Source organism: Sminthopsis crassicaudata, chromosome 2, assembly GCF_048593235.1.
Source record: "Sminthopsis crassicaudata isolate SCR6 chromosome 2, ASM4859323v1, whole genome shotgun sequence".
NCBI classification, from domain to species: Eukaryota; Metazoa; Chordata; class Mammalia; order Dasyuromorphia; family Dasyuridae; genus Sminthopsis; species Sminthopsis crassicaudata.
In genome coordinates, this window is record NC_133618.1 from 35,245,585 (window position 1) to 35,317,273 (window position 71,689).

Here is a 71,689-nt window from a genome sequence, read left to right on the forward strand (position 1 = left end):
CTTGCAGTTGATGGTGACTCTCTCTCCTGGACTCACAGACACTGAGGCTGGAGACTGGGTCAGCACAATTGCTCCCCTGGAAATTAAGAGCAAACATTAATGACCAACCAACATGGAATAAACAGAGCAGAGTTTCCTTTCATTTTGATTCTTGGTCCACAGATAACCTGGCTCTGCAAATCCCCCTGACCTCACAGAAATCCTCTTCCCCCTTGGACTGTCCTGGCTCCTGTCCCCAGAGATTCTGATCTTCCTTGTATTCTCTCATTTATGTTACATGGCATGTCTGCATGTTTTGTTGTCTCATGTTCTCACCTGGGACCCAAAGCATCAGGAATCCACAGAGAAGCTGGGACAGAGACTCCATTTTGCTGTGACTCCTCCCTGGTGGCTGCTCTGCCCCAGGCCCAGTTTATCTCCCTGTGTCTGCAGGCCCTCCCCTTGGGGAATCTCTTTATGCAAAATAGCTGGGAGATGTGGGGGTTCTGGAAGCAGAAGTGATTGACTCCAGCTCAGGGGAAGAACCTGAGAACTTCACACCTTGAATATATCCCTGATTCTCTGACCCTTGTATGTGGTATGTGCTCCCAAAAATCCTACTTATCTTTAGGTTATTTTTGTTTTGTTTTGTTTTAATCAGTTTTATTAATTCAGTATGTAATTAATCAGTTATGTAATTCAGTTATTAGCAGTATGTAACTGTGTTGAGTTTGTGGTTGGGAACATTCATCTTCCTGAGATCAAATCTGTTCTTGAATATTTAATTGTGCTAATCTGGGCAAGTCACTTAACCTTGTTTGCTTCAGGTTCTTTATTTATAATATAAGTTGGAAAAGGAAATGGCAAATCCCTCTCGGATCTTCTCAAAGAAACCCCAAATTGTGTTACAAAGTACCAAAAATCACTGACAAGTACAAAAATGGTTCCAAAAGCCAGAGGGATTGCACAAGCCTGAAGGACCTGCTGTGTCATTAATTAAGGGTCCTTTGGGCACTTAGAATGGAAATGGAAAGCAAGCCACCTTTTATTCCTTCGCATGGTTTAGGGAAACCAGTTTTCTATCCTCCCCCACTTCCCTGAAGAGATGGATGGAAAGTTATGTTATCATTTAAAATTTTTTTCCTATTTATTTACTTTTTATTTATTTTAAACTTAAAAATAAATCATTTATAATAAGTCCTACATATTGTGTTCAGAGCTATCCACCTTTGCTTTGCTTCCTTGTAGGTTTCTTTCATTCTCTGCATGCACTTTTTACTTTTCCTCAGTCCTTCCCAAGGATTCTATCCTTCTGTAAGTGCTCACTGCTAGCAGTATCCCTACCCCACAGCTTCTGCATTCACTAGGCATGTGCTGGTTCCACTTGGGCAGGACTGCCTCTCAGCAGAACAGCTGGCAGAAGCAGCCCTCATAAGCAGAGGTTCCCGGGGCAGCTAGGTGGCTCAGTGGATAGAGCACCAGCCCTGAAGTTAGGAGGAATGCGTTCAAATCTGGCCTCAAACACTTAACACTTCCTAGCTGTGTTACCCTGGTCAAGTCATTTAACAAGTGCTTTAGCAAAAAAAAAAAAAAGAAAAAGAAAAAGAAAAAAGAAAAAAAAAAAGGAAAGAAAAAAAAATAGAGTTTCCCTCAGTTTTCCCTTGGTCTCACACTCCCACACTGTCTGAGCGATAAAGATTCCTTGGGCTCAGCCAAGGCTACCTCCTAGTCCAGCTCACAGGGCTCACTGCATGCTGTTTCAGCAGAGCTTGCCTGGAACCATTTACCTTTCACCCTGACCCAACCTCCATGTGAAGTCCATCTTTCACATGTTCTTTGGTCATTCCAGGAGGACCAGTTCTGTCCAGATTTGTATTCATTTTTTATCATTTTTCATTTGTCCAAAGGTATAATTTTATCTCGTTCATAGGGGAAACCTGAAGAGCTTGGAATTATCTGAACTACTCTGCCATATTTCCAGAATCCTCCTTGTCATTTTTTTCAAATGCTTCTCTGAAAAGGAGGCAAATTCTACCCCAAACATTGGCTTCGGTCAGAAATCTAGAAACTTTACTAAAGAAGAACTTGGATTAGTCTGTCATTCAGAGTTTTTCTTCTTGTGTGATAAAAAGGGAGAAATCAACTGACCACTTTGGCTTCTCTCAAGACTCTTATTTCATCCTCTGGAAGAGGATCTCTATACAATTGTCCTGGGAAGGAGAAGACAAGGTGGGAGAAGACAAAGAGAAGACAGAGGTCATGGGTGAAGAGGAAACTGGGGAGAAGTGAAAATATAGGAGGGAGTCACCATTAAAGGGAGAGGACCTGGAATGTCCCCTCTTGGGCTGTGGCAGATAGGCTAGGAATTCAGAGAAGACGTCAGGTGAGGGATTCTGGACTGGATTTTTGTTGTGGTTGCTGCTCAGTTATTTCAGTAAGACTCTTCATGACCCAATGTGGAATTTCTAGCAAATATGCCGGACTACTTTGCCATCTACTTCTCCTGCTTCTTTTACTGATGAATTGAAGCAAATAGAACTATGTGCCTTGCTGTGGGTCATGTAGCTAGTAAGTGTCTGAGACCAGATCTGAACTCTGGAAGATGAATGTTCCAGACTCCAAGCCTCAGGAAGAGAAGTTCTCTGGACTCCAGGCCTAGCACTTTTATCTACTACATCAAAAAGCTGCTCCAGGATTGGCTGGAAAGAAGTTATTTCATTTGCCCAGAATCCTTTGCCACCCATTGTTTTTAAGAAGCATCTAGAGCAGGAGAAAGGTGGAGATTTTTATATGGGCCCATTGCATTCTTCTACCACCTCTAGGCTGAGAAGGAAAAGCAGAGACATTTACTGTCTAACTGGACAAAAGAATGAATCTTAGCTATGTTGCTGTGAACTCTGCTGTGACTGGACCAGTGAAGGATCCAGGGCAGTGCATAATTGGCTGGGCTAATCTTTATAGTCCAGAGAGAGCCAGTTTGAAGAGCTCAGGATTTCTCTGGTTTAAAGAAAACTGCCATTGACAAGAAGAGTAAGATCTAGACGTGGCACTTTGGTTATGTAGACCTGGTTATGTAGAAGAAAAACAAATTGTATGGGAGCTTAAGAGCAAGGGCCAAGTAGAATGTCTCCTCAGCAATCTCTTTGTCAGGATCCCCAAGCCATGACCACCCTTTTTGCTTACAGGAGACACCTTGTTTTCCAGAGCTAAGGTCTAGCAAGAAAAACTGTCCTGAGCTTGGGATAGGAATAATCCTTTGCCTTCACCCTCTAGATGAATTCTGTTGGAGCTAAATCACAGAACTGATGTTTCCTGAGCTTGGGCAAACACCAGCAGGCCTGGTCATAAAGCCCTCTCTCTTTTTTCACTAGGCAACCTTTCCTGCCATTCGCTGTTATGTCTCACCACTGTTTCTTCATGTCCCTGTACTCCTCTTGCTCCTCTATTCTATGGGTAGAAACCAGCTGTTCATTGGTCCTCACTTAGGATCAGGGTTCCCGGTCCCACACCTCCCAGTTCTTTATGCCTATAGTTATGGTTCATGGTATGAGTGGAGCCAGCTGTGCATGTGGCAGTAATGGCAGTCATACCCTCCCTGGGAAGTTCCATATTTACCATGATCTACAGGGACCAGCTGATTGTCATATAATTAATCAATTAGCCAACTATGGGTATGTGTAAAGTTCTCTGTTTCGGGTTTCCTTGGGGTCTCTAGAAGCAGCCTTTATTTCAGTTCAGTAATCACCCCAAGTGCAGCCAAGAGTTAAAGTCCAGATCTTTTATTGTCTCCTTCCAAGTCTTGTCTCCTTCTTTGGGCCCGATTAGCTTTCTTAGAGGCCTAGCTCTCTCCTTGGTTCCCTGAGTCCTTGTCTCCAGTCCTTTCTGCCAGCTTCAGCCTCTAGCTCTCTGAGGGCTTTCTGAGTCCCAGCTGTATGCTCTACACTGAGTATAAACCAATCATTATACCACTAGAAAACCATTATTTGTTGTAAGATTAAATCAATCATACCGAACCATGCTAAACTAGACAATCATTGTTTCTATCAATTCCACTGACTTAGCTCCTTGTTTCAAGTTCAGAGTTCTTCCCCAGAGCAAGTATGATGTAGATTTTAGCCTTTAATGGAACTACCCTCAAGCCACTAAACAGGTGGATAGTTAGAATCCATGTGTAGGAGTTCCTACTGGCTCCAATGACCATTGCTCCCCACTAGAAGGTCCTCTACCTACAAATGTGTAATCTACACTTTTCTGATCTTTGGTTTCCAAATTGAGATTCAAAGCTCTGGCCTGAGTCTCATTCAAAATCGTTAAAAAAAAAAAAAAAAAAAAGAAAAGAAAAAGAAAAATCTTACATCTCTACTTTGAATTCACCACTTCCCCATGAATTACACATTTTACTTTGTAATAGGCATGTGACTGATTTAAATACAGAAAGATAACCATGCAAGTTTAAAAACTGAAATTGACTCTTCCAATGAGTAAGCTTTGGGTAAAGTTCTGTATATGAGCAATCTCTGTTTTGGCAATTTTTTTTCCCATTCCTCCACTCCCACTTTCTATTGACAGATGAGGAGAAGGAAAGTACTTAAGAAAAGAAGAGGAAAATGACAATAATGTAGCATAACTTTTGATTTAGTCTCACTGCTGCTGGGGTGATTCATGTCTTGGCCAGTTTGGTTTTATCTTACTTGAATCTGGTCTCAACTTTGCTCCATCTGAACTGGACTCATCTTGTTTCTCTCTGCTCTGAGCTTAGAGCTGCCTAACCAACAGTTCTCCATGAATGGTACCAAATCCGATGCTATCCTGATTATAGGGAGAAAATCAAGTCCTGGCTGAATTAAGGGCTACATCTGAAAAGATCAGTGTGAAGGGGGACTGACAAATGCTCAGAGAATTTCTGATGTTGAATTCCAAGTAGAAGCATCTGGGAACTGCCTTCTTGGAGAATTGTAATGACACATGCTGTGGAGACACTAACCCCATTCTAAAAACTCTTTGCTATGGGACTCTCTCCTCACTGGCAGAGATTACTGCCCTATGCCTTAGTGAAGAATAGGGCAGAGTTAATGATAGTGGCAGGAAACAAATCTCATTAGTCTTCCATTTTTCTTAAAATCGCAGTCTGAATTTTGAACGCTTCTGGCTTCCAGCTTTTAGAGTGAAGATGGACAATGATATCTCCAATTCAGACTGCTTAAGGGAGAATAAGACTCCGGGAAGAAGCCAATTTCAGAGAAGCCAACAGTCTGCATCAAGTCTCTGTCCCCAGTTGATGCCCTAAAGATTTAGCAGAACTTCCCCTTAGGTGAGGTGAGCTGAGTTATCACATTCTCAATGGGAGAACTCCTTCAGTCTCTTTGAATGGCATATATCTTGCTATGTATATTTTCTCTGATTAATTTTGGTTATTAATAGGTTGGTTATTAAGTTAAATGGATTTCTTTCCTATTCACTGTGTGAATTATCAGTTGTAGAAATGGTAACAGATGGGAAAGGGGTTATGTCTTGGATAGAAATCTCATAGTCTTGTTTTCCCTCAATTAATGAAATAATGTTTAAAAGTTACAACGAAACTGAAAATCATACTCCTAGAATAATATTATTTATGTGAGTAATTATATATAATTCTAGTCTAGCACTCCCTCTCTCTGAGGCATATAGAGTAGCCTATGGTTCCAATTTGCTTCTTCCTCTCCTGGCAGGGAGGAAAGTTTTCCTTGGAGAAGCATGATGTGTTGTGTGTGAAATTTAACAAAAGCATAAACTGATGCAATTCTCCTCGGAAGATATTATTAACAAGAAAATGTTCTGATAATAAAAGATGAGTCAAATAGCATTACCTTTATCCATGACCCTGAGTTAAAGATGCAACTCATTTTTATAAGCATAGAACAAACAAAAGAATAAAAAATCATGTAATTGGCCAGAATTATAGAGGTGAAAGAGTATTATTGATTATTCTTAAAGAAAGTAGGTATAGTTCTCATGTGGGATGAAGACAACCTCTTTCTTTCTCTCAGGAATACTTTTATGATATTATGGGTTCTAGCTGGGTCCTGTAGTTACTGATAAGAGCAGACTTACAGGGAACTAGACAAGACTATCTTTTTGAAAGGTAGGACAAGGTCACACACAAATTTTGCAGTATTCTAGGCAACTCTCCAATCCAAATCCAATAAACATTTATTTAGTGCCTACCTAGTGCCAGTTACTGTGCTAAGTGCTAGACATGCAATTAATTAAAAAAAGAAACTCCTTAAGGAGTTTACAATCAAAGGAGGAAACAGCACATAAAAGGAAGTAGAAAGAAGAGGGGAACATTAAGGGGTATCTAACTCCAAAGCAGGTCATTCTATGGAGTTCAAACCAGATGAAGCAGTAGATGCAAAGTGGATTGAGCTGAGTCCAAAGTCAACTCTCTGAAAAGGAAAGCATTGTAGGAGTTTGGTACTCTGATTTCTGCTTCCCCAGAGGCAGAGGAGGCTAGGTGGTGTTAATCAAGACTTGAGCGAACAATGTGGTGATGAGTTTGAAGTGATGATCGCATTTTTGGGAGGGAAAACCAGTCAGGGCAGCAGAGGTAAAATAGAGACTAAGATTTCTAGGACTATAAAATGCAGAAAAGATGATGAGCTGCATTAGTATGGGGAGTTTTCATACTTGGAGTGCACAGATCACAGCATTAATATCACTAAGAAAAAGAGAGCACTTTCCTTATTTAAGCCCATATTTTGAAGTAGTTGATCATGAGAATAATTGGGATGTTTTAAATTATATAGAGGTGATTTATCCTCTTCCTTCATTTCACCACATGATTTTTAAAGGTCCTTTCTTTCAATGTATGTGTGTGTGCGTGTGTGTGTGTGTGTGTGTGTTTTAATAAAATTGATGACCCATGCCAAAGCCAAAATGGTGAAGAGTAGATAGAAAATCTGCAGCATTGCAGGCCCCAAGGCAATATAATATTGGGAATAATAATAGGAGAAGTTCAGGATAATATCTCCTGTGCCCTAAGAGAGACCTCAATCTTTTTTTTTTTTAATTAATTTATTTTTTTAAATTTTATTTAGAAATTTTTTCCACAGTATATATGCATGAGTAATTTTTTTTTATAATATTATCCCTTGTATTCATTTTTCCAAATTATCCCTCCCCTTCCTCCATTCCCTCCCCCCGATGACAGGCAATCCCATACATTTTACATATGTTACAATATAACCCAGATACTATATATGTGTGTAAATACCATTTTCTTGTTGCACATTAAGTATTAGATTCCGAAGGTGTAAGAACCTGGGTAGATAGACAGTAGTGCTAACAATTTACATTCACTTCCCAGTGTTCCTTCTCTTGAGTGTAGTTGTTTCTGTCCATCATTGATCAACTGGAAGTGAGTTGAATCTTCTTTATGTTGAAGATATCCACTTCCATCAGAATATATCTTCATACAGCATTGTTGTTGAAGTGTACAGCGATCTTCTGGTTCTGCTCATTTCACTCAGCATCAGTTGATTTAAGTCTCTCCAGGCCTCTCTGTATTCCTCCTGTTGGTCATTTCTTACGGAGCAATAATATTCCATAACCTTCATATACCATAATTTACCCAACCATTCTCCAATTGATGGACATCCATTCAACTTCCAGTTTCTAGCTACTACAAAAAGAGCTGCCACAAACATTTTGGCACATACAGGTCCCTTTCCCCTCCTCAGTATTTCTTTGGGATATAAGCCCAATAGCAGCAATGCTGGATCAAAGGGTATGCACAGTTTGATAACTTTTTGGGCATAGTTCCAAGTTGCTCTCCAGAATGGCTGGATTCTTTCACAACTCCACCAACAATGTATCAGTGTCCCAGTTTTCCCACATCCCCTCCAACATTCATCATTATTTGTTCCTGTCATCTTAGCCAATCTGACAGGTGTGTAGTGGAGACCTCAATCTTTAAAAAAACAAAAATAGTTATGATAGTTATTGTGGAGACAGGAAAGAACAGACCTCAAATCCTGAGGACATTAAAGCAAAACAGCTCCAGATGAAGCCTCAAAGGGGGATATGAACTGGTCTCCAATTCAAAAGACTCTCTTGGAAGAATTAAAAAATCATATTAAAAGAGAAAAGAAAAATAGGGAAAGGAAATGAGTGCTATGCTGAAGAATTACCAAACTGGGGAAGAGAGCCAACATCTTGGAAAAGGAGACACAGACACTGACTGAAGAAAACAACTTCTTAAAAATACATTTATTGAAATGAAAAAAGAGAACAACTCCATAAAAATAGAATTGGTGAAATGGGGGGAAAATCCAATTAACAAAATAACTTATTTAAATTTTCAATTGACCAAATTCAAAAGGAGGTAAAAAGGCTAACTTAGAATTGGATAAATGGAAGAGAATGACTCAGTGAGACATCAAGAATCAATTTAACAAAACAAAAAAAGAAAAAAAATAGAAGAAAATGTAAAATACCTCAATGGAAAACAACTTACATCAGTAATAGATCCAGGAGCAACAAACTAAGTATAATTGGACTACCTGCAAACCATAATGAAAAATAACCTGGACATCATCTTTCAAGAAATCATCAAGGAAAACTTCCCTGATATCCTAGAATGAGAAGTTAAAAGTCATTGAAAGAATCCACTGATTACCTCCTGAAAGAGACCCCAAAATGAAATCTCCAAGGAATTTTGTAGCTTAATTATCAGATCAAGCAGTAAATACTGCAAGCTGCCAGAAAGAAACAATTCAAATATCTAGGAGTCCCAATCAGAATTACCGGGACCTAGCAGCTAGCACTTTAAAGTATCAAAGGATCAAAGCTTTCTCTGTTCTTTTTTTCTTCAAATTAGAGCAAACAGGTTACAATTAAGTCCAATTAAGAAGTTAAAATGTAAGGCATTTGTTTTATGCTAAAGACCTTTGCAATCTCAAAATGACCAATTATCTAATTCCTCAATCATTGCTCTTAAAACTTAACCAAACTCCTTAAATCAACACAACAGTCAAGTTACAAACACTGACTGCACAGAGACAATATTTAATACCAACAACAACAAAAAGCTAGGGTCAAATTCCCGATACCTCAGGAGTGCCATAAGGGGAGTTTTTAGGTCGATAATCTCTCCCCCTCCCAAAAACCTAAAATGAGCTTTTTCAAAGATTAAATAGGCTTCCAAACTCCAGTCTGGTGCATTCCCTGCCTCCACAGAGTATGCCCAGATTTTGTTTTGTTTTGTTGTTGTTGTTTTGGGATTTTTTGTGTTTTACACACAAAAAATACTTAGAACCAAATTGTGCCTAATGGCACCCAAACCAAATAGTGCTTAAAAGAAGCACCCAGATTTGTGCCTGAAGGCACCTAGACCAGATAGTGCCACATGGAATCCTATTGGCACTTCCCAGAGTTGTAAGGCTCATCAGCAGAATTTCTTCTGGGGACCCAGATTTGCAAGCAATCAGACCACACAGAAAACTTACTCTGCAGGGGTTTCAAACCAGAAAGTCCAATTACGTCAAATATAGGTTTGCTGGTGGTGAGTCCTTGCTGCAGCTGGAACTGGCCTCCCAGAAGCTGGCTCCCTTAAAAGAGTCCAGAACCAGCTGGCCCAACGCTCCCCACAGAGATCTGCTATTCTCCAATCTCTAATCTTGCCCTTACATCTCATATCTTGTGGGGGCCCTCCAAATGTAATGCCAGAGAAACTGAAGCAAGACAGAGATTGGTTTTTAATTATTATAATGTGGAAAGTTTAGATTAGCCGGTGAAATGGGACTCATCCAAAAATCATTGGACCCTTAGCAACTGAGTCAGGGAACTTTTAAAGGGTTCTTTAGTTTAAGGGTTCTATTTACAAGCAGGATATAGACATTGAGAAGGCAATTAGTCTAACATTTTACAGCTGTTATCTTTACTTCAGAGAGGAGTCAACTTAGTATTTACATGATCAGCTTGGATCATGGCTCAGTTCCTGTCAGAAAAGTGAATGAGATGAGGTGAGATCTTTCAAGACAGTTGTGAAAATCAAGTAAGGCTTCATCTACTTCAATGTTTCAGTAGGCCTGAAGGACTCTGAAGATTGAATCAAGGGCATATCCCCTTCCTGTTATCCTCCCTTGATATCATTTTCTCACTATTTCAGCCAAATATGGGCAACTATGTACTTATTGGTCAAGTTCAAGTTCTGGAGTAGATCTCTCTCCCTTAGAATGTAAGACTCTCAGCCAATGAGGATGAGGGTCATTGGTGGGAGGTGGTATTTGAGTTAGGGTTTATAAGGTGTTAATCCTCTCCAGAAGGCGCTTCCTTTCTTCAATTGTCTGCACAAAGAGTTGGACGCTGGATTTGTACAATAAACTTTGCTTTATTCTAGAGATCTCTCCAGCTTTTTTTATTAAATGGTGACCCGTCACCATTTCAACACAGAAGGGAATAAAACTATTCTTGGATAGATAGGGACTTTTATCAAGGAATTAGGTAGGATTTGAGATAACATAATTTTACTCCAGGGTAGTGGACAAGAATGGAGTCAGAGTGGTGGGCACCTGGATCATTGTTTTTCTTTTCTATCCTATACTGTATCACAATGATATATAAAGACTCAATTTCCAGTCTTAGTGGGAAGGAAGGTGGGGGAAGGGAGCAGAGCCCAACAATATCAAGTACAAATCCTTTTATCCTATTATTTGATATTAAAATACATTTTCAATTATTAACAAAGATATATATCAATTTAATATATTTTTAGACATCAAAAATATAGTTTCAGTACTTTTCATTCACAATATTCAAAATCTATCTAAACTTATTTACATAAATTTATACATAAATTTTTTGTAAAATTTAAATTTACGTAAAACAAATTTTTTTTTTTAATTCCACCAAATATGAGTGGAATGGGATTTTATCTGAGTCGGGATTGATGCCTGAGGGGTTATTGGGGCCTGTTACATGAATGACTAGCACTATAATAATGAATGGCAGAATGAAGTGGAATGGGAAGAATTGGGTGAGGGTAGAGCTTTGTCTACTGAAAATCCTCCTCAAATTCACTCTTTGAGGGTGGTGACAATGTAGGGGATGGCTGATAGAAGGCATCTCAGAATGATATTTGGCCTCAGGGAAATATGTAACCTATGAATGCAGTGGCTATTACAGTTAGGAGAACTACTCTGATGTTTCATGTTTCTTTATACAAGTAGGATCTGTAGTAAATACCGCAGCCTATGTGTAAAAACAGGCATATGAAAAACATTGAAAAAATATAGAAAACCTTGAAGTCCCGTTAGCATGAAGGTTGACATCCTGGCAGACGTGGGCTACTGAGAAGGCAGTTAGGGTGTCGGAGGTGTAGTGTATGGTGAGAAATAGGCCTGTCAGGATTTGGATAATTAGGCAGATTCCAAGATCCAAAATTCCAACAGGCAGAAATGTTAGAAGGATCAGCCAGAGTCAGAATAAGCAAAAGTCCTTGTTCTACATTAAGCGCCAAAATGTGATGTTCTGTTCTCTAAATTGTCAAATCGTTCTCTGGGGGCAGGTTTCTTGGGGAGCTTTGGAGGCAGCCTTCCTTTCAGTTCAGTAATCCCAAAATGCAGCCAGGAGTTAACGTCCAGATCTTCTATTGTGTCCTTCAAAATCCTGAATCTTCAGTCTCTAGTTCCCTCTAAATCCAAAGCCTCCAGCCAGCACAAAGGTAGACATGGGAATGAATCAGACTCTGCCTCCAAGAGTGTGGGATTGTGGGTTTCCCAAATTCAATCCTAGTTGTAAATCTCCCAGAAGTCCATGAGCAGGCTTTTCCTTTAGACTTGTTAAGCCACTGAATCCTGGCTCTGAATCTCCTCGAGCTTCCTTGAAATTCCACCCTTGACTCCCTCCAGACTCTCTGAGAGTGGGCTTTTATAGCCTTCAAGAGAATGGGCTTGTGGGAGCTCCTTAAAGGACAAATGAGTGAACTCTTTTAAAAGTATAAACTCCTTTAAAGTTGTGAACCAAGTACATTACCTTGTAATCCTAACATGTGCCTATAAGTGCAAGGCTGTCTAGGATGACTGCTGATGATGTGATAGGGAGAAGTGTAAATAGACCTCCTATATTGTGTATATCCTGCTCAACCTTGAGGCTATGGATAATAGAGCTGGAGCATACAAAGAACTTATTATTTACTTATTTTTTTAATGTAAAATTTTTATGGAAATTTTTATGTAAACATTTATAAAATAACTTTTATTATTTGTAAAAATATAATAATTTTACTTATTATTTACATTCTTACAAAAAATTTGGAATAAAATTTTTCTCATTCATATGACACGTTACACTGACTATGTTTTTAGAGTAAAAGTGACTTTTTTTTCCCAGTCATCAAATATGCCAGGATTACATTAGGAGAAGGTTGTAGTGGAATAAAAACCTTACATTAATCATTGTTTAAAACAAATGAAGGGAAGCAAAAGGGATTACTTCATTTCTAAGAATCACTTAACAGCAAAGAAATCACATGTTTTTGCTTTTTTTTTTTTTTTTTTTTGGATAAATCTTTTAGCAAAGACCTCGGAATTCTTATGAAAAAACTTTTCCTGACTTAGAAAAACAATAAAGAAATAAATACATATTTAACATATAAATGATAAGTAAACGCTTGTATTTCATAATTTTCACTTATGTGATAGTCTATGAACTAAAAAAGCATGTCAGAAGTGTTTATAAAGACTGATAACATATTTTAATAATTTTGTTCATTTTATCAAAAATAAAAAACCATGGTAAAATTATGAGATTGTGACATAAAATAGTTAATATAATGCATTTTGTAAATCTGACTACATTTTATGTTGTGTGGAGCTATTTCCTCTTCAAGAAATAGGTAATATAATAGGCAATAAACCCTTGCCTCTTCTGTGTGTTGTAGAGTAATATTTCAGAAGAGTAAAGGAAGAAAATACCCCCCACTTTCTCTCCAGATTCTTCCTCTTCCCCTTTGCACAGGTGGTGGCTTATGTTTGTGGGACATTATTTACACTGAGTCCATAAGTGCATTAGATTAGTTGGGATTGGTTTTTATCTCTCTTTTATTTGTTTTGCCATAAAGAATGATTCTTTGAATAAAGGGAGAAGAATATATTTGGAAAGAAAAACACAATGAAAAACAGACACATCAGTGAGACTGAGAAATGCAGCTCAGAATTGTGTCATAAATGACACAAGCTCCCCGGGTGGCCCTCAGAAGAAGGCCCAGTCAGGAGGGGCCCCGTCCAAGTACAGCTTCAGATACTTGCTGTATGACCTTGGGCAAACCACTTGATCCTGTTTGCCTCAGCTTCCTCCTCTGTAAATGAGCTGAAGGAGATGGCAAACCATCTTTAACAAGAAAATCCCAAACAGGGTCACGAGATCAGGACCCGAGGGAACAACAAGAACCCTGCACCTAGTTTTCTAGTTCTCTTCTCCTTGCAGAAAATCTGGATGTCTCCTCCTGCCCTGGAGCTTGCACATATCACGGAAAAGCCTCAGCAATCCCGTCTGTCAGTTCTTTCAATAGAGAGAGATAACATGTGGGCAGGAGGGACCTAGTGTGGCCTCTGGAAGACCCAAATTCAAATCCAGCCGGAGGTGGTACTGGCTGGGTGACCCTTGGGTAGAACAGGACAGGAACAGTGCCCTTCCCCGGGCCCGGAAGCCCCAGTGAGACAATTCCTGTAAAGGCCCAGTCCAGCACCCAAGACCTCAGGGGGTGCTCTCCCTCTCCTTCAGTCAGCGGCGCCCCAAAGCCCCGCCCTCTCCCGGCTCGGGCCTCTCCGGCTCCTGGGCTCAGAGAACAATTTAATGCCTTAGCTGCTCTTCCTCTCCTGCCCGGAAGTCCTCGGGCCCTGGATCCCAGACTGGGCCCCTCGGCTTCCCTTCCCTTCCCTTCCTCTCCAAAGAGTTTTCCAAAAACAGAAAACTCGGGCTGTCCTTGGCTTTCCCGCGCTCAGCGGGCGCCCTTTGGCCCTCTCCCGCCCGCGTTGTGCCCACGCGCGTCCGGGTCCTCCGGCTCCCCCTCTCCCTCGTCCGGGAAAAGGAACAAGACCCGGGGCGCCCACAGACAACTGCGGGCTAACTTGCTCGGAGACACTGCTTCCCTTCGCGTCCGCATCCCCTTCGGGAAGCCTGTGGAGAGCTCGGGGGTTACTGCTTTTTGGGTGCTGGAGCAAACAGGCAGCTGCGTTTAGATTCGATTAGGAGGGGCCCATGCCTCCCCCCAGAGTCCCAAGATTAGCGACTTTCAAAGCATGTTGGTCCCCGGGGAGACCACGCTAGAGATAACGTGAGAAGCGGAGGGGGCGGGGCTCCAAACCAGGAAGAGGCAGGGCCGGACCACGTTCCAGGCAAGCGCAGAAAACGCCCAAGCCTCCCGACTACGTTTCCCAGAAGACACTGTACACCTGAGAGCATTTTTAAAAGAGGATGAGCGTTCCCCTTACGTCACCTCCGCCATGGCTCTTTTTTAACCTTTCTCATGTTTGTTGTTGATCATTTCCTCTTCTTTCTCCTGACGGATCTGGGACGGGGCGAGCGGGATCCGAAGTGGGATCAGGTCCCGTAGGAGGCCGACTGCGGGGGCGCGGCGGGGTCCGAGCACCGGGAGCTATTGCGAAGCACCCGCTAGGAGCTAAAGAAACCCTGTCCGAGACTACTGAGGGCTGGAGGCCGCGCATGGGCAAAGGGGTTGGTCCTGAGGGGCGGAGTCTGCAGCCGGCACCTCACTCTGAGCCGCGTCCCCGAGGCCCCTCCCTGACTGCTCCTTATCTCCTGATCTCAATTCTTCTAGCCTGGTGTGAGTTTGGTCCCTGGGCCCGATGTCCCGTGGGCTTCTTTCCTCCTCCTGGGCACCCCCTCCCCCCAGGGAGCCTTTGCTGCTGCCGCGGAACCCGCAGGACTCTCTGCCTGGTCTCCTGCTTTGTCCCGAGGAAGGCGTCGGCTTGAAGCCAGTGTCCCCTCCGGAGAAGTGTCCTAGTGGCCCTGCTCCCCTCCCCCCCGCGCCCCAGGGTCCCCTCAGTGTCAAGGGAGGTTTCTCACGGGCCTCTTTTCCTCCCCAGAATCTCCGCCTCTCGTGGCCTCTGCTGTGCCCCCAGGAAGGAGACAATGGCCCCCGGAATCACTGCCAGGCCCGGCCAGGTGAGTGACCACTGCTGCAGGATCCCGAGAGATCACGTGCCGAGCACCCCCTGACCCCAACTCTCCGGGGTTCCCGGGGTTCTTGGCGGCCCACGGCAGCTTTTGTGAGCGTGAGTTCTTTCCCCCGAAGCCGGGCTTCCTGTGGTCCCCGAGTTCCGCGCCTCGATTCCGTTTCTGCTTCCTTAACTGTTGCCTTTGATTGGGCTGCGTTCCTTCTCTGTCGTTGGTTCTGCTGGTGTTCTCCATCCTTTGTTTTTGTCTCCATAAAGAATTCTTGGAGTTTGATTGGGACGGTCCTGAATCAGCGAGTTTTGGGTTTGGACTGTTTTGTCATTTTGTTATGTTGGCTTTTTCACCGTGAGCAGTTCCCCTTTCTCCCGGTGTTTAGTGTTGGGGGAGGGGGGGTTAGGGTTAGGGACGTGATTCCTGCGTGAGTTTGGCCCAGAGGCCCCCAGATATAACCCTCTCTGCAGGGCTCCCAATGAATTCCTTTTTCTTTCTTTCTGCCGGATTTTGTTAGTTGGTATAGAGAAATGCTGATGATCATAAGGATTTGTTTTATCCTGAAACTTTGATAAAGTTCTTCATTATTTTGACTGGTTCTAATTTTTAGGATTCTCCTAAATCTCCATATCACCAAGTGTGATAGTTTTGTTTCCTTGTGCCCTTGTCTTATTTCAGCAGACAGGATTTCTAAGTGTGGAATTAAAGTCTTGATAATGGCGACCCCTGCTTCCTCCTGATCTTATGGGGAAGGGTTCCAGTTTACCCCCATCACTGGTAATGCCTGCCCTTTTTTTTTTTTTTTTTTTTTTGATAGACGTTACTTACCATTTTAGAAAAAAAGTTCTTTTATCCTTGTGTATTCTAGTGTCTTTACCAGCTAGGGGTGTTTCATTTGTTGCCCTGAAGCGAATTTAACTTGAGTTCCTGTATTTAAGCCCTGAATGAGTCCAAGCGGAATACACATCTCTCCCCCAGCTCTGCTAATTTTACTTTGCGCCATTAGCCGGACTCTCAGTGTGCACTTGAAGGAAGAACCCACCATAAGACAGGCACCAAGCAGAGTTGGGACCCCTGGAGAAGAGCAGCCAGCTCCTAGTCTAGAAACTCCCAAGGAAAAAGAATGGGCTTTTGCCATCCTACTTTTAAATAGTGTCTCCCTCTACCTCCCCCCTTTTTTCCTTCATTGCTCCTCCCCTATGATTACCTTTTAGGTGGGGGTTGCCCTCTATTTCTCCCATGAGACCTTCCCCCATTCTTCCTTATTTCTGGAACTATAAATATCCAAGCTTCTGTCTGGATCGGGAGCTTCTTTGTACTTGGTCCAGGAGTTCCACGTGCACGTTCATTTCCCTTGTAATCTCTTAATTTGTTGTAATTTATGTCTTCTTGTTTTTGTTACTGACAGTCAAATATGCTTGTAATTTTCCTAGTGATAAATCAGTGCTGCGTTACTGGTATCAATACAGCCTGGTTGTAATGGATGGTCTTTGTGGTATATATTACTGCAATCTCCTATTAAAATTTCCTTTAAAATTTTTGCCTTAGTCATCTTGTTTACCTTAATTATCTTGTTGCTTTCTTTTTCTAGTTTTATTCTCTGTTATTTTGTTATCAAAATTATATTTATGTTTATATGTTATAATAAACTTGATTGGAGCCTTTACCCTTTTTTTTTTTTCATATATTATTGCAATTAATTGTTCTTTAGAAGTTTGGCAGAATTCACTTGAAAATCCATCTCCTCAGCTAGCTCACTTATGAACTGTTCAATTTGCCTTTTTAAAAGAGATACAATTATTTAAGTATTTTATTTCTTTATTTGTTGATCTGGATAATTTATAGTTTTTGTAAAAATTCTTAAATTTTATTTAGATTGTCAGTTGTATTGTCATATTGTAGCACAAAATAGCTTCTAACAATGGCTTTGTTGGTGATACTTTGTCCCTTCTCATTCCAGCTCTTGAATTTTTTTATTAATTTATTGGCTTTTATTTTTTACTTTAAATCTCCCCATTTTTCAGGATTTCTGTTTGTTTTCAATTTGGGGACTTGTAATTCATTCTTCTAATTTTTATTAGTTAAGACATTCACTGAAATACTGTAAATGTTTAGAAGAAAAATTTTTGATAATTAAATGTCAGACCCTTCTTTCCTTCCTTTCTCTTTCTCCATCTTGATTTCACATTTTTGAAGTCTTTCAGACTTTACTCAGAATATAAGAAATTTTAGGGATTCGCTCCAGTTGACTCAGAGATCCTTCAATCATTTTGTTGGGATCTGATTACAAAAAAAATTTGAATCTGGTATTTATTTATAACAAAATGAAGAGGAAAACCAAGCAGTTTGGCTATTTTATAAGTTATAATTAGTAACATTTTAAAAAATTGCCTACAAGGAGAAAGATGGATAAAGGATACCTTTTTGAGCTCTTCCAGGAATCCTTTTTGGGCTTGAAACCAATTCATATTTCTCTTTACATGTAGGTATTTTGTCAGTCCTCGGGGTTCTCTGTTTTAATCTTTCCTGTGGTTTAGTGGCTTTCTGTGGTTAGGGCTTGACTTTTTAAAATTGAACTTTGCTCCTGGGCTACAGAGGGCACTGTCCCAAGTCCCTTATGTTGAGGCCAAGGGTGGCCTGCTGCCCAGGGCCATGAGCCCTGATTTCTATTTTGTTAAGGAGATCAATAGCCTCTGAGTGGCTTGCCCCGACATTGCCTATAATAGGCATGCAGAGTGAAACAGCTTTCCTGCAATCCTAAATTATCTTGACCTGGAAATTGGTTTCATCCCAACCCAACTTCAGGTGGGTAATACCACCCGAAGGCATGATTTTAAATTGTTTGGAGGGGAATTTGGGAGAGTTCAGGCAAGTATCTGACTTTTCTCTGCCATCTTGAATCTCTCCCAAAGCTCTTTTTGCAGTGGCAGAGAATTGGAAGTTGCAGAACATTTACAAATTACTTGGGTCTAACCTTTTCTTTTGATCCTTAGAATCATTTGGTAAAGTAGGTCAGGGAAAACCACCCTCATTTTACAGGACTTTCTACAGGACACAAAAGAAATTTCCTAATTTCTGGTTTTCTTCCATTAGCTCATGTTAAAACAATTCAGTAAAAGTTGTTCAGTTAAATCTTCCTCACACATAGCTCAGCAAACAAGACACATCAGGAAGAAAAAAGTGCTCATGTTCCATAACTGGATTTTTCTGTAAATTTGAAGAATAGATCAAAATGTGTGGGGTAAACATTTCAAAGTGTCCTGATGTACAGTGACGGTGAAGGAATACTTTTAGACCACACATTATTTTCCAGGAAGAGAAGATTAAAAAAGAATGTTTTTTTTCATCTAATAGGAAACTTGCTGGAACTCTTGTCTTCCCAGAAATCAACCGGAGTCAGGATCACTAAATGTCTTTTTTCTTGATCTTTTATGGTGAAGGTCAGAGGATTAAATCTAGCAATCTCCCCACACACCTTCTTTCCTCAAAAGCCAGAAGAGACTGACTCAGCATCCGAGTCTCAATTTCCTCTCCCTCCTCCTACTCCTCCCACACACTTCACTTCCTTCTCTTTTTCCCACCAGTCAAGTCAGCACAGCACAGCTGGGGAGGGTCAACCTTCAAACAAGTTAATAGGGAACTGTCCAATTGGCATTTAGTCTAAAGTGCTTCATTATCCAAGTGCATTGCTCAGTTCTAGAGCCCTTTACAGAAACTAAAGGTGATAGTGTTTTGCTTTAAAAAAAAAAAAAAAAAAAGTTTGTAGCAAATGTTGATAACCAAAATGACATCTACTTATAAGTTCAAGGTAGTCTAGAAGAGAAAAATGTTCTGGTACCTTCATTTGTAGCTTTCTTCCTGGTCTCCCACCTCAGCATTTTATCAGTAGTTCTGCCCAATCTCTTCTACTAAAGAATAGTGACCTTGCCTATGTGTGTAAAATTGAGAGGAGCACATAGGAAGAAGAGAGGGTGGGGAATGCCCTCTGCACCTCCAGGACATTTTTGGCCGGAGGATAGGCTGAGAGAGGTACTGCACTAGTACCAGGCATACTTAATAAATGCTTTTTTCCAGCTCAAGGGGCAAAGTTTTATTATAATGCATGGGCAAAATTCCTAATGCACTCAAAATTAATAAGGGGAAAGATGGGACCTTTTCAGAATAAGGTAAACTAACTATGCTAATTGTGTGCATCAGTAAATCAACTTTTGTCCATGACCATTCTGCTTATACAAGATGGCCTCTGTGCTTCACCTCAGGATTGTATAAGGTAACAGTGAGCATCAGTACAGGATAGCTGTGGCTGTACAAGAGAATTCTACAGTCAGCTTGTTCCTTACTGGAGCCCACTTAGATTCTGGGTTGCTACCAGGGACAAGGTCTTTTGCTGGAGTTCATCCTTTTCATCCTCTCCCTTCCCAGTAAGACTCAGATGTTTGAGGGGAGAGAGGCAACAAATCTAGAAGTCTGGGGTAGAAAGGGGCAACAATGAGAAATCATACATCTGGATATCTGGGCAGGGGGGATGACTCTGGAGGAAGAAAGATCTAACAGTGGGGGAGAAAGGAAAAAGGGACAGAAATAGTAATCAAATTTTGCAGGGGATATGACTATTAAGGGGAGAAAGGACAAAAAGGCTAGAATTTGAAGGAGGAGAGGGATGGAGTATTATAGCTGTTTGAAAGAAAAAAATTATTTTTTTACTATCTATATAATAAATATAGTATATTATTTAATAATATAATATTATTGTAATATATTATGTGTAATGTAATAATAAATAATAAAATAAGTATATAAAAATAAAATAACTATAGTAAATCTATATTTTTTCTATCTATATAGTAAAACTATATAAACTATAATATTAAGATAGGAGATGAAAGTCCCTTATTCTCCTCTTTGGTTCCAGAAGCATTGAAAGTAGAAAAGGAATTAGGCATACTACAGCCTCAGCTCAGAGAGTTACAATAAGGGCCCTAAGTGCACATTTGAAATTGTCATTGGATCTGTTAACATCAGTAAACACTAATTCAGCATCCATGTGAAAGACACTATGCTAAGTGCTGAGGATACAAAGAAAGGCTTCTACCTTCAAGGAGGGAATTTTTTTTTTGTTTTTGCTGAGGCATTTGGGGTTAAGTGACCTGCCCGGGGTCACAGCTAGGAAGTGTTAAGTGTCTGAGACCAGATTTGAACTCAGGTCCTCCTGACTTCAGGGCTGGTGTTCTATCCACTGTACCAACTAACTGCCCCAAAGAGGGAATTCTTAAAGTGCCAGCTATAGATACATCAGGTACTGTATTGGCTTACAGATAAATAAATGAAAGTCTCTATTAGGAGTTTCCATTTGAACTTCATAACAGCTTTATAGAGATAAGCACAAATATTTTTGTTATTTCAGAAATCAGTGACATTCCAGGATGTGTTTGTGGAATTCACCCGGGAGGAGTGGGAAAATTTGAACTCAACTCAGAAAGAATTGTACAGGGAGGTGATGCTGGAGAACTATAGGAACTTGGTCTTTTTGGGTAAGAACCCCAACTCCTTTACAATCTTGAAGTATAGGTAGATAGATACATATACATACATATTATGCAGATTTTCAAGATTTTAAGTTATTCTTTAGTGTATAAAAATAAAGTGCTCCTAATCCTTTTCTAGCCAAGAGACGGGTACTTGCGCTGTTTCCAAGAAAAGGATCTTTGTTTCATAAATATGGAAACTGATTTATTATCCTTTAGCATATATCTTGTCCTCTGTGTTACTTTAAATTGAATAGTCCTATAATTTTGTAACCAATTTTCCTGTAATGTAGAATATCATCAGTGGTCCCAAGTCCTATCCTTGGAGTCATTCTATCCAGTCTATTTTCTCCCCCTTTCCTCCCACCCCCATGTTTTGAATTTTCTTTTTAAGTTATAAGAGTGCTTTTTAAAAAACTGTAATTTTTCTCTCTGCCCCTCCTAGTACTTAAAAATAAACCCTAATGCACTCTCCAACCAGTCCATTGAGGCCTTCTTGATTGGAAAAAAAAGTCTCACACAAAATTAGCTAACATAGACAGTGCCCTTGGTGGTATAAAACACATTCTGCACCCTTGTTTCCCCACCTTTCTACTAAGAGTTGTTTTAGAGTTCATTTATCTGTTCCATGATGAAGTTCTGAGATGATTATCCCTAGCACTTTTTGCTTTTCAATGAACAGGATTTGCAGTTTCCAAACCAGATGTGATCTACCAATTGGAAAGAAAGAATGCATCTTGGATGCCGGAGCCAAATATTCTAAGAAGCAGCTGCCCAGGTGACTACATAATACCTAAGGAGATGGGTCATTAGCAAAATATTGCCTTATTGGCCATTTTAGATTGAAGCTCTTGTAAAATATAGAAAAAGAGTTATGATTTAAAAACTTAATATAATTGTTTATGTGTGCCTTTACTCACATGTACCTTCACTTTCAAAGTATGTTGTTGCCTTAGTACAAGAATCATATCTCCTCTTCTATTCATTGAAGATGATCAAGTAAGCATTCCCTTGCCTCACTTCCATCACTTTATTTCCCCTTTTAATATTTTCTTCTGTGTTGTTTTTATGATAATATTGCTTTGCTGCTCTTTGTTTTTAAAATATTTAATTGTAACCTAATTTACTCTTCCTTCAGATTTCCATTTTATGCCAACATCTTTTTTTCGATTCTTTGAAATTATGTCCATAAAGGCACAATATAATCCTGTCATTGGATCTTTTGGCTTTCCACATTTTGCTATTTCACAGAAAGCTGTGGTGAATGTTTTTGGAGATATCTTTCTTTGCTTTCAAGAACTGTTAGATGAACCATTTTCAGATTTCAAGAACCCTTAGGTGAAAACACATGAACAGATATTTTAGCTCTAGCTTAAATTGCTTGGATGCTTTACAGAAAAATGGTAAAAGTAGCTTCCTAAGTATCTTTCAACCATAACTTCCAAAATTTGTTATTTTAAAGTATCTTTGCTAATATACTTGCTGTTTGGTGAGACCTAAGTTGTTTTTGGTTTTAATTCTTTGATTATCAGAGTTTGAGTAATTTGTTAGGTTATTTCTTTTCTGAAAAATAACTGTGTCCTAATCATTCACCCTTTTGGAATTGGATCTTACTTTTACAAATTTGAATTCCTTACAATATAGATATGTTGGATTTATAGTTTATTGCAGTGATTGTACAATATGATTTTTTTTTTTATTTTACTTAGTTTGTTTATGTCTTTCCTCCTTATGCTAAATTCATCGATTCTCTATTTTTCTTAAGTTCAGTTTTTACTTCAGATAATAAGGACATATTTGTAAGTTCTCAAATTCATCTGTCATTTTCTGAATGCCACCCAAATGTCAAGAATTTATAGCAGAGTAAGGGCTGATTCATCTTTCCAAATATTTCATCCCAGGTCACCTCATTCACATGTTAACTTTGAGTCACTATGCCTTCGCCTAAGATAAACTGGGATTCTTAGTGAGAGACCAGTGAGACTGGCCTCCCAAGCAGGAAGAGAATAGTCCTAAAACTTGGGACCCTTGGGAAAGAGGGGCAAAGGCAACGTTAATCAGCTCTTTATTCTTCCTTTCAGAGAGGAAAGAATTTCCTGAAGAGAAACCTTATGAATGTATTGTCTGTGGGAAGGCCTTCGGGATTAAGACACAACTTACTGTGCATCAGAGAATTCACACTAGGATGATTCTTCATGAATGTAGTGAATGTGGGAAGACCTTCTATCGGAACTCAGATTATATTAAACATCGAAGAATTCATACTGGAGAGAAACCATATGAATGTAGTATATGTGGGAAGGCTTTCAGTAGCAAGTCATATCTTAAGGTGCATCAGAAAATTCATACTGCAGAGACACTTTGTGAATGTAGGGAGTGTGGGGAGGCTTTCCATGAAAAGTCAGCATTTATTCGACATCAAAGAATTCACACTGAAGAGAAATCTATTGAATGTAGTGAATGTGGAAAACCTTGCAAGAGCAAGTCCCAGCTTATTGTACACCAGAGAATTCACTCTGAAGTGAAACCTTATGAATGTGGTGAATGTGGGAAGGCCTTCAAGGCAAAGACATATTTTACTGAGCATCAGAGAATTCATAGGGGAGAGAAACCTTATGCATGTAATGAATGTGGGAAGCACTTCAGGAGTAGAGCACAACTTAATTTGCATCAGAAAATTCATACTGGAGAGAAACCTTATGTGTGTAAGGAATGTGGGAAGGCTTTCCTGCGCAGCTCAGATCTTATCAAACATCAAAGAATTCATACTGGAGAGAAACCTTTTCCATGTAGTGAATGTGGGAAGGCCTTCAGGATTAAGACACAACTTACTCTGCACCAAAGGATTCATACTGGAGAGATTCTTGTTGAATGTAAGGAGTGTGGCAAAGTCTTCCAACGGAATTCAGATTATATTAAACATCAGAGAATTCATACTGGGGAAAAACCTTATGAATGTAGGGAATGTGGGATGGCCTTCAGACTTCAAACACAGCTTTCTTTGCATCACAGTACTCATACTGGAGAGAGACCTTATAAATGTAGTACTTGTGGGAAGGCCTTCAATACTAACACAGCTCTTACCATGCACGTGAGAACTCACACTGGAGAGAAACCTTATCCATGTAGTGAATGTGGGAAGCCTTTCAGGAGTAGGGCACAACTTAATATGCATCAGAGAATTCATACTGGAGAGAAACCTTATGGGTGTAAGGAATGTGGGAAGGCTTTCCTGCGCAACTCAGATCTTATCAAACATCAAAGAATTCATACTGGAGAGAAACCTTATGACTGTAGTATGTGTGGGAAGGCCTTCAGGATTAGAACACAACTTACTCTGCATGAGAGGATTCATACTGGAAAGATACTTTTTGAATGTAAGGAGTGTGGCAAGGTCTTAAAACGGAATTCAGATTATATTAAACATCAGAGAATTCATACTGGCGAGAAACCTTATGAATGTAGGGAATGTGGGATGGCCTTTAGACTTAAAACACAGCTTTCTGCACATCACAGTACTCATACTGGAGAGAGACCTTATAAATGTAGTATTTGTGGGAAGACCTTCATTAGCAGGTCAACTCTGACCGTACACCAGAGAATTCATACTGGAGAGAAACCTCATGAATGTAAAGAGTGTGGGAAGGCTTTTCATTGCAACTCAACACTTATTCGCCATCAAGGAATTCACACAGAAGAGAAGCCTTATGAATGTGAGGTGTGTGGGAAGGCTTTCAGGCTTAAGGCACAGCTTTCTATACATTATATTATTCATACTGGAGAGAAACCTTATGAATGCAATATATGTGGGAAGGCCTTCACTAGCAAATCATATCTTACTGTGCACCAGAAAATTCATACTGCAGAGACACCTTATGAATGTAAAGAGTGTGGGAAGACTTTCCACTATAATACATCACTTATTCGCCATCAAGGAATTCACTCGGATGAGAAGCCTTTCAAATGTGGGGAATGTGGGAAGACTTTCAGGTTTAAGACACAGCTTTCTATGCATTATATTAGTCATACTGGAGAGAAACCTTACAAATGTAGTATATGTGAGAAGGCCTTCACTAGGAAGTCAACTCTTAATGCGCATCTGAAAATTCATACTGGGAGAGACACCTCGTGAATGGAAGAAGTGTGTGGCCTGACTTTCCACTACATCTTAGCACTCATTTGTCAAAGAATTCACACTGAAGAGAACTGTATGTAGTGAATGTGGGAAGGCCTTCAAGAGGAATCAACTCTTAATAAGCATCAGAGAATTCATACTGGGGAAAAACCTTATGAATGTAGTCAATGTGGGGTGGCTTTTAGGCTTAAGGCAGATTTCTGTGCATCAGTATTCACACTTCAAAGAAATCTTAAAAATGTTGTAAATGTGGGATGTCCCTCAGAAAGAAGTCCTGTTGTAGAGTCCATCAGAGAATTAATTCTGGAGAGATTCTTTATGAATGTAAGGAGTACAGGATAGTTTACTTCTACAACTCAAAGCTTATGGTACATCAAAGAAGTCATATTGGAGGGAAACCTCCAAAGTATAAAAGCCTTTACACTGAGGACATTACTTTATATGCATCACAGAATTCATACTGGAGAGATTCCTCAGAAATGTAAGGATTGTGGGAAAGCCTTACATCTCTCACGGGTGAAATTTAACAAAAAGGTAAGCTGAGGCAATTCCCAAGCTATAGAATATGTATTAAAAAGGTCACGCTGCCCGTCAATACATGGGTCAGTGGCTTGCCTCCATTTATACCAAAGACTAGAAACAAAAGGATTACTTTTGTAATATTTTTCTCTAAAACAATGTTCTCTGGGAGCAGATTTCTTGGGGGAGCTTCTGGAGGCAGCCTTAGTTTCAGTTCAATATAATCACCCCAAATGCAGCTAGGAATTAAAGTGCAATTCCTTTATTGTCTCCTTCACTTGGGGCTTGGCTAGTTTTCTGGAGTCCTTCCGGATCTTGGTTTCAGTGTTCTGCACAGGACAGCCTGCCACCACTCCTCTGTCTTCCTTGTTTTTGCCTGACTGCCTTCTTTGGCTTGTGATTCATTGTTTCTATCAATTCCAGTGACATAGCACCTTGTTTCAAGTTCTGATCGAAAACATCTCCTTGTAGGGTTAAATGAATCATACTGAACCATGCTAAATTAAATAACTATTGTCTCTATCAATTCCACTGACTTAGTAACTTGTAAGAATCCTAACACTCTTTTATATATTTTGAGAAGTACAGAACAGGGTAGGTGACATCTTGGAATTAAAAATAACATGAGGCATGGGGAACAATAGGATTGATTGGAAAGTTAGAAATGGGAACTAGTAATAACTCCACCTCCATCCTCTCTCAACTGGCACTCTCAGGAGTGCATATTTTTCAAGCCCCGGGTGTAAGATAGTGGTACAGACATAAAGAAAACCATACATCTTTGAAATGTAGCTAGGTCATTTAATTCCTTGAGGTAAGAATAGCTTAGCTGGAGAGCTATATTCCTAAATTTAACCTATTATGAGACCCTCAGATTCTGAATTAAGTTTGGAGAGACAATCATGACTTCAGTACTTGAAGGACTAAAGCAATTTGCAAATGGGATAAATAAGAAAATGATGTAGGATCAATTCACTCTTCTCAATTTCCCTCTTATCAGAGGGAGAAATCTTATAGTTCACCTTTTCTATAAGCTAATCCTATGAGATCCTTAATGATCATTATCAACAGTAGAATACATCAACGGGGATCTTTCAGGTGAAAGTGCAAAATAGACTTAAACATGTTAATTAGTAATTGAGAAAGAATAACAAGACTGATTAATCATATCAGAAGGACTATCTAAAGCCATAGGCTGAATTTAAAAGGGAGATTTATTTATGTGTCTCAAGGCAATTAAGAAAACTAAGCAAACATGATATAAGAAAAGCCCAAGTAATGGTAAATCTTCACTTATCCCAGTAATCTGGTCTTTTTTTTAAATGTTTTTTTAAAGTTCCAAGCTCTTTTCCTCTCTCCTCCCCCATCTTGCACTAGAGAAAGCCATTACACATACACAGATACATGTGTGTTAAAATCATACTGTGCATATTTCTACCATTTCTCTCTGGAGATAAAGAGCATCTTTTTTTATAGATCCTTGGTAATTGGTTTGAATGTAACATTATTGTTACTATGTCCATTCTATTGGTTTCATTTTTTTATTTTATGAAGGCCTTCCATATTTTTCTAAAACCAACCTAATCATCATTTCTTAAACCACTGTAGCATTCCATCATAGTAACTCTTTTTCAATGTCCATTTTATTAGCTCATTTCCTCTTGGATCCCAGATGTCTCATATAGCTGTCTGGTTCTGTAGAAATAGCTTGTCTTGGACATTCTGGAAAAAGTCTCCTTCTCACAATAGTTCCAAAAAGGGCTTCTCTTCAACACAGTAGCTTCTCTGATTCACTATCACTTGTAGATTCTTAGACTGTCCTGCTAAAATCTTTTACAAAACAAATCTCATAAACTTTGCTAAACCTTCCTAATTTTTACTTCTCCCATAACTTCTCAAATCTTGTAGTTGTGATAATATTAAATAAAAAATACACAGTTCATCGATATTTCAGAGAATTTCGATTCTTAATTACCTCCTTGCTATTTTTTTAAATTCTGCAACTATGTAAACATTGCCATCAAGATGCTGAACAATCTTTTAAAAATATGAGAATCTGATTTGAAAAGAAATCTTTCTGGTTATAGATTTGATATGAAAGGAAAAAGTAGGAATATGATTATAGCAGCATCAATACTGGTACTCACGTCACAGGGTCACATGATTCAACACATGTATGCTTGGATAAAACATCCTTAGTTCCATTTGTTTTCAAATAATTTTATGAGCAGTCTAAGCATGTGACAGGGCCAGTCTCAGAATTAACAGGTGGGAAGAGTTGTTGTGTGGAAAATCTTATCCTCAAACTCTACTTTCCCCTGTCTTCCTCCAACCATTGCCTCAAACCCAAACATCTATTGGCCAACATTCCCGTTGTGTAGAGGGCTAGAACTGAGCAGATGCACTTGGGTAACAGAGCACTTAAAGCTAATTACCAATTGGACAATTCTTTATTACCTCATGTTTGGAGGATGACCCTACATAAGGATTCTGTGTTGGCTGGGTAGGTGGGTGTGGACAAAGAAGGGGAAGTGAGATCAATGGGTGGAGGAGGCAGAGGAGGAGGGATCATTCCTTTGGCTGTGGAGACATTGGAGGTGGTGTAGAGATTGCTAGATTTAATCTTCTGACTGAGACCCTAAAAGTCCAAGAATAAAGACTTGCTTATCCTGACTCTGATTCTAAGATATCCAAGGTCACAACATTTGGCATCCAATGTGTGGGCCAAGCACCCTACTTCCACTGAAGTGCTCCAGTGACCAGGAAGTTAGGTGAATATTTTAACAGACAAACTAGGGACTTACTTTGTTAAGGGATAAACTAGTAACCTTTTATAGCTGAAATGGGTCAGATGTTAGGAAAAGATTCTCTCTAGTCTCCACCCCCACCCCACGGTGGCACTAGAAAGCATGCTTAATTTAATCAAAAAGCAAAGTTTAATTGTAACCTGGAACAGATTGCTAGACTCTTGGTTACATTAAAACACAAGTCCCCTTGGTTCTTAGAGGAAGAAAAAATAAGTGTAGATAAATGGAAACTAGTGGGACTAAAAGAATTCTATAATACAGGCCCTCGTTCAATTTCCATAGAAGCATTTTATGCATACAGCATAATTCACTTGGCCTTAAACGATCTTGCAAGTTGTAGAAAAAGGAAAAGTTTTAGGAACAGCCAGATGAGGAAGTGTGAGGGGGAAAAAAAGACAATGAACATTCTCAAGACCTTGCCGGAGGGCAATGGCACCTAAATGAGGTTCAAGGGCATGGTGATTCTGGCTCTCTTGAGGCAACTTCTACCCCTTCTAGGGAGCAGATTATTGACATGCCCCCATCTAGTAGTGGGGGGGACAGTGATATCATCAGGTCCTCCCCCCCCCCCCCCCCAGCAATCACTGCCTCCTATAACTAGATGCAGAAAGCAGTTCTTAAAGTGGCAGAAGAAGGAAGATCTGAGAGTTCAAATTTTTCCTGTGATTCAACAGTTTTAACTCTTCAGGTCAAGAAAGTAGAAGAGATTCTCCTTTTGATATAGACATTCTCAAAGACCTGAAAAAGGCTTGCACTCTTTATGGGATTACATCAGCTTATATTAAGATGTTATTACAGAATTTGGCTTATGAAGTCTTAACCCCTAGTGACTGGAAATCTATTTCAAGGGTATGCTTAGAATCTGGACAAAACTTGTGGCTTTCTGAATATAGTGAACTCTATAGGATACAAGCCCAACAAAATAGTCAAAGTGGAGTTAATACTGTGACCTACTAACAGGTGTAGGTTCTTATGCAAAAGCTTCAGTACAGATTAATTACTCCATAACAGCATATGAGGAAATTGATGCTGCTGCTATCAAAGAATGGACTTCTCTCCCCAATAAAAATGATAAAGGCGGGACCTTCACAAAAATTGTCCAAGGATCAAATGAACACTTTCCTGATTTTGTGGGATGTTTGTAGACATCTGTCATATGGACTAATGGTGAAAATAGAGTAACAGACACTTTGGTGAGGTAACTTGCTAAAGAAAATGCTAATGAGGTCTGCAGAAGGATTATACTAGGACTACACAAGGATGTTCCTTTAGAGATCATAAAACACTGTGCCACAGTGGGCATAAATACCTTTTATAGCCAGGCTATGATGCAAACTTCCCAAGATCCCAACATGGGAAGACAGGGTCCCTTTTGGCAAGGGACTTCCAGAGAGACTCATCAAAATTTTCAATGTGGTAAAGTAGGGCATCTGAAAGCTCAATGTTGGCATAGAGACAGAACGAGAAACCAGAGTGGGAAAACAAGACCCAATACCCCATGTCCAAAATGCAACAGAGGATTCCATTGGGCATCAGAGCGTAGGCTGATTCAGGGAAAGGGAATGAGGGGCCCAGCTCCAGGACCCAGGCAAAAAACACTTGGGGCTACAAGTCTAATACCCAGACATGATCAATCAGCCAGGAAGCCATCTGATGGGAGAAAGGGATCACAATTAGGGAGGATAGAGTTGTATGCAGCTGGGACAATTGAGATACCCCCTGGAGAGGTGAAATCTGTTCCTCTCCAGCCTATGGATCCCTTGCCTCCAGGCACAGTAGGCTTGACCATTTCATCTCCTGAGAGTACTTACAAAACAGTGTTCATTTATACACTAATGTGGGAAACTGGGGAATGTGCAGATAATAACCCAGTCACTAAGACAATGTGTGACTTATCAACCAGGGGAAGTAGTAGCATCGGGTTTATTGATACAGAGCCCTAATGAACAACCTGGTGATAGTCACCCACATTCTGACTCCAAGCAGAAAAACCCAGGAATATACTAGACAGCAGCTGTGACAGCTGATCCGACCTATGCTCATCTATATAAATGGCATACCATTAGAAGAACTGGTAGACACAGGTGCAGATCGCACAGTCATTAGAGGTGCCAACTGGCCCAGGCACTGGCCAAAGATTAAGGCAGACATGTCTGGCGTAGGAGGATCAATAGTAGCTGAAATTAGTGCTACCTCTTAGAGATGGATATTTGAAGGTGAAACATGAGTTTTTACTCCCTTTATAGTTGAAAAAATCCCCATCAATCTGGGGAAGAGACATTTTACAACAATTAGGGTTAAAAATGAGTACTTTGTTTTTTTAGTTACGGCTGCTGTTGAAGGCCTGCCAACACTTTCACCTGTTCCTATCCAATGGAAAACTGATACACCAGTGTGGATAGAACAATGGCCCTTAGATAGCAATAAAATTCAGGCCTTATTAGACATAGTACAGGAGCACCTTGACCAAGGACCCTTACAACCTTCTCTAAGTCCTTGGAATTCCCAGTATTGGTTGTAAAAAAAGAAATCAGGAAAATGGAGGATGTTGACTGATTTAAGAAAGGTAAATGAATAGATGGAAACTATGGAAACTCTTCAACCTGGACTTTCATCTCCTACTCAATTGCCTAGAGAATGGCCTCTTTGGGTTATAGACATTAAGGATTGTTTCTATTCTATCCCTCTAGATAAGGAGGATATGAAAAGATTTGCCTTCTCAGTGCCCAGCATTACCTTAGCTAAGCCTTATAAAAGATATGAATGGACAGTTTTGCCAGAGGGAATGAAAAACAGCCCTACTATGTGTCAAATGTATGTTGCTGCTGCTCTTTGCAGTAAGAAAAGCATTTCCAAAAGTAATGTTATTACATTACATGGATGATCTCTTGGGATGTGCACCTGAGGAACAAATGTTAGAAGCATGTCTACAAAAGACTATAGAAACACTAAGGAATTATAAATTGCACATAGCTCCAGAAAAAATTCAAAGACATGCTCCTTTTCAATATTTAGGATATGAAGTATATCCTAAGGCGCTTATAGTACAAAAACTCTCCTTAAGAACGGAGAAGCTAAACACCTTAAGTGACTTCCAGAAATTGATAGGAGAAATCCAATGGATGCGTCCCATGCTAGGCTTGACTACCTGTCAATTGCAACCATTGTATGACATGTTAAGGGGAGACAGTGCTTTAAATTCACCACACCAGCTCACAAAAGAAGCTCAAGAGGCTTTGAGACAAGTTGAACTGGCTTTATCCAATGTGGTTGAAAGGTCACTCAAAAACCCTTGGAAATATCAGTTTTTGCTATACAAGAGGCACCCACAGCAGTCCTTCATCAAGGATACAGTGTGATAGAGTGGGTGAACCTCCCAGCACAAGCAGAACAAAGCCTTACTCCTTACCCAGTGCGTGTGGCTAGAATTTTATTAAAGGCCATTAAGCAAGCAAGCAATACAATTATCTGGGATAAGACCTAATAAGATATAGACCTTTTATACTAACGCACAAGTTAATGTGTACTGTGAAACCATCCCAGAGTGGCAAATTTTATTAGTCATGGCTCCAAATTTTACACATGGGTCTCCATTAAAGATAACCAGACTGTTACATAATTGGTGATGGATTCTTGAAGAAAAGGTTTCTAAAGTTCCTCTTAAAGGACCACCTATCTTTACAGATGCATCCAAACATATTTGTGCTGTATACTCTCATGACTTAACTATAAAGAGAGTAGTCAGAAATCCTTTTCAGTCCACTTAGCAGAATGAATTGTATGCAATCATTCTAGCTCTTACTTATTATCTGGGAGACATAAATATAATATCTGATTCTGACTATTCAGTAGGTATGGTACAAAGAATTGCCACAGCACAAATAAAATTTGTAGCCTCCAAAAAAAAATATATATATATATATGTATATATATATATCAGCTCTTTAAGGAACTTCAAGAGCAAGTGAGAAAACATCCAGGTAAGATTTATATCTTGCATGTTCACTCTCACAGTGGACTTCCAGGTCCTATTTTTAATTGTAATTCAAAGGCAGATAGCCTTCTAACTATGTTATTTCAAGAAGCCCAAGAATCTCATTCTAAATATCATCAGTCTGCCCGAGCTTAATGTTTACAATTTGGAATAACAAGAGAAGAAGCTAGGAGCATAGTACAAACTTGTACAGCTTGCCTTCCTTTCCATGCTCCTACACTCCCTCCAGGGAAGAATCCTCGTGGTTTGACACCTAATGAAATTTGGCAAATGGATGTGACCCTTTATAAATCTTTTGGTCGTCTATCTTTTATCCATGTCGTGGTAGACACCTTTTCAGGATTCACTTTTGTAATACCAGCAGCAAAAGAGACAGCCCAAGTGGTCACTGAATTCCTTATCCAAGCATTTGCAATTATGGGTGTGCCACAAGCAATAAAAACAGACAATGGACCTGCATATACTTCTAAACATTTTGCATACTTTTGTGCACAATATAAGATTTTACATACCACTGGCATACCTTTTAATCCTCAAGGTCAGGCAATAGTAGAGAGAAGAAACAGAGATATTAAGACACTCTTCCAAAAACAAAAGAAGGGGGAGGCACAGGTAACCCCAAAGAACTTCTAAATTTAGTTCTCTATACCATTAATTTTCTAATTTTTGACAAAGATGCACTGGCTTTGGCAGACAGATTTAATCACACCAGAAGGGCAGTATCCAATGCGAGCAGCCCCACTGTTTTTAGATAATCACCAGGTCATATGGAGAGACCCGGAAAGAGGTGAGTGGAAGGGACCAGATAGGTTAACTGCTTGGGGGAGAGGATTTACTTGTATCTCTAGAGATGGAGAAGGAATCAGATGGGTGCCAAAAAGCTGTATTTGCCTTGTTCACTGGAGAGAAACAGAGCAGACCCTTGAAACGAAGTAGAAGACCCAAGAAACATCGGGTGGTTCCGTTGCTGACTGCCCACCACTGAAAGAACTTGGCAGTTATGGCATTTGATTCATGGACATCAAAAATTGTAGGACTTGAAAACCCTCAGGAATCAATGGATTCTCTGAGACATCATAAGACTGTTGCAGGATTTCAAAAACTTGTGGGGATCATTGGATTCCCTGACCCGTGAAGCGATGGACAATAGATTGCTTTTGGACTATCTCTTGGTTGCTGAAGAAGTGGTATGTGTGACTGATGTTTACATACCCTCCTTTTAGGACTTCGGGAAATTTATTACAAGACCATGTTGATTTATGTTGTTTGTTATATCACTACTTACATGTACAACTAATGTTTGTTACACCACATGGAGCCTGCACTGACTGTGGGGAGAGTCATCATTAATAACCTTGCGTTCTTGCTATGTGCTTATGTAATACCTCCCATGGTGATGGGTTTGTGCATACTTGTCTGTAATAAGATCCTTCAGCCCAGAAACCTGCTAGCAATCCCCACTTCCCTTTGGTGCTTTTCATCTCCCTTCCTGAGATGTTGGGGGGGAGGGGAGGCGTGATCACCTCCTTTTCGGTGTTTTCATCTCCATTCTTGAGAAGTCAGGAAGGGTGTGATCACCTCCTTTTTGGGGTTCTCATCTCCCTGAGAAGTTAGGGATGGTGTGACCACCTCTGTGCTAAAACAAACAAACAAAAAAAGTGGAAGAATTAGAGGGCTAGAACTGAGCAGATGCACTTGGCTAACCTAACACTTAAGGCTAATTACCAATTGGACAATTCTCTATTACCACATGTTTGGAGGATGACCCTACTTAAAGATTCTGTGCTGGCTCCATAGGTGGGTGTGGAGAAAGAAGGGGAATTTGGGAATAGAGATCAGTAGGTGGAATAGGAAGAGGAGGAGGGATTATTCTTTTTTCAGTGGAGACAGAGGAAGGTGGTGTAGAGATTGCTAGATCTAATCTCCTGACTGTGACTCCCAAAAGACCAAGAATAAAGACTTCTACTTATCCTGACTCCAGCTGATTCTAAGATACCCAGGGTCCCAACACCATTGAACTAGAAGCATTTGACTGACTTCAGATAATCATACCTGAAATCAAGGAATAATACCAGATTATACAAGATTTTACCACACCTAACAAGTTTCAAATTAAAATTTTAAATTCAATTATTGACACAATCCTATAGGTTGGAATAAATTAGCTAAGGAAATAAAAATTTATCAGGTCTTTAAAAAAAAAATCAAACCATTTCCCATTCTCAAATACAGTCTAAAATTCATCTTGTGTCTTTTTAAAGCAAAAGTAAATCAAGAGTGGAGTCTATTAAGACATAAGTTGGTAAAACATCTAATTTCATTACAAAGTATTCCAAGTATAACTTCATAATTGCAATCAGAAATCATATAAAAGATCGGCACCATAAACACTTTCAAAAAATTTTTTTCCCCAAATATTTCCTTCCCTCTTAATCAAGGAGTGTTTGTAATGTTGGGGCTAGCTTTCTGGAATTAAAGAGTACAGGAGGCAGGAGAGCCACCAGGAAGGTGGTAAAAGATGGAATGTCCCATTTCCAGTCCTAATCAGCCCTTAAATACCTTGGTATGATTATATCATTATAGCACACTGTGTATGTGTGAACTAGAGAACCATTATATTACCATACTAAGTACTAAGTATGTATACTAAAGAATCATCATCTCATCAATTCCACTGAGTTAACACCTTGTAAGTTCCTTGTTTCAAGTATAATTCTCCCAAGTTCTGGCCCTCTACAAGTATTTGTAATAAGAAAGGGTGAGACTGCATTCTAAATAAACCAATACACAAATTATTTGTTAGGGCTAATAATTAGATTTTCCTGACCTTTTTTAGAAATTTGGAAGATAAACACAAGGAAAATTTTACAGGGTCTTTCTCCCCACTCCCCTTTTTCTAAAAATTAAGCAATTAAAAGTCTACTCTTTTAAAATATATTCAATTAAAAATTTGTTTTTTAACATAGCAAAAACTCCAATACCTTAATTTAAAAAGTGATAATATTCAAATCAAAAGAAATTAAAATCTCTAATGACTTTTCTAAATCTTAACCAATCAGTTGTTCCTATTCAGTTTTAACTGTTTCTCCTTGACCTATATACAGGTTTCTGAGAAGACAGTATCATCTGTTACTCCCATGTTTTGGAGGTTTTGCAAATTTTGTTGTGATACATAATTTGTTAAACTTCCAAGTATCCAATTAGATTTTTCTATTAAAACTTATTTGCCTTATTTACATAAACTTTTCTCTTTTCCATGAATTAGGAAAGAATATTTAAAATATGAGCTTCAGTCTATTTTTTCCTCTTCACTTTGAAATGTCACAGTCTTTCTCTAATCAGCAAAATGACCTTAACTATAAAACCATAAAGTTGAATTATTTTCCATCTAACTTTTCAATTATGGTTTCAATTTCCTCAAAACAAATTCTAAATGTTGTCCCAAAATATAGCAGGATATTTTAGCATTTATAAAAGTATTTAATACCACAATTTGGATATTCATAATAGAAAGTTTACATTTTAGCCACACTTTCTAATTAGTTTATGATGTCATTAATTTCTAAGGTCTGAGGGAAATGATTCCCTTGCTTATCAGTCTTTCCTTGCCTTCCCAAAAGCTTCGTCAAAGTTCAGGAATGTAAAGAAAGGCTTATTTTGAAGCTCTAAAAAAGATAACTGATTAGATCACAAGACAAAAACGTTTTTATTTTCCTTCTGAGTTCCTTATTCACAATATTACAAAAGCAAACAATAAAATGTCACAAGCACAAACAGGCACAGTTCTAAATACATAGATACAAACAGATGTTGTAAAAGATGTTATACATGACTACCTGCCATCTAGGGGAGGGGGTGGGGGGAAAGCGGGGAAAAGTTGGAAGAGAAGGTTTTGCAAGGGTGAATACTTTCAATTATGCATATACCTTGTAAATAAAAAGATATAATAAAGGAAAAAAATGTTGTAAAAGATGACCACAATATTTCTTTACATGAGGCTGTTTCTGATAATCTTATCTGCTCTGCTCAGAAGTCTTTCACTGGTTAATTTAGGTAAATGTCACTGACAATCTTTACTGCTATCTCAAACATACCCTGGAATCACATTTTAGTAATTACTTTGATTTAGATCAGGCCTCCTTTTAACATATTACCAGAAGTCTTCATTCTTGCAGATTGGAGAAGGATAAAGCCAGTAAGGCCAAAACATACTCCTCAGCCCAGTAATAAGTATGGTCTCTTTAACCTGTGTCAGGAGATATTTAATAAAGACACATCTCTATAGAAACATCTATAGGATCCTAGCCTGGGTGCACTCACTTGCTTTCTCTTTCCCTCTGCAATTTCCCCTCCCAATTTGTGTGTGTGTGTATGTGCATGTGCAATATATATGCAATTTCAAAAATAAAAAACTGCAACTTTAATATAAAAAGACACACTCAAAACAAATAAACCATACACTTATCCATTCTCCCCAGAGAAAATCTGACCTGTGAATGGAGGAGAGCTTGTCCACAGACAGAGTGCCTAAGTAAAATTGTTCTACTTGGATCCAATAGAATGGGGAAATTGTGATAAGAATCTAAAAGGAAACGTTTCCTATTCCATTGCTACCACTAATCATTATATGTGGAATTTAACAAGGAGGTAAACGGGCAATCTTTGAGCACGATAACCTTCACAGTGGCATACTGTCTGCCAAATGGATCAATAAATTGCCTTGTTTATGCTAAAGACCTGCACCAAAAAGGCAGTTCCCCTTTCAAAAGATTTGGGAAGTACAGAGCAGGTAGAAGCTACAGAATGGCACAGATTCCAAGAAACACAGCTGAGGCAAGGACAGTAACATGATTGATTAGAAGTTCGGGAACAAGGGCCCTCTCTTTTCGAGACCTAAGACATGCTCATTATTTGTGTCTAGGTGCAAGATAGTGGCCAGACGTTTTTGAAGGATAGCTTGTAAAGATACTAGATTTGTTTTCAGATTCCCCCAAAGCCAGCTAATTTCTTGAGGCTAGAATAGATCAGTGAGTAGCAGGAGAGCTACATTTCTAAATTTAAATACTATAATCCAGTTTAATTCTGTTTAAGTTTCAGAGACATAAAACTGTGACTTAGCACTTACAATACAAATAGAATAAATTGTAAATAGGATCAATAAGAAAATGATATATAGCATGGATTCAATCTTTTATCGCAACTTATTTTATTCAGTATCAAAGGATTTATACTGGAGAGAAACCTGAATATAACAACATATTATGCCTTAGAATTCATTCTGGAAAGATTTATTGCAAGTACAAGCCATATAGCAAGACTTTCTGTTAAAGCTCAGGTCTTATTAATATTAAAGAATTAGTCCTGAACATGACCTTTATGAATATGTTGAATGTAGAAGGATCTTCAAGATGAAGGCAAATCACATGAGTCATTCTTCATGAATATAAGAATATGGGAAGACTTTCCACCATAATTCAAATCTTATTTAACATCAAAGCATTTATATAAGAGGAAGATCTTATGAATATAATGAATATAGGGGAGCCTTATTTACACGTGTCACACTTAAGGACACAAATTAACATGAGAGAGAATTCATACAGGAAGGATTCCTCAGGAAAGAAAACTGGGGGAAGATCTTCCATTGTTGAGATAAAAATCTATGATCAACAGAAATTAAATGTGAAGGTTGTGAAATTGATTTATTTTTAGTAGATGTTTAATTTGTATACCTTTTTTATATACCTATATAGCCAGGGTCATGTAAAAATTTCTTAAGTGAAAAGAGGTGGCAAGAGGAAAAAATGTAAGCCCTGATATAGGGTACCCAAAGTAATCCAATGATACAAATGATATCCGAGGCTGATTGGTTTGATCCAAAGATGGAGGGTGGGCTATATTTGGCTTGATTCAGAGGGAGGGTTTCTATAACTCTTCCAATAATCTAGGTGAAAAGGAAAAAAAGTTGTCTGATATTCTCTTATGAGTCTTATGAAAAGCCCAGTTTTATTACCAGATTGACTCACATCCCCTGGAAAGTCTCAAGGTGGGCAAACCCTATGATCAGATTGACTTATTTCTCATGGTCAGCCAAATTAAGAGGTTGGGATTTTGTGATTGGATTAGAGTTTGTAGATATAGGAAAGTGAGATACTGGTAAATTTTACTCATAGGGCCTACACAATAAAATCTGAATTTGACTTAAAAATATTGATTAGATATAGTAATGGTGGCCTCAGAATCATATTTGGCTTCAGGGGAATAAGTAACCTAAAAATGTGGTGGCTATTACAGTTAAGAGGAGAATTACTCCGATGTTTCTTGTTTCTTTATACAGGTAGGACCCGTAGTAAATACAGTGGCCTACATGTAAAAATAGGCATATGAAAAATATCAAGGCCCGTTAGCATGGAGGCTGCAGATTAGTCAACCAAGGGGATTGCGGCAGATTTGGGCTACTGAGGAGAAGGCATTTAGGGTGTCAGAGGTGTAGTATCTGGCGAGAAATTGGCCTGTAAGGATTTGGATAACTAGGCAAATTCCAAGTCAAGATCCAAAATTCCAACAGGCAGAAATGTTGGAAGGTACAGGGAGATCAATGAACCAGTGGTTGATTAGTAGGTGTGTTTTACCTAGGTTGGTCATTAGTTTTTTTAGTTGAATTACAACAATGGTTTTTCATGCCATAGGTTATGGTTAGAGTCCATATTAAAATTATAATGGATTTTTCTTATTGTCTTTGTTATTGGTTTTTGGGTTTGTTGCCTTTGCTTCTAAGCCTTCTCCTGTGTATGGAGGCTTAAGTCTTGTAGCTAGTGGGGGTCTGGGTTGTGCAATTGTTGTAAGTTTAAATATTACATTTTTAGGTCTGATTGTTTAAATTATTTGGAGGGTATGCTAGTGATATTTGGTTATACTGCAGCCATGGCTACTGAGGAGTACCCAGAGAGTTGAGTGGGGAATTCGGTGGCTTTTAGTATGTTGTTGCTTACTTTGTTAAAAGAAGTGGTTTGGTATATGATTTCGGAAGAGGTTGAGTTGTTACAGCTGTAGTTGTTTGATTCCTTAGATGATTATTTTTGTGGGTCAGGATTGAAGTAGGGTATCTTTGTTGTATGGTTGTGGGGAGTGGGCTATAGTATTGTTAGGCTGAATCTTCTTTATGATTATTCTGGTTGTTTTGGAAGTTGTTCAAGACTTATAATTATATGATTAATAAGGTTAGAACTATAGAGATCATAAAGGATAAAAAGTATGTTTTAATAAGTCCTTTGTGGGTAGAAGTAGAGGTAGATGATACAGCGCTGTAAAAGTTGGCTAGGCCTTTGGGTCCTGGTTTTTTTTTTTTTTTTTTTTTTCAGCTTAGATCAATGAGTATGGTGGCTATGAATTGGCCTATTTGTAGATTTGCTAATGGGAAAATGTGTGTAAAGTACTGTAGTATATTTGAGAAGTTGTGTGTATGGATTAAGGATTTGTTTGGTATTTTGTTTGTTAAGAGATTAAGTTCTGTGTTAAGATTCCTAATATGGTTAAAATTAGGGCAGAGAGTTTTATAAGGGTGAGTATGGTTACAGGGATTATTGTGGTTGGAGGAATATTTGATGCTAGTAGGAATTCTGGGAAGATACTACCACAGGGCAAGTTGTCTGATAGGGTTAATAAGGTTTGGGTGATTTTTGTTTAGTAGGGATATAGGGAAGAATCGGGTTCTTTTAGAAGGGCAAAGTGGATCATTGTATACGGGACTGTTGTAAGGGTGGTAGCAATTAGGGTGATGAATAGGGCTCAGGTGTTTACCTGTGATGTGTTTATAGCTTCCATGATTGAATCTTTGGGGTAGAAGCCTGCTAAGAAAGATGTGCCTATAAGTGCAAGGCTGCCTAGGATGACTGCTGATGAGGTGATAGGGAGAAGTGTAAATAGACCTCCTATATTGTGTATATCCTGCTCAACCTTGAGGCTATGGATAATAGAGCTGGAGCATAGAAAGAGCTTATTATTTACTTTTTATTTTTTTAATGTAAAAATTTAAAAATAATTTTTATTATTTGTAAAAATAACATTTTACTTATTATTTACATTCTTATAAAAAACTTTTTGAAATATAAATTTTCTCATTTATATGACACGTTACACTGACTATGTTTTTAGAGTAAAAGATAGTGATTTTTTTTTTCCCAGTCATCAAATATGCCAGGATTACATTAGGAGAAGGTTGTAGTGGAATAAAAACCTTACATTAATCATTGTTTAAAACAAATGAAGGGAAGCAAAAGGGATTACTTCATTTCTAAGAATCACTTAACAGCAAAGAAATCACATGTTTTTGCCTTTTTTTTTTTTTTTTTTTTGGATAAATCTTTTAGCAAAGACCTCGGAATTCTTATGAAAAAACTTTTCCTGACTTAGAAAAACAATAAAGAAATAAATACATATTTAACATATAAATGATAAGTAAACGCTTGTATTTCATAATTTTCACTTATGTGATAGTCTATGAACTAAAAAAGCATGTCAGAAGTGTTTATAAAGACTGATAACATATTTTAATAATTTTGTTCATTTTATCAAAAATAAAAAACCATGGTAAAATTATGAGATTGTGACATAAAATAGTTAATATAATGCATTTTGTAAATCTGACTACATTTTATGTTGTGTGGAGCTATTTCCTCTTCAAGAAATAGGTAATATAATAGGCAATAAACCCTTGCCTCTTCTGTGTGTTGTAGAGTAATATTTCAGAAGAGTAAAGGAAGAAAATACCCCCCACTTTCTCTCCAGATTCTTCCTCTTCCCCTTTGCACAGGTGGTGGCTTATGTTTGTGGGACATTATTTACACTGAGTCCATAAGTGCATTAGATTAGTTGGGATTGGTTTTTATCTCTCTTTTATTTGTTTTGCCATAAAGAATGATTCTTTGAATAAAGGGAGAAGAATATATTTGGAAAGAAAAACACAATGAAAAACAGACACATCAGTGAGACTGAGAAATGCAGCTCAGAATTGTGTCATAAATGACACAAGCTCCCCGGGTGGCCCTCAGAAGAAGGCCCAGTCAGGAGGGGCCCCGTCCAAGTACAGCTTCAGATACTTGCTGTATGACCTTGGGCAAACCACTTGATCCTGTTTGCCTCAGCTTCCTCCTCTGTAAATGAGCTGAAGGAGATGGCAAACCATCTTTAACAAGAAAATCCCAAACAGGGTCACGAGATCTGGACCCGAGGGAACAACAAGAACCCTGCACCTAGTTTTCTAGTTCTCTTCTCCTTGCAGAAAATCTGGATGTCTCCTCCTGCCCTGGAGCTTGCACATATCACGGAAAAGCCTCAGCAATCCCGTCTGTCAGTTCTTTCAATAGAGAGAGATAACATGTGGGCAGGAGGGACCTAGTGTGGCCTCTGGAAGACCCAAATTCAAATCCAGCCGGAGGTGGTGCTGGCTGGGTGACCCTTGGGTAGAACAGGACAGGAACAGTGCCCTTCCCCGGGCCCGGAAGCCCCAGTGAGACAATTCCTGTAAAGGCCCAGTCCAGCACCCAAGACCTCAGGGGGTGCTCTCCCTCTCCTTCAGTCAGCGGCGCCCCAAAGCCCCGCCCTCTCCCGGCTCGGGCCTCCTCGGGCCTCTCCGGCTCCTGGGCTCAGAGAACAATTTAATGCCTTAGCTGCGCTTCCTCTCCTGCCCGGAAGTCCTCGGGCCCTGGATCCCAGACTGGGCCCCTCGGCTTCCCTTCCCTTCCCTTCCTCTCCCAAAGAGTTTTCCAAAAACAGAAAACTCGGGCTGTCCTTGGCTTTCCCGCGCTCAGCGGGCGCCCTTTGGCCCTCTCCCGCCCGCGTTGTGCCCACGCGCGTCCGGGTCCTCCGGCTCCCCCTCTCCCTCGTCCGGGAAAAGGAACAAGACCCGGGGCGCCCACAGACAACTGCGGGCTAACTTGCTCGGAGACACTGCTTCCCTTCGCGTCCGCATCCTCTTCGGGAAGCCTGTGGAGAGCTCGGGGGTTACTGCTTTTTGGGTGCTGGAGCAAACAGGCAGCTGCGTTTAGATTCGATTAGGAGGGGCCCATGCCTCCCCCCAGAGTCCCAAGATTAGCGACTTTCAAAGCATGTTGGTCCCCGGGGAGACCACGCTAGAGATAACGTGAGAAGCGGAGGGGGCGGGGCTCCAAACCAGGAAGAGGCAGGGCCGGACCACGTTCCAGGCAAGCGCAGAAAACGCCCAAGCCTCCCGACTACGTTTCCCAGAAGACACTGTACACCTGAGAGCATTTTTAAAAGAGGATGAGCGTTCCCCTTACGTCACCTCCGCCATGGCTCTTTTTTAACCTTTCTCATGTTTGTTGTTGATCATTTCCTCTTCTTTCTCCTGACGGATCTGGGACGGGGCGAGCGGGATCCGAAGTGGGATCAGGTCCCGTAGGAGGCCGACTGCGGGGGCGCGGCGGGGTCCGAGCACCGGGAGCTATTGCGAAGCACCCGCTAGGAGCTAAAGAAACCCTGTCCGAGACTACTGAGGGCTGGAGGCCGCGCATGGGCAAAGGGGTTGGTCCTGAGGGGCGGAGTCTGCAGCCGGCACCTCACTCTGAGCCGCGTCCCCGAGGCCCCTCCCTGACTGCTCCTTATCTCCTGATCTCAATTCTTCTAGCCTGGTGTGAGTTTGGTCCCTGGGCCCGATGTCCCGTGGGCTTCTTTCCTCCTCCTGGGCACCCCCTCCCCCCAGGGAGCCTTTGCTGCTGCCGCGGAACCCGCAGGACTCTCTGCCTGGTCTCCTGCTTTGTCCCGAGGAAGGCGTCGGCTTGAAGCCAGTGTCCCCTCCGGAGAAGTGTCCTAGTGGCCCTGCTCCCCTCCCCCCCGCGCCCCAGGGTCCCCTCAGTGTCAAGGGAGGTTTCTCACGGGCCTCTTTTCCTCCCCAGAATCTCCGCCTCTCGTGGCCTCTGCTGTGCCCCCAGGAAGGAGACAATGGCCCCCGGAATCACTGCCAGGCCCGGCCAGGTGAGTGACCACTGCTGCAGGATCCCGAGAGATCACGTGCCGAGCACCCCCTGACCCCAACTCTCCGGGGTTCCCGGGGTTCTTGGCGGCCCACGGCAGCTTTTGTGAGCGTGAGTTCTTTCCCCCGAAGCCGGGCTTCCTGTGGTCCCCGAGTTCCGCGCCTCGATTCCGTTTCTGCTTCCTTAACTGTTGCCTTTGATTGGGCTGCGTTCCTTCTCTGTCGTTGGTTCTGCTGGTGTTCTCCATCCTTTGTTTTTGTCTCCATAAAGAATTCTTGGAGTTTGATTGGGACGGTCCTGAATCAGCGAGTTTTGGGTTTGGACTGTTTTGTCATTTTGTTATGTTGGCTTTTTCACCGTGAGCAGTTCCCCTTTCTCCCGGTGTTTAGTGTTGGGGGAGGGGGGGTTAGGGTTAGGGACGTGATTCCTGCGTGAGTTTGGCCCAGAGGCCCCCAGATATAACCCTCTCTGCAGGGCTCCCAATGAATTCCTTTTTCTTTCTTTCTGCCGGATTTTGTTAGTTGGTATAGAGAAATGCTGATGATCATAAGGATTTGTTTTATCCTGAAACTTTGATAAAGTTCTTCATTATTTTGACTGGTTCTAATTTTTAGGATTCTCCTAAATCTCCATATCACCAAGTGTGATAGTTTTGTTTCCTTGTGCCCTTGTCTTATTTCAGCAGACAGGATTTCTAAGTGTGGAATTAAAGTCTTGATAATGGCGACCCCTGCTTCCTCCTGATCTTATGGGGAAGGGTTCCAGTTTACCCCCATCACTGGTAATGCCTGCCCTTTTTTTTTTTTTTTTTTTTTTTTTTTGATAGACGTTACTTACCATTTTAGAAAAAAAGTTCTTTTATCCTTGTGTATTCTAGTGTCTTTACCAGCTAGGGGAGTTTCATTTGTTGCCCTGAAGCGAATTTAACTTGAGTTCCTGTATTTAAGCCCTGAATGAGTCCAAGCGGAATACACATCTCTCCCCCAGCTCTGCTAATTTTACTTTGCGCCATTAGCCGGACTCTCAGTGTGCACTTGAAGGAAGAACCCACCATAAGACAGGCACCAAGCAGAGTTGGGACCCCTGGAGAAGAGCAGCCAGCTCCTAGTCTAGAAACTCCCAAGGAAAAAGAATGGGCTTTTGCCATCCTACTTTTAAATAGTGTCTCCCTCTACCTCCCCCCTTTTTTCCTTCATTGCTCCTCCCCTATGATTACCTTTTAGGTGGGGGTTGCCCTCTATTTCTCCCATGAGACCTTCCCCCATTCTTCCTTATTTCTGGAACTATAAATATCCAAGCTTCTGTCTGGATCGGGAGCTTCTTTGTACTTGGTCCAGGAGTTCCACGTGCACGTTCATTTCCCTTGTAATCTCTTAATTTGTTGTAATTTATGTCTTCTGGTTTTTGTTACTGACAGTCAAATATGCTTGTAATTTTCCTAGTGATAAATCAGTGCTGCGTTACTGGTATCAATACAGCCTGGTTGTAATGGATGGTCTTTGTGGTATATATTACTGCAATCTCCTATTAAAATTTCCTTTAAAATTTTTGCCTTAATCATCTTGTTTACCTTAATTATCTTGTTGCTTTCTTTTTCTAGTTTTATTCTCTGTTATTTTGTTATCAAAATTATATTTATGTTTATATGTTATAATAAACTTGATTGGAGCCTTTACCCTTTTTTTTTTCATATATTATTGCAATTAATTGTTCTTTAGAAGTTTGGCAGAATTCACTTGAAAATCCATCTCCTCAGCTAGCTCACTTATGAACTGTTCAATTTGCCTTTTTAAAAGAGATACAATTATTTAAGTATTTTATTTCTTTATTTGTTGATCTGGATAATTTATAGTTTTTGTAAAAATTCTTAAATTTTATTTAGATTGTCAGTTGTATTGTCATATTGTAGCACAAAATAGCTTCTAACAATGGCTTTGTTGGTGATACTTTGTCCCTTCTCATTCCAGCTCTTGAATTTTTTTATTAATTTATTGGCTTTTATTTTTTACTTTAAATCTCCCCATTTTTCAGGATTTCTGTTTGTTTTCAATTTGGGGACTTGTAATTCATTCTTCTAATTTTTATTAGTTAAGACATTCACTGAAATACTGTAAATGTTTAGAAGAAAAATTTTTGATAATTAAATGTCAGACCCTTCTTTCCTTCCTTTCTCTTTCTCCATCTTGATTTCACATTTTTGAAGTCTTTCAGACTTTACTCAGAATATAAGAAATTTTAGGGATTCGCTCCAGTTGACTCAGAGATCCTTCAATCATTTTGTTGGGATCTGATTACAAAAAAAATTTGAATCTGGTATTTATTTATAACAAAATGAAGAGGAAAACCAAGCAGTTTGGCTATTTTATAAGTTATAATTAGTAACATTTTAAAAAATTGCCTACAAGGAGAAAGATGGATAAAGGATACCTTTTTGAGCTCTTCCAGGAATCCTTTTTGGGCTTGAAACCAATTCATATTTCTCTTTACATGTAGGTATTTTGTCAGTCCTCGGGGTTCTCTGTTTTAATCTTTCCTGTGGTTTAGTGGCTTTCTGTGGTTAGGGCTTGACTTTTTAAAATTGAACTTTGCTCCTGGGCTACAGAGGGCACTGTCCCAAGTCCCTTATGTTGAGGCCAAGGGTGGCCTGCTGCCCAGGGCCATGAGCCCTGATTTCTATTTTGTTAAGGAGATCAATAGCCTCTGAGTGGCTTGCCCCGACATTGCCTATAATAGGCATGCAGAGTGAAACAGCTTTCCTGCAATCCTAAATTATCTTGACCTGGAAATTGGTTTCATCCCAACCCAACTTCAGGTGGGTAATACCACCCGAAGGCATGATTTTAAATTGTTTGGAGGGGAATTTGGGAGAGTTCAGGCAAGTATCTGACTTTTCTCTGCCATCTTGAATCTCTCCCAAAGCTCTTTTTGCAGTGGCAGAGAATTGGAAGTTGCAGAACATTTACAAATTACTTGGGTCTAACCTTTTCTTTTGATCCTTAGAATCATTTGGTAAAGTAGGTCAGGGAAAACCACCCTCATTTTACAGGACTTTCTACAGGACACAAAAGAAATTTCCTAATTTCTGGTTTTCTTCCATTAGCTCATGTTAAAACAATTCAGTAAAAGTTGTTCAGTTAAATCTTCCTCACACATAGCTCAGCAAACAAGACACATCAGGAAGAAAAAAGTGCTCATGTTCCATAACTGGATTTTTCTGTAAATTTGAAGAATAGATCAAAATGTGTGGGGTAAACATTTCAAAGTGTCCTGATGTACAGTGACGGTGAAGGAATACTTTTAGACCACACATTATTTTCCAGGAAGAGAAGATTAAAAAAGAATGTTTTTTTTCATCTAATAGGAAACTTGCTGGAACTCTTGTCTTCCCAGAAATCAACCGGAGTCAGGATCACTAAATGTCTTTTTTCTTGATCTTTTATGGTGAAGGTCAGAGGATTAAATCTAGCAATCTCCCCACACACCTTCTTTCCTCAAAAGCCAGAAGAGACTGACTCAGCATCCGAGTCTCAATTTCCTCTCCCTCCTCCTACTCCTCCCACACACTTCACTTCCTTCTCTTTTTCCCACCAGTCAAGTCAGCACAGCACAGCTGGGGAGGGTCAACCTTCAAACAAGTTAATAGGGAACTGTCCAATTGGCATTTAGTCTAAAGTGCTTCATTATCCAAGTGCATTGCTCAGTTCTAGAGCCCTTTACAGAAACTAAAGGTGATAGTGTTTTGCTTTAAAAAAAAAAAAAAAAAAAAGTTTGTAGCAAATGTTGATAACCAAAATGACATCTACTTATAAGTTCAAGGTAGTCTAGAAGAGAAAAATGTTCTGGTACCTTCATTTGTAGCTTTCTTCCTGGTCTCCCACCTCAGCATTTTATCAGTAGTTCTGCCCAATCTCTTCTACTAAAGAATAGTGACCTTGCCTATGTGTGTAAAATTGAGAGGAGCACATAGGAAGAAGAGAGGGTGGGGAATGCCCTCTGCACCTCCAGGACATTTTTGGCCGGAGGATAGGCTGAGAGAGGTACTGCACTAGTACCAGGCATACTTAATAAATGCTTTTTTCCAGCTCAAGGGGCAAAGTTTTATTATAATGCATGGGCAAAATTCCTAATGCACTCAAAATTAATAAGGGGAAAGATGGGACCTTTTCAGAATAAGGTAAACTAACTATGCTAATTGTGTGCATCAGTAAATCAACTTTTGTCCATGACCATTCTGCTTATACAAGATGGCCTCTGTGCTTCACCTCAGGATTGTATAAGGTAACAGTGAGCATCAGTACAGGATAGCTGTGGCTGTACAAGAGAATTCTACAGTCAGCTTGTTCCTTACTGGAGCCCACTTAGATTCTGGGTTGCTACCAGGGACAAGGTCTTTTGCTGGAGTTCATCCTTTTCATCCTCTCCCTTCCCAGTAAGACTCAGATGTTTGAGGGGAGAGAGGCAACAAATCTAGAAGTCTGGGGTAGAAAGGGGCAACAATGAGAAATCATACATCTGGATATCTGGGCGGGGGGGATGACTCTGGAGGAAGAAAGATCTAACAGTGGGGGAGAAAGGAAAAAGGGACAGAAATAGTAATCAAATTTTGCAGGGGATATGACTATTAAGGGGAGAAAGGACAAAAAGGCTAGAATTTGAAGGAGGAGAGGGATGGAGTATTATAGCTGTTTGAAAGAAAAAAATCTATTTTTTTACTATCTATATAGTAAATATAGTATATTATTTAATAATATAATATTATTGTAATATATTATGTGTAATGTAATAATAAATAATAAAATAAATATATAAAAATGAAATAACTATAGTAAATCTATATTTTTTCTATCTATATAGTAAAACTATATAAACTATAATATTAACATAGGAGATGAAAGTCCCTTATTCTCCTCTTTGGTTCCAGAAGCATTGAAAGTAGAAAAGGGCCCTAAGTGCACATTTGAAATTGTCATTGGATCTGTTAACATCAGTAAACACTAATTCAGCATCCATGTGAAAGACACTATGCTAAGTGCTGAGGATACAAAGAAAGGCTTCTACCTTCAAGGAGGGAATTTTTTTTTGTTTTTGCTGAGGCATTTGGGGTTAAGTGACCTGCCCGGGGTCACAGCTAGGAAGTGTTAAGTGTCTGAGACCAGATTTGAACTCAGGTCCTCCTGACTTCAGGGCTGGTGTTCTATCCACTGTACTAACTAGCTGCCCCAAAGAGGGAATTCTTAAAGTGCCAGCTATAGATACATCAGGTACTGTATTGGCTTACAGATAAATAAATGAAAGTCTCTATTAGGAGTTTCCATTTGAACTTCATAACAGCTTTATAGAGATAAGCACAAATATTTTTGTTATTTCAGAAATCAGTGACATTCCAGGATGTGTTTGTGGAATTCACCCGGGAGGAGTGGGAACATTTGGACTCAACTCAGAAGGAATTATACAGGGAGGTGATGCTGGAGAACTATAGGAACTTGGTCTTTTTGGGTAAGAACACTTACTCCTTTACAATCTTGAAGTATAGGTAGATAGATACATATACATACATATTATGCAGATTTTCAAGATTTTAAGTTATTCTTTAATGTACAAAAATAAAGTGCTAATCCTTTTCTAGCCAAGAGACGGGTACTTGCGCTGTTTCCAAGAAAAGGATCTTTGTTTCATAAATATGGAAACTGATTTTTCATTATCCTTGGGCATGTATCTTGTCCTCTGTGTTACTTTAAATTGAATATTAAGTCCTATTTTGTAACCAATTCTCCTATAATATAGAATGTCCTTCAGTGATCCCAAGTCCTATCCTTGGAGTCATCCTAATCTCCCCCCCCCTCTCCCCAAAGGGTGCTTTTAAAAAAAATATCATTTTTCTCTCTGCCCCTCCTGGTACTTAAAAATAAATCCTAATGTACTCTCCAACCAGCCCATTGAGGCCTTCTTGATTGAAGAAAAAAATCTCACACAAAATTAGCTAACATAGACAGTGCCCTTGGTAGTATAAAACACATTCTGCACCCTTGTTTCCCCACCTTTCTACTAAGAGTTGTTTTAGAGTTCATTTATCTGTTCCATGATGAAGTTCTGAGATGATTATCCCTAGCACTTTTTGCTTTTCAATGAACAGGATTTGCAGTTTCCAAACCAGATGTGATCTACCAATTGGAAAGAAAGAATGCATCTTGGATGCCGGAGCCAAATATTCTAAGAAGCAGCTGCCCAGGTGACTACATAATACCTAAGGAGATGGGTCATTAGCAAAATACTGCCTTATTGGCCATTTTAGATTGAAGCTCTTGTAAAATATAGAAAAAGAGTTATGATTTAAAAACTTAATATAATTGTTTATGTGTGCCTTTACTCACATGTACCTTCACTTTCAAAGTATGTTGTTGCCTTAGTACAAGAATCATATCTCCTCTTCTATTCATTGAAGATGATCAAGTAAGCATTCCCTTGCCTCACTTCCATCACTTTATTTCCCCTTTTAATATTTTCTTCTGTGTTGTTTTTATGATAATATTGCTTTGCTGTTCTTTGTTTTTAAAATATTTAATTGTAACCTAATTTCCCTTCTTTCAGATTTCCATTTTATGCCAACATCTTTTTTTCGATTCTTTGAAATTATGTCCATAAAGGCACAATATAATCCTGTCATTGGACCTTTTGGCTTTCCACATTTTGCTATTTCACAGAAAGCTGTGGTGAATGTTTTTGGAGATATCTTTCTTTGCTTTCAAGAACTGTTAGATGAACCATTTTCAGATTTCAAGAACCCTTAGGTGAAAACACATGAACAGATATTTTAGCTCTAGCTTAAATTGCTTGGATGCTTTACAGAAAAATGGTAAAAGTAGCTTCCTAAGTATCTTTCAACCATAACTTCCAAAATTTGTTATTTTAAAGTATCTTTGCTAATATACTTGCTGTTTGGTGAGACCTAAGTTGTTTTTGGTTTTAATTCTTTGATTATCAGAGTTTGAGTAATTTGTTAGGTTATTTCTTTTCTGAAAAATAACTGTCTTAATCATTCACCCTTTTGGAATTGGATCTTACTTTTACAAATTTGAATTCCTTACAATATAGATATGTTGGATTTATAGTTTATGGCAGTGATTGTACAATATGACCTTTTTTTGTCATATTTCTTTATTCTATTTAGTTTGTTTCTGTCTTTAATCCTTATGCTAAATTCATCGATTCTCTATTTTTCTTATGTTCAGTTTTCACTTCAGATAATGACATGTGTAAGTTCTCAAATTCATCTGTCATTTTCTGAATGCCACCCAAATGTTAAGAATTTATAGCAGAGTAAGGGCTGATTCATCTTTCCAAATATTTCATCCCAGGTCACCTCATTCACATGTTAACTTTGAGTCACTATGCCTTCGCCTAAGATAAACTGGGATTCTTAGTGAGAGACCAGTGAGACTGGCCTCCCAAGCAGGAAGAGAATAGTCCTAAAACTTGGGACCCTTGGGAAAGAGGGGCAAAGGCAACGTTAACCAGCTCTTTATTCTTCCTTTCAGAGAGGAAAGAATTTCCTGAAGAGAAACCTTATGAATGTATTGTCTGTGGGAAGGCCTTCGGGATTAAGACACAACTTACTGTGCATCAGAGAATTCACACTAGGATGATTCTTCATGAATGTAGTGAATGTGGGAAGACCTTCTTTCGGAACTCAGATTATATTAAACATCGAAGAATTCATACTGGAGAGAAACCATATGAATGTAGTATATGTGGGAAGGCCTTCAGTAGCAAGTCATATCTTATGGTGCATCAGAAAATTCATACTGCAGAGACACTTTGTGAATGTAGGGAGTGTGGGGAGGCTTTCCATGAAAAGTCAGCATTTATTCGACATCAAAGAATTCACACTGAAGAGAAATCTTATGAATGTAATGAATGTGGAAAAACTTGCAGGAAAAAATCCCAGCTTCTTGTACACCAGAACATTCACACTGGAGTGAGACCTTATGAATGTGGTGAATGTGGGAAAGCCTTCAGGACAAAGACATATTTTAATGAGCATCAGAGAATTCATAGGGGAGAGAAACCTTATGCATGTAATGAATGTGGCAAGCACTTCAGGAGTAGAGCACAACTTAATTTGCATCAGAGAATTCATACTGGAGAGAAACCTTATGGATGTAAGGATTGTGGGAAGGCTTTCCTGCGCAACTCAGATTTTATCAAACATCAAAGAATTCATACTGGAGAGAAACCTTATGACTGTAGTATGTGTGGGAAGGCCTTCAGGATTAAGACACAACTTACTCTACACGAGAGGATTCATACTGGAGAGATTCTTGTTGAATGTAAGGAGTGTGGCAAGGTCTTCCAACGGAATTCAGATTATATTAAACATCAGAGAATTCATACTGGCGAGAAACCTTATGAATGTAGGGAATGTGGGATGGCCTTTAGACTTAAAACACAGCTTTCTGTGCATCACAGTACTCATACTGGAGAGAGACCTTTTAAATGTAGTACTTGTGGGAAGGCCTTCAATAGCAAGTCAACTCTGACCATGCACCAGAGAATTCATACTGGAGAGAAACCTCATGAATGTAAAGAGTGTGGGAAGGCTTTTCACTGCAACTCAACACTTATTCGCCATCAAGTAATTCACACAGAAGAGAAGCCTTATGAATGTGAGGTGTGTGGGAAGGCTTTCAGGCTTAAGGCACAGCTTTCTATGCATTATATTAGTCATACTGGAGAGAAACCTTATGAATGTAATATATGTGGGAAGGCCTTCAGTAGCAAGTCATATCTTATTGTGCACCAGAAGATTCATACTGCAGAGACATCTTATGAATGTAAGGAGTGTGGGAAGACTTTCCACTACAATGCAGCACTTATTCGCCATCAAGGAATTCACTCGGATGAGAAGCCTTACAAATGTGGGGAATGTGGGAAGGCTTTCAGGCTTAGGACACAGCTTTCTATGCATTATATTATTCATACTGGAGAGAAACCTTATAGATGTAGTATATGTGGGAAGGCCTTCAATAGGAAGTCAACTCTTACTGCGCATCTGAAAATTCATACTGGGAGAGACACCTCGTGAATGGAAGAAGTGTGTGGCCTGACTTTCCACTACATCTTAGCACTCATTTGTCAAAGAATTCACACTGAAGAGAACTGTATGTAGTGAATGTGGGAAGGCCTTCAAGAGGAATCAACTCTTAATATGCATCAGAGAATTCATACTGGGGGAAAGCCTTATGAATGTAGTCAATGTGGGGTGGCTTTTAGGCTTAAGACAGATTTCTGTGCATCACAGTATTCACACTTCAAAGAAATCTTATAAATATTGTAAATATGGGAAGGCCCTCAGAAAGAAGTCCCATTGTAGAGTTCACCAGAAAATTAATGCTGGAGAGATTCTTTATGAATGTAAGGAGTGTGGGAGAGCTTACTTCTACAACTTATGATACATCAAAGAAGTCATATTAGAGGGAAACCTCCAAAATATAAAACCCTTTACACTGAGGACATTACTTTATATCAATTACAATTCATACTGGAGAGATTCCTCAGAAATTCCCAAGCTATAGAATATTTATTAAAATATCACGCTGCCTGTCGATACATGGGTCAATGGCTAGCCTCCATTTATACCAAAGACTAGAAGCAAAAGTATACTTCTTTTGTAATATTCTTCCCTAAAACGTAATGTTCTCTGGGAGTAGGTTTCTTGCGTGGACTTCTGGAGGCGGCAGCATCAGTTTCAGTTCAATATAATCACCCCAAATGCAGCCAAGAGTTAAAGTCCAATTCCTTTATTGTTTCCTTCAAAATGTTATCTCCTTCACTTAGGCTTGGCTAGTTTTCTGGAGGCCTTCCGGATCTTGGTTTCAGTGTTCTCCACGGGACACCACTTCTGTCTTCCTTTGTTCTGCCTGACTGCCTTCTCCAGCTTGTGAGTCTCCTAGAGTGAATCCTGGCTTCTGAATCTCCTGGAGTGAATCCTGGTTGAGGCTCATAGCTTATTTATATATGCTCTCTTAAAGGTGTGAATCTTGTAGAACTAAAGTACTAAGTACATAATCATTGTCTCTATCAATTCCAGTGACTTAATACCTTGTTTCAAGTTCTGGTCCAAAACATCTTGTAGGGTTAAATGAATCATACTGAACCATGCTAAATTAAATAACTATTGTCTCTATCAATTCCTCTGACTTAGTAACTTGTAAGAATCCTAACACTCTTTTACATTTTGAGAAATACAGAACAGGGTAGGTGACATCTTGGAATTAAAAATAACATGAGGCATGGGGAACAATAGGATTGATTGGAAAGTTAGAAATGGGAACTAGCAATAACCCCATCTCCATCCTCTCTGAACTGGCACTCTCAGGAGTGCATATTTTTCAAGCCCTGGTGCAAGATAGTGGTACAGACATAAAGAAAACCATATATCCTTCAAATGCAGCTAGGTCATTTAATTCCTTGAGGTAAGAATAGCTTAGCCGGAGAGCTATATTCCTAAATTTAACCTATTATGAGACCCTCGGATTTTGAATTAAGTTTGGAGAGAGACAACCATGACTTTGGTACTTGTAGGATTAAAGCAATAATTTGCAAATGGGATAAATAAGAAAATGATGCAGGATCAATTCAGTCTTCTCAATTTCCTTCTTATCAGAGGGAGAAATCTTATAGTTCACCTGTCTATAAGCTAATCCTATGAGATCTTTAATGATCATTATCAATAGTAGAATACATCAACACAGATCTTTCCGTGAAAGTGCAAAATAGTCTTAAAAGAATAACAATAATAGAATAAGAATAATAAGAATAACAACACTAATTATATTAAAAAAAAGGGAAATGAGGATTATCTAAACAATTATATCGAATCATATGTAAAGCCATAGATTGAATGTAAAAGGGAGATGTATTTACATGTCTTACGGCAATTAAGAGAACTAAGGAAACATGATATAAGAAAAGCCAAATTAATAGAGTAATGATTGATATTAACTAATGGTAAATCTTCACTTATCCCAGTAATCTGCTCTTTTTAAAAATTGTTTATTTTCTTAAAAGTTCCAAACTCTTTCCTTTCTTCGTCCCCAGCTTGCACTAGAGAAGGCCATTACACTTATACACCTATACATTTTTTCCTCTGGATGTAGAGCATCTTCTTTTGTAGATCCTTTTTGTAGATCCTTGGTAATTGGTTTTTATATAATACTCAGAAAATTTTTTAATTCAAACATTGTTATTATGTCCATTTTCTTGGTTCTCATTTCATTCTTTATTTTATGAAGGCCTTCCATATTTTTCTAAAACTAAACTAATCATTTCTTAAATTATTGTAGCATTTCATCATAGTAACTCATTTTCAATGTCCATTTTATTAGCTCATTTCCTCTTGGATCCCAGATGTCTCATATAGCTGTCTGGTTCTGTAGAAATAGCTTATCTTGGACATTCTGGAAAAAGTCTCCTTCTCACAATAGTTCCAAAAAGGGCTTCTCTTCAACACAGCTTCTCTGATTCACTATCACTTGTAGATTCTTAGACTGTCCTGTTAAAATATTTTACAAAACAAATTTCAAAAAACTTTGCTAAGCCTTCCTAATTTTTACTTCTCCCATAACTTCTCAAATCTTGTAGTTGTGATAACATTAAGTTAAAAATCCACAGTTCATTGACATTTCAGAGAATTTCAATTCTTAATTACCTTCTTCCTATTTTTTTTCTTAATTCTGCAACTATGTAAAGATTGCCATCAAGAGGCTGAACAATCTTTTAAAAATATGAGGATCTGATTTGAAAAATCTTTCTGGTTATAGATTTGGTATGAAAGGAAAAAGTAGGAATATGATTATAATAGCATTGATACTGGTATCACAGGGTCACATGATTCAACACATGTATGCTTGGATAAAGCATCCTTAGTTCCACTTGTTTCAAATAATAATTTTATGAGCAGTCTAAGTATTGTGACAGGGCCAGTCTCAGAATTAACAGGTGGGGAGAGTCGTGTGGAAAACCTTATCCTTCTCAAAGTCTATTTTCCCATCTTCCCCAAACCATTGTCTCAGAGCCAAAACATCTATTGGCCAAGATATCTCATTCCCATTGAACTATACACATTTGATGTCAGACAATCATACCTGAAATCAATGAATAATATCAGATTATATTTCCAACAAAATTTTACCATACCTAACAAGTTTCAAATACAGTTGTTGATACAATCCTATAGGTTGGAATTAATTAGCCTAGGAAATAATATTTATCAGGTCTTTAAAAAAAAAAAATCGATATTGTAGCATTCTACCATATCCCATTCTCAAATACAGCCTAAATTTATCTTGTGCCTTTTTAAAGCAGAAGTAAATCAAGAGTGGAGTCTATTAAGACTTAAGTTGGTAAAACATCAAATTTCATTACAAAGTATTCCAAGTATAAATAAGTGCAACCAGAAGTCATATAAAAGATCGACACTATAAACACTTTCAAAAAAAAATTAATTAAAAGAATTTTAAATTAAAAGAGTGCAGGATGCAGGAGAGCCACCAAGAGGATGATCAAAGATGGAATGTCCCATTTCCAGTCCTAACCAGCCCTTAGATACCTTGGTATGATTATATCATTACAGCATACTATGTATGTGTGAACTAGAGAACCATTATATCACCATACTAAGAACTAAGTATGTATACTAGAACCATCTCATCAGTTCCACTGAATTAACACATTGTTGTAAGTATCCTTGTTTCAAGTATACTTCTCCCAAGTTCTGGCCCTCTACAAGTATTTGTAATAAGAATATTTATTTCTAAGTAAACCAATACACAAATTATTTCTTAGGGCTAGTATTTAGACTTTCCTGACCTTTTTGAAGAAATTTGGAGGGCATACACAAGGAAAATTTTACAGGGTCTTTCTCCCACTCCACTTTTCTAAAAATTAAGCAATTAGGGGCGGCTAGGTGGCGCAGTGGATAGAGCACCAGCCCTGAATTCAGGAGGACCCAAATTCAAATCTGGTCTCAGACACTTAACACTTCCTAGCTGTGTGACCGTGGGCAAGTCACTTAACCCTAGCCTCAGGGGGGAAAAATATATTCAATTAAAATTAAAAATTAAAATTATTAAATTAAAATTTTAATATAGCAAAAGCCTAATACCTTAATTTAAGAAGTGATAATATTCAAATCAAAAGGAATTAAAATCTCTAATGATATATGACTTCCAAATCTTAACCAATCAGCTGTTCCTATTCAGTTTTAACTGTTTCTTCTTGACCCATATATAGGTTTCTGAGAAGACAATATCATCTGTTACTCTACATAAACTTTTCTCTTTTCCATGAATTAAGAAAGAATATTTAAAATATGAGCTTCAGTCTTTTTTTTCCCTTCACTTTGGAATGTCAGTCTTTAATCAGCAAAATAACCTCAACTATAAAACCATAAAGTTGAATTATTTTCCATCTAACTTTTCAATTGTGGTTTCAATTTTCAAAAAACAAATTCTAAATGTTGATCCAAAACTTAGTACGATATTTTAGCATTTATAAGAGTATTCAATACCACAATTCGGAGATTCGTAATAGAAAGTTTACATTTTATCCATACTTTCTAATTAGTTTGTGATGTAATTAATTTCTGTGATTCTCTTGCTTATCAGTCTTTCCTTGCCTTCCCAAAAGCTTCGTCAAAGTTCAGGAATGTAAAGAAAGGCTTATTTTGAAGCCTTAAAAAAGATAACTGATTAGATCACAAGACAAAGACGTTTTTATTTTCCTTCTGAGTTCCTTATTCACAATATTACAAAAGCAAACAATAAAATGTCACAAGCACAAACAGGCACAGTTCTAAATACATAGATACAAACAGATGTTGTAAAAGATGTTATACATGACTACCTGCCATCTAGGGGAGGGGGTGGGGGGAAAGCGGGGAAAAGTTGGAAGAGAAGGTTTTGCAAGGGTGAATACTTTCAATTATGCATATACCTTGTAAATAAAAAGATATAATAAAGGAAAAAAATGTTGTAAAAGATGACCACAATATTTCTTTACATGAGGCTGTTTCTGATAATCTTATCTGCTCTGCTCAGAAGTCTTTCACTGGTTAATTTAGGTAAATGTCACTGACAATCTTTACTGCTATCTCAAACATACCCTGGAATCACATTTTAGTAATTACTTTGATTTAGATCAGGCCTCCTTTTAACATATTACCAGAAGTCTTCATTCTTGCAGATTGGAGAAGGATAAAGCCAGTAAGGCCAAAACATACTCCTCAGCCCAGTAATAAGTATGGTCTCTTTAACCTGTGTCAGGAGATATTTAATAAAGACACATCTCTATAGAAACATCTATAGGATCCTAGCCTGGGTGCACTCACTTGCTTTCTCTTTCCCTCTGCAATTTCCCCTCCCAATTTGTGTGTGTGTGTATGTGCATGTGCAATATATATGCAATTTCAAAAATAAAAAACTGCAACTTTAATATAAAAAGACACACTCAAAACAAATAAACCATACACTTATCCATTCTCCCCAGAGAAAATCTGACCTGTGAATGGAGGAGAGCTTGTCCACAGACAGAGTGCCTAAGTAAAATTGTTCTACTTGGATCCAATAGAATGGGGAAATTGTGATAAGAATCTAAAAGGAAACGTTTCCTATTCCATTGCTACCACTAATCATTATATGTGGAATTTAACAAGGAGGTAAACGGGCAATCTTTGAGCACGATAACCTTCACAGTGGCATACTGTCTGCCAAATGGATCAATAAATTGCCTTGTTTATGCTAAAGACCTGCACCAAAAAGGCAGTTCCCCTTTCAAAAGATTTGGGAAGTACAGAGCAGGTAGAAGCTACAGAATGGCACAGATTCCAAGAAACACAGCTGAGGCAAGGACAGTAACATGATTGATTAGAAGTTCGGGAACAAGGGCCGTCTCTTTTCGAGACCTAAGACATGCTCATTATTTGTGTCTAGGTGCAAGATAGTGGCCAGACGTTTTTGAAGGATAGCTTGTAAAGATACTAGATTTGTTTTCAGATTCCCCCAAAGCCAGCTAATTTCTTGAGGCTAGAATAGATCAGTGAGTAGCAGGAGAGCTACATTTCTAAATTTAAATACTATAATCCAGTTTAATTCTGTTTAAGTTTCAGAGACATAAAACTGTGACTTAGCACTTACAATACAAATAGAATAAATTGTAAATAGGATCAATAAGAAAATGATATATAGCATGGATTCAATCTTTTATCGCAACTTATTTTATTCAGTATCAAAGGATTTATACTGGAGAGAAACCTGAATATAACAACATATTATGCCTTAGAATTCATTCTGGAAAGATTTATTGCAAGTACAAGCCATATAGCAAGACTTTCTGTTAAAGCTCAGGTCTTATTAATATTAAAGAATTAGTCCTGAACATGACCTTTATGAATATGTTGAATGTAGAAGGATCTTCAAGATGAAGGCAAATCACATGAGTCATTCTTCATGAATATAAGAATATGGGAAGACTTTCCACCATAATTCAAATCTTATTTAACATCAAAGCATTTATATAAGAGGAAGATCTTATGAATATAATGAATATAGGGGAGCCTTATTTACACGTGTCACACTTAAGGACACAAATTAACATGAGAGAGAATTCATACAGGAAGGATTCCTCAGGAAAGAAAACTGGGGGAAGATCTTCCATTGTTGAGATAAAAATCTATGATCAACAGAAATTGAATGTGAAGGTTGTGAAATTGATTTATTTTTAGTAGATGTTTAATTTGTATACCTTTTTTATATACCTATATAGCCAGGGTCATGTAAAATTTTCTTAAGTGAAAAGAGGTGGCAAGAGGAAAAAATGTAAGCCCTGATATAGGGTACCCAAAGTAATCCAATGATACAAATGATATCCGAGGCTGATTGGTTTGATCCAAAGATGAAGGGTGGGCTATATTTGGCTTGATTCAGAGGGAGGGTTTCTATAACTCTTCCAATAATCTAGGTGAAAAGGAAAAAAAGTTGTCTGATATTCTCTTATGAGTCTTATGAAAAGCCCAGTTTTATTACCAGATTGACTCACATCCCCTGGAAAGTCTCAAGGTGGGCAAACCCTATGATCAGATTGACTTATTTCTCATGGTCAGCCAAATTAAGAGGTTGGGATTTTGTGATTGGATTAGAGTTTGTAGATATAGGAAAGTGAGATACTGGTAAATTTTACTCATAGGGCCTACACAATAAAATCTGAATTTGATTTACAAATATTGATTAAATATACTGATTAGGTGCAATTCTCACTCATGGGATATCAGTTTTCAAATTTTATAATAGACAACTGAAGTTATAGGTTTCAGGGAGCTCAACCTCAAGAAGGGGCCAACTGATAAAGTTAAGTTCATCAGTACATAATAAATTGACTATCTCGTTAAAACAAAGTAAAGTAGGGTATCAATTTTCAATTTTTCATTTCTTCCTTTGATCTCTGGAGACCTGTTTCCAGTGAATCACTATGTATAAACCAAATTGACCTAATTAGGATTGGTCATCATCCACTGGAATTATAAAGAGTAATAGCAATAATTATAGAGTTTGACAATTATACAGGGCCAACCAGATTTTGGAAATCTTATCAATTTACTTATATCCATCTTTATTATAGATCCATCTATCTATTAATCTATCATCTATCTGCCCACCGATTTTTCTTTCTTTGAAAGAAAATCAAGCAAGAAATAGTTGATTTAAAATCTCATTTATAATCCCCACCATTTTCTACTACTTAGACATACTGGGTTTTTTTTTGTTGTTGTTGTTAAATTCAGAACTTTAAAAAAAGATTTCTGAAAATTGAGCCTCTCATTTCAATTGTTTATATCTCAACTAACACATTCATGTTAGCACATATCATGTGTGGCCCTAGTGAGCCAGTTAAGCTCTCTGAGCCTCAGTTTACTCTTCTGTAAAATAAAGGGGTAGAACTAGAAGTTCTCTAAAGTCCCTTCCAGCTCTAACCTTCCTTTCATGAAATCGTTATTCTAAATAGTGTTAGCTATTTAATCAGGAAGCTTTTGCTTTCGTCCATCATCTCAGATCAGAAATTCAGAGGGCAGCTTGCCATTATTAGGTTTTCATTCGGCTTCCTGACTGCTACAATAACGGTCCATAGGCAAGTCTATCTTAGGAAGTGGAAGAGAAACACTTGGGCAGAAAAACTCTAGTTCTGACCCCTCAACTCTTTTGGATTCCCCTGTTCAAATATCTAAAGGGATGATGTGTGGTAAAGTTCAGGGATACCCATGTTAGGGAAAGGGAAGCCCTTGTCATTCCCACAGGCAGTTTTTCTTGAAAGTATTTCCTCTTCCATTTCATCCAGTGAGAATGACGATTGATTGCACTCATTGAATGCATGTAGGATAGAAGTGGATCGAACAGTAGAATAGTTGAGGTAAATACCAAAATAAGTCTTTAGAAAAACCTGAATATCCCTGTTATAGCTGAGCACAATTTTCTAGAAAGAAAGGTACTTGGGTCACTTTGTAATGTTTTTTAAAGTCTACTTTATAGAGATATTTTACAATTTTTGTGTGATTTTACTAGAAGTATTTATATGAAAACATGACGCTAATCTGTGGCGATGAGTGAAAGTGAAGAAGTAGGAATGCTTGAAGCATTTTAAGACACAATGGCTGGAGGGGAGGCTAGATCAGGAAACAAATGGATAAAAAGAACTACAGAATATCTTCTCCCCTTATCTATAGCACTTATAATTATCATTTCCTGAGTCTGAACTATAGCACTTACAACTAATATTTCCTAAGTCTGAGCAGACAGTGAGGCAATTCTGTCGCCTCCATGATCAGTGGAGACAAATAGCTTTGAGGCTGAATGTGCCTCCCTGTTCAAGCAACTAGTTGTGGGGAGGAGCTGACCAAGTCCTGAAACAAAGTAAGTTCTGCAGCTGTAAGCCCAGGTACAAACTGCTTTGCATTTCTCAACCCACAGCCTGGCCGGCTGGCCAAAGCACTCATCAGTGGGCTTGTCCTGCCCTGGCCAGAGCCCTACAGTGGGGCCTGTCCTGCTCTGGCCAGAGCCCTACAGTGGGGCCTGTCCTGCTCTGGCCAGAGCCCTACAGTGGGGCCTGTCCTGCTCTGGCCAGAGCCCTACAGTGGGGCCTGTCCTGCCCTGGGCCAGATAAACCCCAGCCTGGAGGTGCTGTCAGTGGCTCAGCCCCTCTGCCCCCTCCTGCTGCTCAGGCTCCCAGTTAAGGAGGGAGAATGAACATGTTTTCATCTTAAAGATTCAGAATATATTTGTGGGCTTTTAAAATAATCTCATTTATTAAAACAGATAGTCATGTCAGTCTGGCTGTATTTGTCCAACTCAGCAGAGTGAAAGCTGGTCACTTTGGGATTTTCTTTTTCATCACAGACACCAAAGGACAGGTTGTAATGACGCAGTCTCCAGCCTCCCTGTCTGCTTCTTCAGACAAAATGAAGAGATACAATAGACACCAGGAGTGGTAAACATGAAATAGTCGGGAGAGCATATGATTTGCAAGGAAAGCGATTTTAACAATTAATGATGAAAAAGACAGGTTCCTAGTGGAACTCAGAATTAACCAGGAGAGAACACCCCATGAGGTTGGAGTATGCCCTTAGCTGGTGGGAGGAGCTCAGCACCCTAAAAGAGTTAGCCATGAGAAGAAAGAATAGAGACAAGGCAGGATTGGAGGGGAGGGAAAGTAGGCAGAGTTCTGTGGATTCAGAAAAGACCGTATGAGCCATGGAGAGATCTATACAGGAAGTTTAATCTCAGAGACTTGATGTAACTCGGACTTCTGACAGACACAGCAAGGTTGAGCTCAGGACCTCCTCAATTAGGCTGGGTGATGAGAGCAGCTCTGAACAGAGAACTGCTTGGGGGGGGGGAACATGTGGAAATGGATCTCAGGCTCAACTGCTCTGCTTCCTGATGCTATGGATTCCAGGTTAGGCAAAAAGAGCCGAGAAAGTCCTGACCCAAAATGGGGAACCAGGTAGTGCAGAAGGGAGAGGGCTGGGCTTGAGTCAGAAAAACCTGTGTTCAAACCCATGATTTGATGATAGCCATGTGTCCTGGAGCAAGTCTTTTAACCTGTTTGCCTCTGTTTCCTCAACTCTAAAATGGGGACAGGAATAGTACCTACTTTCTAGGGTTGCTGAGAGAAATAAGATCACATCTGTAAAGTGCTCAGTATGGCATCTAATGGTTTAATGCTCACCATCGTCACAGAGATTTCTCCTGTTGTTATAAAAATGTTAATATTTTTCAGTTTATTGTACTTTTATAATTTCAAATGACTAAGGGGCCATGGGCTGATCCAGTCTCCAGCCTCCCTGCTGACTGCCTTCTCCTGGTTGCATTCTAGCTTGTCTAGATTCTTCCTAAAATATGGTACCCAGGACTCTAGACAGTTTGACCAAAGCAAGCTTGAGCACATGTAGCTTGATTAGGGCAGACTTACCCTTTGTTTGCTTTGTCATTTTTGTCCAGCCCTCAGTGGAATAAAAAGGTCTTCCCAAGGTGAATGTTCCCCTCCACAACATGAAACACAGCCCAACCATTTCTGACCATCCTGGGCAGCTTGTGAGGACTTGGCTCACACAATTCCAAATCCTTTTCTCCCCAAATTGGCACTCTCTCTCCACTGACCTTTTCTGTCTTTTATCATCTTTGTGATTGAGAGGGTTGTGAAGTGAGCATCATTCAGGTGTACAATTAATATCCCAGTGACTTGAGAGAAAGCAGCCTGTGTTAAGGAGACATCTTAGTGCACAGGAAAGAATGCTCTATAAGGAGGCAGAGGACCTGGGTTCAGACTCTCCAACTTTGACTAGCCATTCATCTCCTTCAGACCTCACTCTTATGGACTTAGTGATTCAGATTCTCTGACTTCCAACATCTCACTTCAGAATCTCTGAGCCTGTGGAAGGCCCCATGAGCTCACCTCAGGTCCAGCTGCTTCCCTTCTGAAACTGAGGCTAGATAATACTCTGATTCTGGTCCTTTGGGGAACATGGGAAAGGAGACACACCACTAACATTGCAAATGCCTTCCTTTTCTGACTGGGAGCATTTGGGGAGGAATGTTTCATGCCAGGAAGTCCAGAGGAAAAGACGTTTTTGCAGGTGGAAACTCAGGCTGCTCCTCCCCACACCCCAAAGCCCTTGTTTTGCATGTTACTTCCCAGACAGCTGCTGAAAGCCCCTATTAGTATGGCCTGTTGTACCCCTGGGCAGGGCAAGCATTTGACAGGGCACAGTATACAGATGGGGTCCCCAGTTAATAAACTCCTCTACCTCCTCTTGCTATCTAGTTTTCAGGTGAAGAAGTAAATACAAAGAAGTGTTATGGAATGGTTAACATTTTTATTTTAGGTCATTTAGAACACATTTATGGGATGCTAAACTCTTCATTTTTATTGGAATATACAACAAGAAAGTTTTGTTGGGGTCTGAAACTTGGTTAATGATGCAAAACACTAATGCTTTATTTCTCAATCTAGAAACCATCATTGGAGATATTGTGATGACTTAGTCTCCACCCTCCCCAATCAATCATCTCTCCTGAAAAGACAGTCACCATTACCTGCAGGTCCAATCAAGACATTAGCAACATTTTATACTGTTATCAACAGAAACCTGGGCAGTCTATAGGTTCCTGATCTATAGGGCTTCCACTCTGCAGCCTGGGGTCTCCCCAAAATTCAGTGGCAGTGATTCAGGAAGAGATTTCATTTTCAAAACCAGCATCATGAAAGCTGAGGATGTTGGAGATTATCACTGTTTGAAAGTTTACAACTTCCTTTTTCCACTGTTTAAGCCCCAGACAAAAATGTCCTCAGATTGTTCAGTTTGTGCTACCCAGGGTCATCATTCGAAGTAGCCTCTGCTCTCTGCACAGTACCAACATAAGCTGCTTCCCCTTCTGCACCGCTGAACTCCCTGAACCCCACATTTTTCCAAAGCATGTCCTGTCATGAAATTCTACTTCACCTTCACATAGCCAAGGAAGGGCAGATAACATTGCAGTCTGGGGTTCCCATGTTAATTGCTTTCATAAGGTTTTTCTCTAGTAAAAATTTTCTGATGTCAAGTTTTGTGGTCCAACTGAAGACATAACATTTCTCTGCAGCATGAACTCCTTGATGTTAAGTATCAAGTTCAGGTGGAAGACTTTCCCTAATACATTATATTAAAAAGTTTTCTTCCCAATCCAGATTTGTGTCATTGAATAAGTTATCCAAGTCATACTGGAAGAACTCATGCTCCTCACAATCATAAGATATTTCTTCATGTGTTTTCTTATGTGCATTAAGTAATAGATCACTACTGAAGGAACTACCACATTCATCACATACGTAAGGCTTCTCTGCGATATGAATTTTCTGATGTCGAGTAAGATGTGTCTTCAGTTTGAAAGCCTTCCCACATTCATTGCATTCATAAGGTTTCTCTTCAGAATGAATACGCTGATGTCTCACGAAATCTGAATTCCAAAAGAAGCCTTTCCCACATTCTTCACATTTGTAGGGCTTCTCTCCAGTATGAATTTTTTGATGCCGACTAAGATGTGTCTTCAGTTTGAAAGTCTTCCCACATTCATTGCATTCATAAGGTTTCTCTCCAGAATGAATACTCTGATGTCTCACGAAATCTGAATTCCAAAAGAAGCCCTTCCCACATTCATCACAGACAAATGGTTTTTCTCCAGGATGAATTTTCTTATGCAGAATAAGCTGTTCTCTCAATCTGAAAGTTTTGTCACACTCATTACATTCATAAGGCTTCTCACCTGTATGAATTCTCTTATGTTGAATAAAGTGTGTCCCCATTCTAAAGGCCTTCCCACATTCATCACATTTATAAGGTTTCTCTCCAGTATGAATTTTCTCATGCTGATTTAGCTGTGTTTTCAGTCTAAAGGCCTTCTCACATTTGTTACATTTGTAAGGTTTCTCCCCAGTATGTATACTTTGATGTCGCATGAAATCTGAATTCCAAAAGAAACCTTTCCCACATTCATTACATACAAATGGTTTTTCTTCAGTATGTGTTCTCTGATGCTGAGTAAGCTGCGACACCAGTTTAAAGGCCTCCCCACAATTACATACATAAAGTTTCTCTCCAATATGTATTCTCTGATGTTGAATAAATTGTTTCTTCACTTTGAAGGTCATTTCACATTCATCACATTTATAAAACTTCTCTTCAATATGAATTTTCTGGTGACGAGTAAGCTGTATCTTCTGTCTGAAGGCCTTTCCACATACACTACACTCATAAGATTTTTCTCCAGTGGGAATTTTTTGATGTTCAACTAATAGTGATGTGTAATGGAAGTCCTTTCCACATTCTTTACTTTGATAAGGAATCTCTCCATTACAAATTATCTGTTGTTGAGCAAGTTGTGTGTCCTGTCCAAAAGCTTTTTCACATTCATTATGCTTGTAAGGTTTTTCTTCAGTACATTCTTTAGTCTCTGAAAAGAATAATAAAAGACTGATTAACCCTGTCTCTCTCCTTTCCCCCTTTCTCAAAGTTTGTAGTCACTCAAAAGTTTTAAAACTGTTCCCTAGTTTTCCCACCTGAGAGAGCTTGTCTCACTGGTCTTCCAATAAGGATCAAAATTCATTTTATGTAAAAATATTGTGTCTCATAGTTAACATATATAAATAAATCAACAGAATGGAGGGATATCTGGAGGGATAAATAAGCCCTTATTCTATTTCAAATAGAGACATTTGAATGGAATAAGAAAATAAAAGACTATCCATAAAAATGTAGATGTTTTATATCCATTAAAATATAAAAAATGTGGGGGAAGATGTTAGGGACATATTTGCATACTTTTAATGTCTTCCCCCACATATTTTTATATTTATATTTTTATTATTTTATATTGGAAAACACTGAAGAGCAAGAATAAGGAGAATGGATCAGTTTAGGATGAAGAAGAGATAAAAAATAAGCAAAATTAAGAAGAAAAATGAGGAAAAAGGAAAGTCATATCAGAAAATCATTGCCATAAATTTCTGCTAACAATACAACATAGGTATTTTTTACTATAGCTTTTTATATACAAAACATATGCATGGGTAATTTTTCAACATTGACCCTTGCAAAAACTTTTGTTCCAACTTTTCCTCTCCCCTAGATGGTAGGTAGTCCCATACATGTTAAATATGTTAAAGTATATGTTAAGTACAACATATGTAATTTATACAATACAACATATCTATTTTGAAAGGAACTGATTCAAAATTTTTAAGAGTAAGATACAGTTCAAAAAAGGAAAATGATTAACATATATAGATGTTTTTTATTAGGGAAATTATTAATAGTTACCTGAAACATTATTCAAACTCAGGTAATCTAAGAAGTCAGAATGAAACAATTTGGATATATCAACAAAGAATCATCAGATTAGCAAAGACACTGTAAAATGATAACGAATTATGGTAGTTATGTTGAAATAGGTACTGCTTCTGCTGCTGTTGATATTTCTCTGAAAATTAATATAGCAATTTAAGCTAGTGCTATAAAACTGTTCATGTTCATTAACCCAATGATCCCAGGACTAGGTCTACATTCTCAAAATTTTACTAAAATCAAACAAAAATCTCTATTAATAAATATTCACAGCAGCTGTTTGCAAAATAGCATTACACTGAAAACTTCTAAGTACAGGGATAGAACTATAGCTAAACAAATCATGTCATGAATGTATCACAGTGACTTTATAAACATAATTTTGAAGCATAAAGAAAAACAAAATGGTATATAAAATGATAGAAAAGATGAAAAGAGCAATTAGGTTATAATTTAAAAAGTAATTAAATTAAATTAAGCCTTAAAAAGTAATATGAAAAACAACAGAAAAAATATCAGAGACTCAAGAAAAAAGTCAAACTATTTATCTTTTAAGTAATGTGCTTGTTTTAAAAGAGAGAATGAATTAATGGAAGTGAGGCACAAGAATGACTGCATATGATAAGACAATTTAAAAGTTACATTATTCCTAGCTATGTGATCCTGGGCAAGTCACTTAATTCCAGCTCAGAAAAAAAAAATAAATAAATAAAAGTTACATTAGAGAATACCTATCCTATATTGAGGCAACAACTTTTTTTTGAGATTTGAGGTACATATTGAGTAAAGAGATTTAAAAAAAAAAGTAATTTATCTCACAAAAAGAATGGGTAAAACAATTTTTCCATCCCAAGATAACTCAAAAGGTTGATAGGAAATGTCTGTGGCACCAAAGTGAGCAAGCAGCAGTCCAGAGCAGCACAGACCCACCCTAGGAAATTAACACTAAGTCTTGGGAGCAATTAAATCAACAGCAGCAGCAGCAACTGTAACTCTCAGCCCATAGATGGTAAGGGGGTCAGAAAACTGGTCAGAAGGAGATTACAGGAATCTCTTTTCTGGCAGCAGGGGAAGGAATCTGTTCCTTTGCTTATATTTGGATCTGGGTTCCCACCTTGGGTGGCAGTTTCAAGGAGGGGAGAAGGACTAGCCACAAGAGCTTGTAGCTACAATAGAGCAGGAATCCTATTTACAGTTCCAGAGTCCTTTCGGTCCCTTAGAGAACAGGACAGAAGAGAAGTAAGCACATTGCTCCTTAGATAACCACCATGAAAGAAGTAAAAACTTAAAAGTCCTTAGTCATATTTTTGAAAATGGCTACAAAAACTCCTTGAAGCTTGGGACACTGTGGCCTCTAAATGCAAATAAAGCATCACTTTAGGAGAGTTAAAAGTCAAGAAATATGCTGGGAAAATGAGCAAATAAAAGAGCAAAAAATTCTTACTACAGAGTTACTACAAAGACAAGGAAGATCAAAAAAAACCACACTCAGAAGACAACAAAATAAAAACTCCTCCTACATCCAAAGCTTCAAAGAAAAATATGAATTGGCCCCAGACTATGGAATGGCTCAAAAAGAATTTTAAAGATCTGGTAAGAGAAGAAGAGGAAAAGTCGGGAAAAGATATGAGAAAAATACAATAAAATTATGAAAAAAGATTCAACAACTTAGTAAAGGAAACACAAAAATAACAAATGAAAAACAAAAAAAGTATATAGAACAGAATAGTCCAAATATTCCAAATAGAAGTATAATAATCCAATGAGAAGAATATCTTAAAAAGCAATTTGATTAAAAGGGAAAAGAGGCATGAAAATTAATTGAAGAAAAGAACTCCTAAAAAAGGAGAAATGGTCAAATGGAAAAGGAGGCACAAAAGGTCATTGAAGAAAATAATTCCTTAAAAACTAAAACTGGTGTAAGGGCCCTTTAAATGGGTGGACACAGTGCATCGGGAGATTGAGGCCCAGAAGTAATTTCTGTGGATATTAGGACTGCCCTTGGGCGGGATCCTGGCCATATTGAGATAGTTTTGTAATGGGTGACTCTCTCGCTGATTGGCTGTGTGTGTGACCTCACAGGCTATGTAAGCCCACTGCAGGCAGCAACTGCCCTCTTTAACCTGGTGCTCTTCACTCTGGCTTCCTAGCCTGGGTGGCCAAGCAAGATGGGTAGCCGAAAGAGGTAAGGGTTTTGGTAGTGAACACATGGGTCTTCTGACCAGGTGTTCACTAGGGAACCAACAAGTCAGGGCATCAGTCAGGGCATTATGTGAGTAGGTATAATAAAGGCTTTTAAGATTACACGTGGCTGTTCTTGAGTGCGCTACCGGTTATTAAGCTATAGATTCAAGAGATTGTGGCCAGAGACCTTAGAAGGCCTCAGAGGAGGCGAGCCGGGTAGAGCTCACACTGCAAAGGACAGTGGTCAAAGGTACTCTGGTGGGTCTAGGACAGACTAGTAATTGTAACTGCCGGGAGAGCACGTTACAAACTGGATAAGTAATGACTTTTTAGGACATTAAGAAATAATAAGACAAAACCAAAAGAATGGGAAAAAAAAGAAGAAAATCTTAAATACATTATTGGAAAACTATTTTGTAAAAACTTCTGATACAAAATGACCAACAGAGCTATAGTTTAAAACTCATCAGCTTGATTTTTATGTAGTTACCTGGACAGCTGGTTCTTGGGATATCTGTCTCAGGCATCCAAAATATTTCCTTGCTTTCCATTTGATGGAAATCTGGTTTGGAAATTGCATATTCTGTTCAATGAAAATGAAAAAAATGGTAGAGATGGTAATTTAATTAGTCTATCTTAAATGATTTTAGTACTCTACCCTACACTCATGAGAGAAGTGTGGGAATGAGACTGCAGAATGTTTCTTACATCATCAAGGACACTTGCTATTAGCTATTTTCTCTGGGAAATTGTATTGTTTAACTAGGGAGTATGCTCAACATGCTGGTTGGTGGAGGAGAGAAGCAGGTTCATTTATTTATTTATTTATTTGTTTGTTTGTTTGTTTGTTTGTTTGTTTATTTGTTTGTTTATTTATTTATTTATTTTAAACTTGTGAGGAGGGGAAGGAGAATTGACACTTTAAAAAAATCAATAAAATTTTAAAAATCTAAACTTAAAAGGTTTGGAGGAGGAGGGAAGGCAGGGTAAGAAAATAGGCAGGTTAGGAAGACCTCACTGATGGTACAAATGACCAATGAAGGTCAGTCTATATTATGAGGGAATGGGTTACTGAGTATTTACAAAAAAAAAACAACTCATATGACATACTCCCTACTTAGAGAAAGAGAATACTTTCTGAATGAACATATACATTGCCTTCTGAATAGGACAATAAAGTAATACAAATATTTTATCTCTTGATACAAAAGGATTAGGATTATGCCAAAAAATAACTGCCAAAGTCTCGAAAATCTCTATAGTATATATTAAAACTCCAAAGGAGTAGCTGTTTTTACCCAAAAAGACCAAGTTCTTATAGTTCTCCGTCATCACTTCCTTGGATAACTTTTTCTGAGATGGGTTCAAATGTACCAACTCCTCCGGAGTGAATTCCACAACCACATCCTTGAATGTCACTGATTCCTGAAACACCAAAAATATTTGAGTTATGCAGGTTTAGTTCTTATCAAGTTTGAAGGAAAAGTACTTGACAGTATAGATTAGCATTTATTTCATTCATTTAAATGAAACATACTACAATGCCTGGTTGATGACAGGCATTTAAAAATTCCTCTCCCATCAGATTGTAAGCTCTTTGAGGGCAAAGGCTATTTTTGCCTTCTTCAACATAGTGCCTGGCACATAGTAGGTGCTTAATTAATGTTTATTGGTTTTCACAACCTGCACACATGGCTCCTACTTTCTGCCCTTTGAATTCAACTTAAAACTTTTCTACTTTCTAAAATAAAACAATGAAAATGAAATAGCTATCAATTGACCCTGTTTTCTCTTATAGGTTAAACATTCTCAGATCCTTTCACCAATCAATATGACCTCATCACCAGTAAAGTTATCATTTTCCTCTCTTTTGAAGGAAAAAAAAATTGGGGGGGGGCAATTTAATGTAAAAACAACTATTACAGAAATTCCATTGTCACAGTGGTGGAGTGAAGAAAGAACTGAATTCCTTAAAAATAACATTTAAAAAAAGTCTCAGGACCAATTTTAGAGCAGAAGAGCACTTTACCAATATATAGGAAAGGACTATCTTACTGGAGTGGGAGAAGAAACACTGAGACCAAGTTAAGGGCAACAGCAAGGTCCTTAACCTCAGCACCATAAGCTTAGGACAATGCAGGAGCACAGCTCAATTCTTATATAAAAGCACAAAGTCACAACATAGATAGGAAAAAATGATCCAAACAACAACAACAAAAGAACTCAACTATAGAGAGTTAGTATGGTAATAGAAAAGATCCAGGGGAAATAATTGAAAAGAAAATAATTCCTTAAAAAAACAAAACTGTACAAATGGAAATAGTGCAAAAGCTCAATGAAGAAAATAATTCCTTAATAATTAGAATTGGGCAAGTGAAAGCTATTTATTCCATGAGACTGCAAGAAAAAAATACAAAAAAAAAAAACCCAAAAGAATTTAAAAAGAAACAAGAAAACATGAAATTTATCATTGGAAAAACAACTGGTATGAAAAATAGAGCCAGGAGAGATAATAGCAACTCTCTCATTAAAGAACAAGAGGACTTACAATATAACATGCCAAAAGTCAACAGTTAGGAGTATAACCAAAAATTACTTACTCTGAAAAAAGGGGAAGAATGAACATTTAATAAAATGCATAATCACACTTTGCAGATGACATGATGATATACTTAGAGAATCCTAGAGAATGAACAAAAAACCCTAATTGAAATAATAAATAACTTTAGCAAATTTACAGGATACAAAATAAACTCACATAAATCATCAGCATTTCTATATGTTAACAAAAAGACCAGCTGAAAGAAATAGAAAGAGAAATGTTATTTAAAATAACTGAAAACAATATAAGGTATTTGGGAGTCTACTTACCAAGACAAACTCAGGAACTACAGGAACACAATTACAAAACATTTTTCACACAAAGTCAGATCTAGACAACTGAAAAAATATTATTTGCTCATGG

At 38.6% G+C, this 71,689-nt stretch overlaps 3 protein-coding genes across 4 annotated transcripts; 2 read left to right on the top strand and 1 right to left on the bottom strand.

The window, feature by feature from the left end:
* Window positions 1-12,494: 12,494 nt before the first annotated feature.
* Window positions 12,495-36,097, top strand: LOC141554130 (uncharacterized). The gene is made up of 5 exons (XM_074285711.1): window positions 12,495-14,803; window positions 15,066-15,144; window positions 20,552-20,678; window positions 21,355-21,450; window positions 22,754-36,097. The coding sequence occupies exons 2-5, from the start codon at window positions 15,112-15,114 to the stop codon at window positions 24,802-24,804; spliced, it is 2,307 nt and encodes a 768-aa protein (XP_074141812.1). The 5' UTR covers window positions 12,495-14,803; window positions 15,066-15,111; the 3' UTR covers window positions 24,805-36,097.
* On the top strand, window positions 25,220-57,154 carry LOC141554132 (uncharacterized). 2 transcript variants are annotated; one of them, XM_074285713.1, is made up of 5 exons: window positions 40,458-42,778; window positions 43,041-43,119; window positions 48,488-48,614; window positions 49,252-49,347; window positions 50,654-57,154. In XM_074285713.1, the coding sequence occupies exons 2-5, from the start codon at window positions 43,087-43,089 to the stop codon at window positions 52,198-52,200; spliced, it is 1,803 nt and encodes a 600-aa protein (XP_074141814.1). In that variant the 5' UTR covers window positions 40,458-42,778; window positions 43,041-43,086; the 3' UTR covers window positions 52,201-57,154. The 2 variants fall into 2 exon arrangements, with proteins under 2 accessions (XP_074141813.1, XP_074141814.1); XM_074285712.1 differs by lacking the exons at window positions 40,458-42,778; window positions 43,041-43,119 and adding an exon at window positions 25,220-25,341.
* Window positions 57,155-63,515: 6,361 nt separating this feature from the next.
* On the bottom strand, window positions 63,516-70,143 carry LOC141554135 (uncharacterized). The gene is made up of 3 exons (XM_074285719.1): window positions 70,023-70,143; window positions 69,215-69,307; window positions 63,516-65,650 (listed from the first exon to the last, which is right to left on the bottom strand). The coding sequence occupies exons 1-3, from the start codon at window positions 70,054-70,056 to the stop codon at window positions 64,359-64,361; spliced, it is 1,419 nt and encodes a 472-aa protein (XP_074141820.1). The 5' UTR covers window positions 70,057-70,143; the 3' UTR covers window positions 63,516-64,358.
* Between the last annotated feature and the right edge of the window lie 1,546 nt (window positions 70,144-71,689).

What these genes read in the sequence shown, in the direction of transcription:
- LOC141554130 (XM_074285711.1), top strand. Translation starts at nt 15,112, where the DNA reads ATGGCCCCCGGAATCACTGCCAGGCCCGGCCAG. An exon ending in TAGGAACTTGGTCTTTTTGG is followed by an intron (nt 20,679 to 21,354) that starts GTAAGAACCCCA and finishes TTCAATGAACAG; the next exon opens with GATTTGCAGTTTCCAAACCA. An exon ending in TCTAAGAAGCAGCTGCCCAG is followed by an intron (nt 21,451 to 22,753) that starts GTGACTACATAA and finishes TCTTCCTTTCAG; the next exon opens with AGAGGAAAGAATTTCCTGAA.
- LOC141554132 (XM_074285712.1), top strand. Translation starts at nt 25,249, where the DNA reads ATGCATCACAGAATTCATACTGGAGAGATTCCTCAGAAATGTAAGGAT. An exon ending in TAGGAACTTGGTCTTTTTGG is followed by an intron (nt 48,615 to 49,251) that starts GTAAGAACACTT and finishes TTCAATGAACAG; the next exon opens with GATTTGCAGTTTCCAAACCA. An exon ending in TCTAAGAAGCAGCTGCCCAG is followed by an intron (nt 49,348 to 50,653) that starts GTGACTACATAA and finishes TCTTCCTTTCAG; the next exon opens with AGAGGAAAGAATTTCCTGAA.
- LOC141554135 (XM_074285719.1), bottom strand. Translation starts at nt 70,056, where the DNA reads ATGACGGAGAACTATAAGAACTTGGTCTTTTTGG. An exon ending in TAAGAACTTGGTCTTTTTGG is followed by an intron (nt 69,308 to 70,022) that starts GTAAAAACAGCT and finishes TTCATTGAACAG; the next exon opens with AATATGCAATTTCCAAACCA. An exon ending in CCCAAGAACCAGCTGTCCAG is followed by an intron (nt 65,651 to 69,214) that starts GTAACTACATAA and finishes TATTCTTTTCAG; the next exon opens with AGACTAAAGAATGTACTGAA.